The sequence below is a fragment of the Prosopis cineraria genome, unplaced genomic scaffold (genome assembly GCF_029017545.1).
Source record: "Prosopis cineraria cultivar Desert tree isolate PC_DT_omini unplaced genomic scaffold, ASM2901754v1 PC2, whole genome shotgun sequence".
In the NCBI taxonomy this organism is placed as follows: Eukaryota; Viridiplantae; Streptophyta; class Magnoliopsida; order Fabales; family Fabaceae; genus Prosopis; species Prosopis cineraria.
This window is the reverse complement of record NW_026555333.1, coordinates 16861137-16924110: the sequence shown is the minus strand read 5'-3', so window position 1 is coordinate 16924110 and position 62974 is coordinate 16861137. Positions and strand designations below refer to the sequence as shown.

Sequence of the window (62974 nt, the reverse complement as noted above, 5' to 3'; positions counted from 1 at the left end):
ATTTCTTTCTGTTGTGACTATTAAATGTACACATCAAGTAATTATAATAATTAATCACAGCTATATAAATGTATAAGTGACAAGCCTTAATTTGTGATTAATATAAAATTTTAATAGTGACTAGACATGAAAAAGCTGGATGCAATGTGGGATCCCAATGTTTTGCCACTTTTGGGCAAACACTTGGTGTGTTTAAATAAACAAGGATTTAGATTTAAATCAAATCTCTTGTTTGAATATATAAAAATTTATGAATTTAGATTTAGTTTAAATCTAAATCCATTTGAAATTATAATTTCTTTATAATTTTAAATTTTTTTGTATCTTAATCATTTAAAATTTTATTAACTTTAAACATCTTATTCTCTTCGCATTTTTAATATTGATCAAAAAATAAAAATGAACCTGTCACTTTTAATTTTTTACTTTTGTTTTGAATCTTAATTCATCTCTCATGTTCGTTTGAAATTTTTTTTAATTAAACTATTCAAACAAATGATTTTAAATACATGAATTTCAAATATGATATTTAAAATACAAGATTTCAAATCTAAAATCTAAATCCATCAATAAGATTATTCAAATTTGGTCATCAGAAATACATTATAGATGGTCATTCACATTGAGAACATCTGTGTCTATGATCTATAATAAAAAATGGAGAGAGTTGCGCTGTTTCCAAATCCTGAATAGTACATCTCACTCTTCAGGATTTTTCATGCGTATTGGTAGTATGTTATTCTTTTTTTTTTTTTTCATTCTTTCGGTGACTATCTTTTCCATGAAAGGGATGGATTGGAAAAAAGAAAGAGAATGAAATTGAGTATTTTCTGGATAGTTTCAGAAAAGAAAAAACATTAATTTAATTAATCTAGTTACGAGTCCTCTAAGGGTAAGTAGTTTTTGGTTTTGAAAATGAAAAGTCTACTTCCAACCCAATGCTCATCTTCATGCGCGGACCATTTAAAAGTTGTTCTTTCCTTTTCCAATGTTAAAAGTAAACTTTATCCCCGTGAACAAGGCGTAGGTGTAAAGCCTCAATGGCGGCTTTGGCACATAGAAATTACAGTTTTTTTTTTTTCAGAATGAAAAGAAAGCGAGAGAAATATCTTCACTTTTAATATGTTTGGTATATGGCAAAATAATTTTATTAAGGAGAAATAAAAAATTCCAAGTTTATGGGAGAGATGAAAAATAGAATTTTTTTAAAAAAAATGTTAATAATATAAAGACGAATTTTAAAAAAATAGGAGAAAAAGTAAAAATAATCTGCGCACCTCATGTAAATTGTGAATAACATTATTTTTGATCATATGTAGACTTTCTTTGGATGCTAAATAAGCTGACATGCATTTTTGGGCAATGGAATGCAAACAAAGCCGTATAATATAACATACTGATCAAGATTTTCGGGTTTACGTTTGGGTATAATGACTACTATTAAAAAAAAAAAGACGATTAGTTATTCAAAGTTGATTGATTTGGCAATAATAAAAGTAAATTGTAATTAATTAAGCTAACATGTTTTTGAATTTTCATAGGAAAATTAAGAATACTTTTTTAATGATCTTAAAACAATTTTTTTGACCGTTTGATTTTTCACTAAGTCGTTTTGGAAATGTTCTGGACTAAGTTAAGTTTCAAATGCTTTTTTTTTTTTTTTTCACTAAGTGAACCAATGATCGATATAGTCCAATTTGTTTGTCAACCAAATATATGAATAACAATGGAGATCGATATAGTCCCAATATATGAGCGGTATTGTCACGCCCCAAAAATAGAGGGTGATCAGCACGGGTGTGAACTACACTGTGCATTCCCGTAAACCTCAAAATGAAAATTCATTTCATTTTGTTTTAAAATAATCAAGTCATATGAAAATTCTAACACTTTTAATACTAATTGTCATATCAAAACTTCAAATTTTTTGTAGAAATTTTGATAGAATTTTCTCTATAAATAAAATCTCCCGAAAATTCTTCAACATAAATTTTTTTTTCACAAAATATAATATCAGTCAGGAGCTTAGCTCCTTCCAGCCAGCAAACAATATATAAAACAAAATAAAGTCCTCACAATAATATATATGGAGCAACTACTCTTTTCTCTAAATCAAAATACATAAGACTTAAATATTTACATAAAAAGGTAACAATACCAAGCAAAATTTCCACCCCATATATTTGTATTGCCCTTTTGAGATCAGCGGTAGGATCAACGTCAGCTAATAAATCTGAGACCAAAATAAATTTTTCAGTGAATAACATCCCCAAAATAGAATTTAAAAGAATTAAAATAATAAGCTCAAATAATCGTGTAAAATAATTGAAAAGATGGTAATCCAACATAATAACTTCATAAATCTGTAAATCATAATCAGAATCATAAAATGAGAGTGCATTGGAAACACTTTTTGCTATCTTGGTTAAAGAAAACAAATTACTCATACACAAATCAAAATAGTACAATTGTTAATTGAAACCATTGGAATTTCAAATGAGGGAGTTTCAAAATTCAAATTTTTGAGGACTTAATAGAATAGGTAACAAACGTGGATACACAGTCTACGAGGGCAACTAACCAAACGCGGCTTATGTTACAAAAATAAACGTGGACACACAGTCTACGAGAATAAATAACCAAATGAAGCCGAAGCCACGAAACAAACATGAACACATAGTTCACGAGGGTAAGGAAAACCAAACATAGTTCAAAGTCACAAAATCAAACACGAGTACAAAGCCCATGAATATCAAATGTGAGAACAAAGCCCACGAGATAAATTAACTAGTTATTAATCACAGCGCGCTATGGGCTAACGGAACTGCCGTTAACAGTAGTGTTCTGTTTAGAGTCTTTTGGAAAATCACATTTCAAACATGTGAGAAAAATAATTATTTCTGCAATAAAATTTCCATTCTCAATGCCAAACTTGCATGAATTATTTCAAATCTCAAAATTTGACAAAATAGTACTTCATAGCTAATGTACAAGCTTACATTAATTGAGTAACCAAGAAATTCTAGAGTTTAATAAACAAAAATGCCTTCATCAATCTTGAAAATATATTTCTTGAGGAAAAATAAATGCACATATCATAATTTAATTATCCTTCTTCAATATTTCATAATTTTCAAAAAAAACTAATATAATTTATAAGAGTGAAATATTTCAGCAAAAGATTATTAAAAATAAAAATAAATTAAATGGGATGCTATTTACTTACTTAAAATCTCTAGAATTCAAATTTCTCCTCTCAACTTTAATCAAATTTCTCCACTTCCAAACTTCCTATAATCATATTAAAATTTTATTTAACCCTCAACTAATACAATAATTCCTTTTTCCAACCTCACTCACCTCCAATATTAAACTATAATACATTTGAATTTAGTTTTAAATCCTAACTAGCATTTGGTCAAGGCACCAAACATAAATCATTTTCAATCTCCTCATAAAAATGCTAGCATTCAATATTTCATCAACAACTATCCATCTTCAAAAATTCAAAAAAAAAAAATCACATTACAAATTTCTAAGACAAATATTCTTTGCAATATCTAAATTAAATTTCATACTTTCCACAGAAATTAATGAATCTCCATAAATATCCAAAAATCAAGTTCAATTTCTACTAATAAACACTTCAACAACCATCTTATAGTCATCTTTCATCAAGTTTCATATCTCATCTCTTATAACATAATCCTAACTAATTCTTCATTATCAACCAATTTAAACCAAATGAATTTAACTCAAAAGTTGACCCATATGTATATCATTACAAGCTTTAAGTCAAATTTTTTTTTTCAGCTCAAATTTTCACCTTCTTCTTCCTACAACACACGGTCAGCAGTAACAGAACAAAAAGAATGCTGTAACCACACACACACACAGAGCAACAGCAGCACACACACACTCACAAGATTAGCACACGATCAGCAAGCAATAAATGGAAGGTCCAAAATTCCTCACCTCAAGTTAGGTAGCTTGAACAGTGGCGGACAGACAGGGAGGAGAAGAAGAGCTTCTTGAACGCTGAACAGGGGAGAGGAAGAACCGAATATAGTCATCAAGCAAGGATAGAAACCGAGTCAGCAACAACAGACCAAGCTCGCACAGCACCCCCCCAGTAGCTCCAATGACTTGGTTCCTCATTCCAGCCACAACTTGAACGTCAACGACACAGGGAGAGCAGCGAACGAAGAAGGAAAAAAAAACAGAGATGGGAGATATGCAGATGAACCTGAACGTTTTCAGAGCAACCGTGAGCCCCCTCCAATATTGGTGACGGCAAGGAATGAAGAAGGCAGAGATGAGTCGGTGATGGCAAGGGAACGAAGAGCAACAATCATCCAAACTCTCGATTCTTCTCGCACTCCCTTACACTCTGATAAATTGACATTTCCAATGAGAAAGAGAAAAAAACGAGAAAATTAAATATGGTGAGGGGAGGGTATATTGGTAATTCTATGAAACTAAAGTCACAAAAATGGACCCTTTTTTTTTGTGCCTTATCAGATCCAAACCTCAGCTTAACAATGGGTGAATCATGTGCATAATTTCACTACACCAACTCCCCTCTTGTCAAAATTATCTCAAAATTAATATAACTACAATTATAATACAATACTATATATTAAATTTTTACTTAAAATTCTTGAGTTATTATATATATTCCTTTTAAGCATATTTATATGCTCTCTTAACAGTCTTCCAATGGAGATCGGCAAGAGCACGCATGAATTGACTTAATTTATTAATAATAAAATTCAAATAGGCTTTGTAATTAAGGTATTAAAGTTCTACAACTATGTTAGTACTGCAATTAGTATACTCGTTAATTCATCAAAATGAAGGAAAATTTTAGACCTAATTAATTCTATTTAAAAATTCAACAAATTTGCAATTTTACTTCTGTATTAAATATGCATATTTTTTTAAAAGTACTCTAGTATTTAATAGGACCAATAATTAAAATAGACCCAATAATTAAAGTATTTTATACAAACAAAACCAGAACAAATACTTTCCCATATAAAAATGACTAGAGGAGGAGTAACAAGAAACCACATGTGACATACCATGACCCTTGTATTTACTAGTTACCACCTTCCACAAACTGATATAGAATGTCTTATACGACTGCCATAGAATGGCTGGTTGAAGAGTACACAAATGTTGCATAAAAGTCAAAAATTAAAAGGAGAATGACAGTTAGGTCTTAAAATTTTAAATTAATGACAAGTAGATCCTGATTTTTTTAAAAAATAAATTAAAAATATCAATCTAAATAATTACAAATTTAAGAGTTTCGATTGTCAATAAATATTTAAATAGAAAATATAATTCTTAGATGGTAATATGAATTTTTATTTGTAATTGTTTGAATTGATGTTTACTTTTTATTTTTAAAAAAATTATTGAAGATTTAATTATCATTAATTCAATGTTTTGGGACCTATGTCATTATCCTAAAACAAAATCCAAAAAACACACTTTGGACGTATCATGCATGGACGGTATTAACTTTGACAGGTACTGGATCTAAACTAAAGCGCACAACAGGAAAAATAAGGATTTGAGACCCATTTGAGAGTTAAAAAAGCTTATGTTTTCTGATCACTGATACAAAAATAGGAAGTAGCTAGCACCAGGAATCTAAGAGTAAGAAAATCAAAGGCTTCTAGATTCCTGGTAGGAGTCGGAAAGGGTCTCACAAGTCTCTCTTTATATAGAGATAAGCCCTAATTAACATGCATGCAGATCAATCTCTAGGTCAAAGTGTCCATTAAATAAGGCTTTGTTCATATTAAGCACTACTATAAAATTTCTTAAATAAGACGTCGTATATTTGATAATTATTTTAAAAAACTACAAATTAAAAAGGTGTTAAATACTTGACTGTTATTTAAAAAAGATGTCAAATATTTAAACACATATTTGAAGGTTATTTTATTTTATCTTAATTTGTATTGGTTGTGTGCGTGACACTTTTTTCATAACAATTGTGAAATATATACTTTATATATTTGATGACTATTACAAAACAAGAGTCAAGTACATAATTATAATAAAATTATTTTAAAAAATAAAAATATTTAACGCTTATTTTTGAACCACTGTCAAATATATGAAATATTTATTTGATAGTTCTTCCAAAATAAGTGTTAAATATATAATACTTGATGATTGTTTTGAAATAATCATTAAGTATTATGTTTTAAAATTGCTTTTAGAAACCCATTTTTATTTTACAATGGACTCATCCCCTTTTACTTGAAACACTCCTAGAACCTACCAAAAGCTCATTTTCGACCATTTAACCACCATTTTACCCTCAATCAAAATTGGGCTTGTGATTTTTGGCTTTGTTTGCTCGATTGGAGGCTTCACAAGGTGTTTTGGGGTTTATGGTGTCTTCTCATGTTCTTCCTCTCTATTATCTACTTCATCTCTTCCACATTGAGGTTAATTCTATGTTTATAATTCATTAATTCTTGTTTTGAATCCATGGGGTTAGAGATTTTGATTTTGGCTTTCAAATGGGTGCATTCAAAGTTGATTTTTCTCTCTCGTAGGTTGCAAATGGTTACTGTGATGTTTATTGACAGGATCAATCTGCATGGGCTTCAAATCAATAGCCACAGCACATGACTAGTCAAGTATTGGCCACAAGCTAGACCTAGAAGATGGTTGTTAATGTCAAGTAAGGTGGCATGTAATATGTGACGCCACCTTACTAAAAAATGTTAACCAAGGCAAACAAATAACCATCAACTTTAGCATTTTTTGTATTAATGAAGCTGCCTAACTTCCAAATCAAGTGAAAACAACAATAGATTTCTTATTATTGAGAGCTTAGTTTCTTACCGTTACGGTTAAAAAAAAAGTCAGAAATTAAAGCAGGAATAAATTAAAGCAGGTTAGTGCTGATGATAGTAGATGTGAATTCCTCCTGCATCAACAAGTAGAAGTTCCAAAACTACTTCCTCTAAGTGAAATTAAGACACAAATGACCTAGATTTTAAAACTCAACATTAATTTATGAACTCTTACAAAAAAATATTTTAAAAAATGTATATTTTTATTTTGCCTTTTCTTAATGTTTTACAATCTAGACTAAATGTTGAACAAAAAAAGTCAACGGTTCTCAGTTTTTAGGTCTCATCAGTTAGATTAGTGGTTGAATTGATCATTTAATAATTAAACATAGGTCTAGTTGTTAATAAAATATCACAAAATGATTGTAAATTAACAATATTATATCCAACTTTGTCAAGTTGGATACGAATAGACTGAAAAGTATATATATTTGTATTTATAGCTATTAACATTTTTATTAAAAAAATGATCTCAAATCATATTATATACATATAAATTGTCCAAAAACGAAGTTGTTTTATTTAAGTAGAGGTCTTATTTTTGAATTTTTATAGCTTTTTAAACATTTTTTAATATTATGTTTAGAATCGTTCAATTTTCAAAATACCATTCTGGTTCCTGGTTCAACTCTAATTTTTGGTGCAATAGTAGCTCCACTCTAGTCCAACTTGGCTCAACCAAGAAAATGATTTTTTGGTCCAAACCTAACCATTAATGGCTCCTATTGATGGTCCCACCGGTCTCTTGTATTCCATTTTACTTTGATCCCTCTTCATAGGCTTGGAAAATATATGAGCGTTGCATGTGCTTTGAGATCATGGATAGTGCCGGAGCCACATTTAATTGAGGGGGGCAAATGCACCCACTCAATTTGACTAAAATTACAAGTATATGGTGAGAGATTTAATGTTTTACACAATCACACCTTATATCTTTGTATTTTACACTTCTATCTTTAACTAATTATTTGATATCACTGTCCAGATCAAGATCTAAAGATATCAATTATAAATTTTTCAAATCCATGATAATTTAGTCTAAGCATAATAAATTTTAACACAAAATATTAAACTCTTATTATACACGAGATAACCTTTATAAAAAAATATCATTATTTACCTTTTAATTACAAAATCAAATCCAAATTGTTCACAATGATTTTTTTTCATTATTTATTTTTTATTTCTTGCTCAACAACATAATTTTAAAACATGAAATCACAAAATACTAAATTTTTTGTGATTATTTTTCACCTCTATTATTGCAATGTATATAATTATTTTTCAAGTACTAAATATTTATTTTTATAATATTAATATTTTTAAATTAAACTGCACAACCTAAGCTAGGGTCCTGGTTCCGTCACTAATCATGGACAATAATGCATTAGATCCTGTTTATGTAAACACTGTTTGAGTAGGAAGCATGTCTTAACTCTGAGAATGAGCTAGCATTACAACAAAAAAATCCAATTCACCTAATTTTTTTTTTTAAATGGATGTAATACTAGTACTACAACAACAAACTGAAATTTGCAACTGTAAAATCCATTGTCGTGGCAAATTAAGGATGAATCTATTATACATTTATATTATTATACTAACTATTTAGAGGTGAAGTAAAAAATCCATTGCAAAAAATCCGTCACTGATTTTTGTGGATATAGCGCTAGCAATCATTCTCCATTTATTATAATTATTTTAGGTAGAATTAAAATTAAGAACTTTAAATTTTAAAATTTTAAAATTAAATATATTTTATAATTAGGTCTTTCTAATATTATAAATTAATGCTCGACTTTGACATAGATAGCTATATAAAAAACAAAAAATATTATATAATTAATACTTATAAGACGAAACCATCAATATGATATCTGTCAACATGTAGATATATAATATAAAATTTATAAAAAGTCTACTATTCATAAATCATAGTAACTCATTCATTTAATTATGTATATGAACATTTAGTTATTCTTATTTCTGGCCAAAAAAAATGTTATTCTTATTTTGTAAGAACCGTACGCAACAAGACATTCAAATTGTTGACATTTTATCGTTAGAATATTTTGAGGAAAAAATGAATTTCAATTGAATAGCTTTAACTACTACCTATTTAGCCTGACATGGCTTTCAAATATCAGCCAATGACTTGATTTCCCAGCTATTAAATCTAAATCTTTGATATGTCATTTGGATAATACTGAAGATTGAACACAAGTCTCGAATATGTTGATCTCAACATTATCTATATATATATATATATATATATATAATAAATTAGAATGCCAAAGCATACATGTCAGCACATTATGAAGCCATGTCAAATTCACATTTTTATCCCGTAGTGACATGTGGAGGATTGACTCATTATTTTTTTTAATAACATCTAATAATTATTTTAAGAATATCAAGGCCCCATACACATCATTGATTTCTCCTTCCATTAATTTCTCCCTCAATTTGCAAGGTCCTAAAAATAGTCAATATAATGCATGCATTAGTTGATTTTAAATTTTATCAATATTTTTTTAAAATAAACATTAATAAAGTTGGACCCGAATTTAAATTTAAATAAATTCAATGATTATTTTTGTGCGTGAATATAATGCAAATATTCTGACGAATAAATTGTATTGATTTATTTTAATTTGCAAGAATCTAAAAATAATCAACATGTAAAGATCAAGTCCATTGATTTTAAATCACATAAATATTTTTAAATAAATTTTAATAGGATTGGATCCATATTTAAAAAATTCAAAATTAATGATTAAAATTCAAATATCTATTGAAAAAGATAATCTTAATTTTATTTTGTAAATAAATTATAGAGTGTGCTAATTTTTTAGATAAGATAATTTTGCATCCGAATGCTTTTTATTTTTTTATAGTCAATCAGATGAGTTCAACTCTACCTCCCCCTCATTGTCTCTCACATTTGAATTTCAAATTTCAAAATGAAATCAGATTTCAAAATCAAATTGCATTTAATTGAAATGATAAAGTATGATATGGCTACCATTGTCCTATCCCCTCTCTCTACCTTCACATATTTTTCTCCCTCTTCAATTTCATCGTCCACCTTATTAATGTTTCTCTCTCTATCTTCTCATTGCTTTGCGATGGTTATAGCTCCTTGATCCTACAATGGCGAGTTGTCCCTATTCTTGCTCCTTGACATCAACAAGTTGATTAAGATCACTCTTGTAGATTTGGTAACACTACAAAAAATTAACTTTCAGTGGCGACATTTGTCGCCAATAAAAGCTAAAAAGTCACCGCTGAAAGATAAAAAGTTGTCACAATGTTGCCGCAAGAACTCTTGTCGTTGATTCAATCTGCAGTGACAACAAAAGTCACCGCTGAAAGTTGAGAATTGGCGATGACAAATGTCGCCGCAGAAAAGAAAATTTGTCGTCGCCAAAAGATAGTCTCCACTAAAAGTTGCAAATCGATGGTGACATTTTATCATCGCAAAAACCACACATCAACAGCGATTATTTTGTCACCGTTTAGTCACCGTTGAAAAATAATGTTGGTTTACTTACACACATGGTGCCACATCACTGTCCACATGGCGCCCCACCTCATGCCACGTGGCACCATATCACCCTCTAATAACACCCCCCATCTCGCAACACGAGGCGCCATGTCACCCTCCACTTGTCGCCCCCACCTCACACCACGTGGCGCCATGTCACTCTCCACATGTTGCTCCCACTGCATGCCACGTATCATCATGTCATCAATTTATATTTCCATTTTAAAAGTTGTGTCCTCCAAGGTTTGAACCCATAACCTCCTCCTTTTGTGTCCAACCATTTTGCCACTGAACTGGAATGAACCTACAGTCTATTATTGCATAATTAAATATATATATATATATATATATTATTAAACTATACAAACACACATATATTGTAAATATTAAATATTATGAAATATCATTACTATCCTTAAATACTTCAATTTAATTCTTTTAATTTATAAAATTGCAAATTATATTATTTATTTTGTTTAAAGTAAACTATAAATATAATTGATGCAATATCATTGGTATTATTTATTTTAATTTTTTTTACTTCTTGAGGTTGTTATGTTATTTATTTTAATATTCATATTTATAATTATAATATAAAAAATATCTAAGAATAAATAGTAAAAATATTGATGATTATACATTAGTTTATAATTATTTATGTTTCTAAACTGACATCAAACTTTAAAGTTACTGGTGTTAAATGTAGAATTTGAATTGAGATTAGATGAAATATCATTCTATGAATGAATAAATTTAAGTATCACATATCTAATTATTATAAACAAGTAGTGTTATTGACTTCTATGTTGATCCGATGGCTTATGCTTTCTCTCTCTTCTCTTCTATCTTGAATATTTAAGATTTTTTATTTATTAGTTATAATTTAAATTTAATTTTTTGTTATTAATTAGTCAAAATATATATTAAAAATTTCATGCCTATTTTGACCATTAAACATCTCAACTGGTTTTTGAATAAAATTATCTAAACAAATTTCAGTTTATCTAACTGACTTCTAAAAAAAATATCCAAACATAAATCATATTACATTTATTGACTTTTCTTTCAACTTTAGTTTGCTAACCTCAGTAGAATCTTAGCCTCAATTGTAAATTTTTTAATCCAAACACACACGTAAAATAATATGGTTTGACTTAATTATTTACGCTAACTCATTAGCATTAAATAATACCTTAACCTCATCATAAAGTTACAATTTTGTATATTCATTATAAAATTATAATAATGCAACAAAATTAATGTTTTAAATGTTAAATATTAGATAAATAAAAAAAATTATGATGATAATACAAAATCAAACTTTTAGTGGCAACATTCAAAATCGCCGCTAAAAGTCTCATTTTCAGTGGCGATACTAAAAAGTCATCGCTAATTCTCAACTTTCAACAGTGACTTATATGTCGCCGTTGAAACTTATAACATAAATTTTTTAAAAAATTATAACATATTTTACAATATGTTGACAATCAGTGGTGACTCTAAAAAGTCACCACTAATTGTCAACTTGCAGCAGCGACTTATATGTCGTCACTGAAACTTAGACCTTCGGCGACATGTACTTGTCACCGCTGAAAGTCTGACAATCAGCGGTGACTATATCTTATCACCATAGAAAGTCACTATTTCAGCGGCAACTTCAAATGTCACTACAGAAAATCACACTTTCAGTGGCAACTTTTATTGTCGCTGTAGATTGTCCATCTTCAGCGGCAACTTTTTAGAGTCACTACTGAAAGTCTTTTTTTTTGCAGTATAACGACTTCCTCAATTAATGTTTTTTTTATGTTTCATTATTTTTTATTTGGAAGAGTAAGATGATGTTTTTTCATCATTTGATGAGTCCCTTTTTCAAGAAAGTGTTAGTTGAGTTTAGTTGTTTTAAAATGGTTGATGAATTTTAATATTTAAGGAATTTCTTGGTCTTTAAGTTAGGTTATTGTTCTCTATGTAGTACTTATGGAAGTTCTTTTTGCATAAATATAGTTTTTGTTTATATTAATATGTGAACTTTGTATTGTTTTTTTAGCATACAGGTGATGCTATAATGCTACCCAAACTTAAATACTTAAGTTTTATATCCTTTGAATCACATTAAAGATACATTTATTCTTTAAAGACTATAATAGATTAAGTTGGGCCACCTCAAAACTATAAGTCATTCATAACCTCTGCATTTCTAATAATAATGATTGACATATAGTAACGACATTTTATCTTTGCAATTATATGCTTTTTAATGTAGATGGTCATTAAGTTCCTCAACACTTAGGACTAGAAGTTGGAGACACTTTCAAGAGAATTCTAGCTAAGGTAAGATCTTTTCAGCACATGGTTTGTGGTGTTTTTTATAACAAAAGCAACTATGATCATTTAAATGTGGAACTTGGGAGTCTTTTGTTGAAATCTCTAGACAAGGAAGGTGAGGGATGAGCTTCTTGATGACATGTGAGTTCTTCAAGCAATATATTGTGTTGGATAGACAACATGAATCAAGAAATTTAATTGATTATAGATAATTACATAACAGTATATTGGCTTGCAATTTCAATATATCATTTTTTTTAATGCCAAAGTACTAAATGCAGGCGAGAAGGACTTGCCCATGAAGTGCTATAATGGTATATATGTAGCGTGAAAGCTTGGTTTACTATCAGTGTTGATATGATATCACTTAAAACTTGAGACCGAGCAAGCTTCATTATATTACCTGAGGGTGAAAAATTATTTTTGTACATAATCTTCCACCCAGACAATTTTTTCTCCCTTGATTTTGTACATAAATGTATATCTTAAGCACATTGTCTTTTATTAAATTGTTATTGATTTAAATGAGGTACTTTTTCATGTTGAACTTAGACAATGAACATAATCTTGAAGTTGGACCCACCAAATGTAGTGATTTTTTGTCTAGATTCTTGGTTCATGCTTTGCATGAATTTTGTATAAAACTTCATTACTAATATCTCATAAATCATACGGCTTCCTATAATTTTTATATTGTATAATAATATAGATATTTAGATATCTTTATCCACTAATAATTGGGTTTTCTCTCTTTATAAGCTACAAGCACAAAATGTTATTACAGGCTCTGTAATAGCTACTGTGATTGTAAAGTATGATAGACCCCTTAATGTGGTGTGGCAAGTTTTAAAGTTTGAAGAGGGAGTGAGAGGTCCATTCAAGGGCATGGTTCCAACAATGGTGTGTGAAGTACCAGGAAATGCCATCATGTTTGGTGTATCTGAAGCAACAAACCATTTGCTAGTAGGGGGTTCTAATGCATTTAGGCTAAGTAGAGGCTCCTTGATTGTTGTTGGAGGTTTGGCTAGAACTTTAGTGTAGTTAGTGGTTTATCCAACGACATGGTTAAGAGTGTAGTTCAAGTTGATGATTACAAAAACTCAAAGGTGTTTAGTTCCATTGATGCTTTTAGGAAGATTCTGGCTTTAGAATCTATATAAAAGGTTTGTGCAAGTGTTCTAGCAAGTGCAGCTTGCTTCTTGGCTTATGATATAATAGATCAACCTAGGGTTGATTTATCTTTGTTAATGACACATTGCTTCAAGCAATCAGTTTTTCATCGATGATTGTTATATTATTGTTGTTCCTTGAAAAGATAAGAAGAACAATCTATATATTTTATGTGGGTACCTTTGAAAATGTTTGAGGACTGCCTATAGTTTCATATAATAAATATTTATGATGAGTTTAATGCATTAACAATATCCAGTCCCTTATACTCTTTTTAAAATTAATTATAAATAGCTCAAAGCATATAATAAAGGTTAAATCTTCACTTTTCATGGTGAAAAAAATTTCCATTTTCATCTTTATGAATATGAGATATTTTTTTTATCTCTCATTATTTTATTTTTAATTGAACTCCTTAACACTACCATAACAACAAGTATTATTAAATTGGTTTCTTATAAAATCACCTTTTCAATCATCAACTAATATATATATATATATATATATATATAAAATTAAGTACATTAATAGTTAATTTTGTTCATGATAAATTGAAAAATATATTAGCAAGAAATATATTTATTTAATACTGATTTCTAATATTTTAATTAAATTTTAAATATGACTTTGTTAGAGGGATTTTGTTAATTTTGTTACTGTACTATTTTTTCTCCATGAAGATTTTATTTAGCTATTTTATTTGGAAGTACAATCCTATCATAAAATGAAGATAAATTATGTTCTCAACCATTTCATGCTCTCAGCCAATTTTAATTATTTTATTTTAAGTTAGTTTTAATTGCACCGTTATTAAAGGGATTCAATTATTGCATTTTCTCTGGGAGATTTCCTCTCTTTGGTTATTTGATCTACTTATAAAATCCTGTTAAAAATTGAAAATAAAATATGCTCTTAAGAGTTGATAACTTGGATCAAGTATAATGGGTCAGCTCAAATAAATTTAAAATTTTTTAAGATCAAATTTAGGGAAATTTTTTTTTACATAACAGAACAATTTGATCATGCCTAAAGTATTTTTATTGTGTCTTCAAAATTGAGCACGATCATTTTTACAGGATTTATCGATTCTGACCCAATCCTAAATGAGATATAGAATAAGACATGGGATAAAAATTCAATCCTCATATTTTTTTTTCACGATGGACATGGGATAGTGTTGTCCTTGTATTTTCTCCTAAACATTCCTATCATCCACATCATTACTTATATCAAATTAACCTTAGGCTTTAATTTAAAAAAAAAAACCATGCGAGATAAGCTTTATTAATGTATTTATATATGGTATTATAAATATACTACATAATGGTAAATGAAAAATTTTAATATCCCATTTATACAATATATTCGTACAAAATTAATATTTAATAATTATACATATATTAAAATATTGTAAAATATATTAATATTTATTTAATATTAATTTGTATTAAAATTAAGAACAGCCCGTACATATAAGATCCATGAATTTCTCAAGTTAAGCCATGTGAACAAATAAATTTCCTATTTTATACATTTACTAGAATAATGTCTACAATAATGCCAATTTTGGCTCTCTTAAAAAAATAAATGATATTGCAATAACATCAGCAATATATTCATCTGATTTCAAGTTAAATATGTTGCGATTGATTTCTCCTTTAAATTAATTTATGGTATTTATCTCATTATTTGGTTGATTATAATATTTGTATATTTATCTCATTATTTGGTTGATCTCCTTACTGCTAATGTTTATAAGAATGTGTATGCTGTTGGGTGGGGGGTAACACTATTAAATTCTTAGCTTTATCTAATATTTTGGCCATGAATATCATGGATGCTAATTTGGATATGAATATATCTTTCAATATGAGAAACAGATTGGGTGTGGAGTGATTTTGCTAGTTTGCCTTGCTTTGTAGTTTTGCTCTTCTGATTTTTACAAACTCTTTTATATGCCTGATGATTTCATTTTGAATGAAGTATTCTCGTGGCCCAAAAAAATTACTTTGATTGAGAGGAAGATACAAGTAATTAAGCTTTATTATATTAAAAAAAACGTAACTAAGCTTTAGCCATCAAATAGGTCAATGTTTTTAAAAAATAAATTTTAATAATATAAATATTAAATTTTAATAATTTTTGAGTAAAACACTCTAACTACCTTTTAGTTTACTGTAATTACACATACTTCCCCTATATTTTGAAAACAGAAGTTTAGTCCAATCCGTTAAGAATTTTTCATATTCTAAGAAGATTCTAAAAACTTGTTTTTTTTATTAAAACCTATATTAAAACAAAATTTATCTAACTTATCGCTCACTCTAATAAATCCCTAAATTAATTAAAAAACTTATTTTTAATTACAATTTATGTGAAGACAAATTTTATTTACCAATTTACCACACTCTAATATAAATTATATTGTTATTTTTATGATTACATGAATTTCATTTAGTAAACAAAAAAGAAAAGAATTTAAAATTTTTTATCATGTTTGTTTAAACTTTTAAAAATTACCAGAATGTCATTAAAAAGTAAGATACACAAAGATATCATAAAATTTTAAAATAATAAAATAATAAATCATTTGTATAAAATAAAAATCAATGGGGGCATCATAACATTTTAAAAATAACTAATTAATAATTACTTTTTTATAATCTTAACCAAACATAAAATAATCTTCTTTTTATAAAATACCTACAAAATTAATCTATTTTTATAAAATCTCTAAACTATCCAAAAATTACTTATTTTTTTAATCTTACACAAACAGGTACATAATCTGACTCTCAACTTCCATCTACCCTTTGCAGAAGACAATTTCATATTTTATTGTCCTTTGCTATAACCATAGACAAAAGCTAGGGTCAAAGCATACTTAGTGTTATGCTATACTTACCAATACCTATTTTTACACATGGCCAACTATATGTTATTGTATCTTGTGCGTGAATTCAGCAATAGTTGAAGGTGTTAATTATTGGTATAGGTGGTATATCCACAAACATTGCTTCCAGCGTATTCCCTCCGGTCTTATTTATAAGGCAGAGAGAGAAGATTCCTTTTTTTCTATTTATAAGTTACCTCGTTAAATTTTTATCATAAATTTTTTCATTTGACCTCCATTGAATATTGGAAAGAGAAAATATATTGTTAAAGTGTGTGTGTGTATTTAATAGGGGCAAAGTTGATATATTATTAAATTTCTAGATAAAGTTAATGAAATTTAAAATTTTCATTAGTTCCGGTGAAACATGTTGGAAATGACATATAAATAAAATTAGAGGAGCAGTGTATAAGGAGATTTTTAATAATCTAACTTACGTATGATAGCCACCTATTCATTGAGGTCCCATACTTTTATATATTTTTTAAATTTTTATCTATCTTTCTTTATTTTGTGTAACAAATTGTTACATCTATTTTATTTCCGTGTTTAAAATTTATCTATGATCATGTTCTCCTCCTATCTTTTTCTTTGTTTGGGTTATTATTATTTGTTGATCAAGAAGTTATTTCTTTTTATTATTTTACTCATATAACTATTTAATATATATTGATTACGGTTATTTAACACTTAAAAGAATTTATAAAAATAACATCCCGTGCGTCACGGATGATTAACTAGTTAAATCTAAATCTCCAATATGTCATTTGGATAATACTAAAGATTGAACACAAGTCTCGAACATGTTGATCTCAACATGATCTCACATCTTTGTAGGTCAACAATGATGGATTGATGGTTTTGTTTTCTTGCTGTTTACTGTCATATAAATAAACGCTTGCATGCAATATACGGCACCCTTATATATTATTTTCCTTATATTATCTAATATTACAAACTAGTTAAATTTAAGCATCACAAAAAAATGTAGATGTCCTAATATGATTTTTGTTCATCAACAAAATTGAAATCAGCATCGAACATGTTTAAGAGTATCAAGTGCGTTTTCACTCTAACATAATTATTGTTGGTATTGAATGGTCTTATCTATGATATTTTTTTCATTGTTCATGTTAAAATATCACCGACAAACTCTCTCTGTCCCCAGTAGAATTTTCTAGATTAATGGGCAAATAATCAATGGCAGTGGAAATCGAGAAAAGTCTGGAGACTTTGGCAAAAGCAAGAGAATGACGGTGAAGAAATTTTCTAGCATCCGTTGGACAAGCAATCACCGACTTATGTCATATAATGTGTATGTGTCATTATGCGTATTGAGGAGAGTGGGGAAGAGAAGAAAGGAAGAAGAGAGAAAGAGAGAAAGTGGAGAGAAAGTGTGAGTGAAAGACGAGAGAGAAAGTGGCCCGTGGGGGGGGTGTCGGGGAGAGAAAAATAGTGAGGGAAAATTGCAAAAGAAGATATAAGAGTTTTTGTAAATTGTAGTTCGACTTATTAATAAAAGTATATTTTCAGATTAGTGCCTCCCTTCCTTCATCCTCAAATCTCAAGAGTTCATATTTGTCCTCCTATCGAAAGGTAATTTTATTCATAATCAGATATTAAATGTGGATATTTCTTCTAACAAGCGAGATTTAAACTTTGATTCATTATTTGTGAATAATTAAACCCTTTTTTAAATCCAATTTCCATTGATTGATTTTTGATCTTTTCTTTAATACTTTTCTAGCTAGTTTCACGTAAAAGTTAACTTGTATGCGAATATAATGTACATAATTTATACTTTCTTCGTTAAAAAATATAAGGCATTTTTAATTGAATCTCACCTCTTAATAAAATAGTTATCAACTTTTCAACTAATCCTATCTTTTTATATTTACCTTTATTAAACACTTTATAATAAATATAAAATTATTATTAATAAAGATGCTTTTCAAATAAAGGAATTTGGACTCCATGCTTGTCCCAACTACATGCATCCAGTACCTGTCTCCACGTGTCCTTATCACATGCTCTTAAGATAGTCAATGGTTTTAAAGAATTTATGCAATTAGATTCGGTATTCACCCAATCTTTCTCTTTGCTTTTTTTTTTTTTTTGGCCTAAAACGTTGCATACGCCCATAAAGTCACAAGCTTCAAAACGTGGATTTATATTCCTTACTTTTTTTTTTATTTAAAGGTAAATAGTTCAGATACATTAAAAAGAAAATAATAAAATGAGCTAAAAGTTAGAAGAAGAAACAAAAAGGAGATACGCATCCGTTTCCATTGATTTATATTCCTTGCTCTATACATCATCTGATAAAAGAAAAATCAGTTTTTTTTCCCCCTTAATTTTAGAGCTAGAGCTTCCTCGTTGTCCTGTGATGATGTCTGTCTGAGACACCATACTGAGACTAAAAATTACTCCTATCACATGTTGCGCAGAAAAAGCAACACCAAAACCTGTGACTGGATTAAAAAAATGAAACGATTTTTCATAAACCCATTACTGTTTGATGGCACCAAATAAGGAAGGTAATCTTCTTTTTTCCCCCAGAATACAAGGAAGGTAATCAAAGATATATCTTGTCACCGCAGGCAACAAAAAACGGAAGGATTGAGTGAATACCGACTTCGGTTGAATCAACTCTTTAAAGCTATTGACTGTCTCGAGAGGTATGTGATGAGGACACGTGGAGACAGGTACTGCATGCATGTAGTTGGGACAAGCATGGGATCCAAATCTGAGACAAAAAAAACAATGATTACACTTTAAAAAATAAAAAATGTCTTATTTTTTTAATATTCAACTCATCAAAAAATATTTTATATTTTTAGACAGAGGGAGTAATTCATAAAGTGCACTTTCTATGTTTCAAATTATAATATACTTTTAAATAAAATTTCATATATCAATAAATTTCATAAAATACATTTAATAACATTATTTTTTTAAAATAAAAATATAAATTTTAAAAAATACCCTTCATTTAATTTATTGAAAAAAGAGAATGACTAAAATTAAACAGAGAATGAGAAAGGTTAATATTGAAATAATTTTATTTAATAAAATATTAATATTTTTAAAGTGTCTTATATTTTAAGATATAAAATATTTTTTTAAAATATTTTATAATTTGAGATGTAGAGAATGTTATATATATATATATATATATATAGAAAGAGAGAGAGCTAGAATTCATGTCTGCTGCCTCCAATTAGAGTTCCAAGTTCACCCTGTTTAAAAAGTTAAAGAGGTACTCTATTTAACAAATAAAATCATTACAAATAAATGATACACAAAATTTATTTAACTCAACTGATGCAACATTATATATTTTTATTGGACAGATAATAAATAATGTGATACATTCTATCCATCCAATAATTTCTTAATATCGAAGATTCAGTTATAAATAAGGGGACATAAATTAAATATAATAACAAATTATATTTAAACAGATCATAGATGTACGTACTCATCTTCGGACACGCGTCTAGCTTTTGTAATATTTTATGTCACTCATTTTCGTTGCCGTGAACTTCAATCACCTTTACTAGCAAATAATTCATAGCCAGAGTGGCCATTTGATCTCTCTCCCTCCTCTTCTTCTCTAGCAAAGCATGCCTCAGTCTACTAATCTCCTTCCCTTATTCTTCTTATTCGTGTGCTGGTCATGCGGGACTCTAAACGGCGTCGTTTCGGAGCCACAGACCAATCTTCTGAACACTGCGTGCAGCCCATACTACGAATTCGTGATCTCCAACTTCAGCATCTTCAGTGAGAACCTAAACGCAACGTTTCGAGACCTGAGAGAGCAGGTGAAGGACCAAAACAAGCATTTCGCTACGTCGCAGATAGAAGACCAGAACAACCCAGCTTCGTCTCTTTTCCAATGTAGAGACTACCTCTCCATGGCCGAATGCGTCACTTGCTTCGACGTTGCTGCTGTTCAGATCCGCAACTGCTCCGCTGGGACCCATGGTGCCCGCGTCGACTACGACGGCTGCTTTCTCAGGCACCTATCCCCCAAATTCAAGTCTGACTTCTGTATTGGATAATAGCGTAGATGACCGGTGTTGGAATGAGCACCACCGCTACGGTCATAAGACCTTTAGATTTTAATCTAACAGTCTAAATTAAAAAAAAAAAACATAACTTTAAATTCATGTTCTTTACTCACATTTTGCTATTGGTCTTTACATTTTTTTCAGTATTTTAAGTCTTTATACTTTATCTGTGCAGGAACCTAAAACAATGAAAAACAAAAGCATATGAATCTAAAACACCCGAAAAAAGTGCGAGGACCAATAGCAAAATACAAGTAAAGTGCAGAGACATAAAGTTATGTTTTTTCATTGTTTTTTTGTTATTGAATAAAAATTATAAAAATTTAATAAATTTATTTTATCACCAATATGAATAATATAAATTTAATTTGGATTATCTAATTCAATATTAAATGCTTTGAAATTTTATAAATTGATTATTCAGATCTACTCTAGATAGTCAAGATTTAAAATTTTAAAGCAACTTTTACTAAAAAAAATATTTTTTTGAAAGTTCTAGTTTGAAGATTATGTTTTTTTTAATATTACATTTACCAAAATAAAAATTTATAAAAAATGAAAAAGTTAATATTAATTTAAAAATGTTCAGAGTAGTTAGTCAATTTATAAAAATATTTAATATTTGGTAAAATCATTCAGATTAAATTTATATTGTGTGGATTAGTGATAAATTAAATTTATTAAAATTTTTATAATTCTTATTTTAATAAAAATGGAAAATAAAACTTTTAAATTTAAATTGGCGAGGTTAAAATCTGGATGAAACAGATCTCATCACTTTGATTATGAGCACTGAAACTATTTCCTATTATTATGCAGTTGACATTTGTTACTTACTGCTAAAATATGAGTACTTAGATATTATTAATTCCCTGCCCCTCTTTTTATAAGGATCTAAAATAATAAAAAATTAAAGTGTAGAAACCTAAAACACTGAAAAAAGTACAGAGACCAATAATAAAATAAAAATAAAATGTAGAAATCTAAAGTTATTTTTTCTCATTATTTTTTTGTTATAGAATAAAAATTATAAAAATTTAATAAATCTATTTTATCATCAATTTGGATAATATAAATTTAATTTGGATTATCTAATTCAATATTAAATGCTTTGGAATTTTATAAATTGATTATTTAGATATACTGTAGACAATTAAGATTTAAAATTTTAAAGCAACTTTTACTAAAAAAATATTTTTTTGAAAGTTCTAGTTTGAAGATTATGTTTATTTTTAATATTACATTTACCAGAATAAACATTTATAAAAAATTGAAAAAATTAATATTAAATTTAAAATGTTCAAAATAGTTAGTCAATTTATAAAAACATTTAATATTTGGTTAAATCATTCAGATTAAATTTATATTGTGTGGATTAGTGATAAAGTAAATTTATTAAAAATTTTATAATTTTTATTTTAATAAAAATGAAAAATAAAACTTTTAAATTTAAATCGTCTAGGTTAAATTCTGGATGAGACAGATCTCATCAGCATGATTATGAGCACTGAAACTATTTCCTATTATTATGCGGTTGACATTTGTCATTTACTGCTTAAATATGAGTACTTAGATATTATTAATTCCCTGCCCCTCTTTTCGGCCAAAAACATGTATTATTGGCATGTTTGATTTTGTTTTCAATTTTTTTTTCGTTTTAAAAAAAATTTTCTGAGTAAGTATTTTGGATTTAAATATTTTTTATTTTTTTTTTTTTTTAAAATAAAAACGAAAAATCTTAAGAATGTCTTTATTTTTTTTAATGTTTTTAACATTGCATTATAGTTACTACTGTTAAACACTATTGACTAGCACTATTAGCTGATTTTTTTAACTCAAAATATTTTCAGATTAATGTAATCAAATAGATTTCTTTTTTTTATTTTTAAAAATAATTTTAAAAATTATATTACAAGACATCATTTTAAAAATAAAAATAAGACACAACGAATGATTTCCCGGTTACAACTACCCAAGTTGAAGGTTATCTTCTTATTTTAAAAAAACAAAACAGAAAAGAAAAGAAAAAGAAATGACAGTTGTGAATAGTAGAGCTTAGACATAAGATATATTTATTGCCACGTCATTACTTTTGCTCGTGTTTCAGATTGACTAGTGATTAATTAACTAATATTATTGATTTTTAATTAATACAAATAGAGATATGAGGAAAATATAATATCTAAGAACACATATTTTTTAATTATTTTGAAAATAAAAACTATATTACTTATTAAGTTTCAGAGGATTTTTTATGATGAGTAGTGAAGAATGTTACAATTTAATGAAAAATTTTCATGGTCATTAATAGTAATTTTAATTTTAATTGCAAATAGGCCAAAGTCCAAAATTGATTATCCCAACCATACTTGCTAGCTTTCCATATGCAGCATTCTCTGAAGCATTTTTTGACAGAAGAAACAGATGGAATTTAAAAAAACAAACAAACAAACAAAGAGGGACACGAGTCTCATCTCTACACATACACAAGTATTAAAGAGACAGGATACGTTAACTATACATCTTCTCAAGTACTTGAAACTTGAAAGAATCTAAATTGCTCTGTTTTTCCTTTATTTGTGCCTTCCCATATATACGAAGTTGCTAGATTATTCAACTTCATCATTCTCCCGATTCGGTTTCCCATTCTTCGCAGAATTTCCCCTACATGATAAAAAAATATCATGCCACATTAATGCAAAGGTTTGAGTTTCACCTATAAATGCTATAATACAAATCGTCAATAGATGCCTTGGACAATAGTACTCCCTCCGTTTTAAATTATAAAATACTTTTAGATAAAATTTCATATACCAATAAACCTTATTAAATACACTTAACAACCTTATTTTTCAAAACAAAAATATAAACTTTTAGAAAATATCCTTCATTTAATAACCTTAAATCTACACTCAATTAGTATTAAATAAAGTGAGAGAAAGAATAATATTCAAATAAGCCAATTTAATACTTCCTCCGTTAAAAAATGTAAGGTATTTTTAACCGAATCTCATCCTTAATAAAATAGTTATCAACTTTCAAACTAACTTTATCTTTTCATATTTATCCGTATTAAACACCCTATAAGAAATATAAAGTCATTCATTAATAAGAGCGATTTTTAAAAAAAGGTAATGATTACATCTCAAAAGACTAAAAATGCCTTTCATTTTCGAACATTCAACTCCTAAAAAAATACTTTATATTTTAAACGGAGGGAGTATACCTTTAATCTTCTTAAAGTGTCTTATAATTTGGGACAGTAAATCTCTCCCAAAAGTGTCTTATAATTTAAGACAGAGGGAGTATAATAAATTGATATATTCCCTCTAGTCTTTGTTATAAAGCACTTTTAACTATTTTATCGAAACCAAGGAGACGTAGCCATTAATTTTTTCTAAAAATTGAATAAATTTTCAATTTTACCCCTATTTAAATGAAAAATTTTTAAATTTGTATTACATTCTCTCTTATAATTAATGAGTTTAAATAGGGATAATATTTTAAAAAAATATAATTAAGATCTCATCAATTTCCTTATATTAAGGATCAAGAAATCTTTATAAATTAGGGACCAGAGAGAGTAAATAAGACCATCAATACTGAATTCATGTGCACTAGACTATCGATGATATTGGAAAAATTATGTGTGATACGTTTTCTGGTTTGTTAAGGTACGAGGTCAGCACTTTCTTCAGTGAGACAACCTCATTCAATGTGGGAATCCTAGTGCAGGAGATCAAGCCATAGAATTCATGTCAGCTACCCAAAAATTGCTAACGAATTTGCAAGCGACAACGTCCACAATCACTGGTTTTTATGCGGCTAGCAAGACGTAAGTTCCTGATAATGGTGGAACTATATATGCCTTCGCTCAATGTATTGAAACTATTACACAGAGTGCTTTCTTGGATTGCCTCAACTCTGGATATAGTAATATGTAGACTTGCCTTCCCAATTCTGATGGTAGGGCTTACGCTGCTAGCTGTTTCTGTTGTATGTGTGTCAAAAGTGTGTGTGTGTCAAAGTCCCACATTGACTAAAAGAAAGACTCTCCTAGTGTATATATACTAAGGAATAAAGTGGGCTAGTAAAATGGGCTTGGAGAAGAAGTGACCTCGCGCATATGAGACAGGCCAACTCAGGGCAATCGCAGTTGAGATCAGCCGATTCGCCCCCCTTGCACGTGAGTTCAAGAGGTAATGGGTTTCTTAACCAAGAACATTTTTTGATCATTAACCAAATTAATTTTCTAAACGTTTTGCATTTTACGTTTGCGTAACCCCAACGTTTCTAGACAAGTGTTTAGATGATTTTTATGACAGTGTAACCGAGCTTTTAATCCGGTGGTAACCCCCCAACGTTCATGTCTCCACCTTCGGGCTATATATAGCTATGGGTGCAGACAGAGCGGAACAAGCCTCTTGAGTTTTTGAGGTTCTCTCCTCCCTCTATCAATTCGTCTGTGTTTACTTTTAGTCTCTGTTGTTCTGTTCCCTCATTCTGTTCCGGTCGTCGGGAGGTGTGCCGTAATAGTTCTTAAGGACAGTATCCTTTCGGGCATGACTCAAGCAATTCGTACCTCGCTGTTCACGTTTCTGCCGGTGTCGCCAACAATCTTAAGAACTATTTAGCCCAATGGCGACAAACAGTGTTGAAAATGTCACTCCTGAAGGTGTGCACAGTGGTTCAGCTGGAGGTCAGTACGTCCCTGCCACTGTTGTTGTCCCCCTACCGAGGCCGTTCCCAAACATATCAAAGATAGAAGTCTTTGACGGCCGGAACTTCAAATGCTGGCAGGAACGAGTCTTCACCGTTCTTGACATACATGGTGTGGCTACTGCTCTTGCTCAATTCGAGCCTCCTGCTGATACTGATCAAGCCCAAAGAGTTGCATGGACTCATGCAAACAAGGTATGCCAACACACTATTATTAGCACTTTATCTAATGATTTGTTCGATGTCTACTGTGTCTACAAGGAAGCTTGTAAGATATGGGAGTCCCTGGTGACAAAGTACACTGCTGAGGATGCCGGCAAACAAAAGTTCGTTGTGGGCAACTACTACAAATGGGAGATGACCGAGAACAAGGATGTGAAGGAGAAAATCAATGAATATCATAAGCTGCTAGAGGAGCTTTGTGCTGAAAACATCAACCTTCCAGACGAGTTTATTGTTGGGATACTGATTGAGAAGCTGCCAGAGTCATGGTCTGACTACAAACAGCAGCTGAAACACAAACAGAAGCAGCTATCCTTGACTGACTTGATCACTCACATCATCATCAAAGACACCAATCGCAAGGCAATACGTGCAGCTCGAACCAGAGAAATGACATCCAAAGCCAACCTGGTGGAGACAAAGCCTCACAACAAGAGGTATGATTCTAAAACTAAAGACAAGAAGAATAGGACATCTGATTACAAACCCAATGCTTCTAACCCCTCTTTCAAAAAGAAAGGAGACTATTTTATCTGTGGTAAACCAGGACACTATGCAGCACAGTGTAGGAAGAGAGCAAACCGTGATAAGCCTCAAAAGCCAAATGTAAATTTGGTATAACGAGATGGTGACAGTGATGATAACATCATTGCTGCAGTGGTATCACAAGCTCTCTTGATTTCTGATGTAAAGAAATGGGTGGTAGACTCCGGGGCTACAGGCACATATGTGCTAGCCAAAAGATGTTTACCACCTATAATCCTGTAAAGGAAGGGGAAGACCATGTTTACCTTGCTGATTCCCGAACTGCTAAAGTTCAAGGAAAAGAAAAAGTGGTCTTAAAGCTCACATCAAGAAAGACTCTGGCTCTAAACAGTGTTCTGCATGTGCCTAAAGTTAGAGCTAACTTAGTGTCGTTGCTCTTTTAGGGAAAACTGGGGTTAAAGTGTCATTTGAATCTAACAAGATTGTAATGACAAAAAATAATGTGTTTATAGGCAAAGAGTATTATAATCTGGGACTGTTTGTTTTGAATGTTGATGAAATGAATAAGATTGAATCTTCTGAGTATATGCCTGTTTATATGGTTGATTCCTTTGATCTATGGTATGCTAGACTAGGTCACGCTAGTAAAGGTTATATAAATAGGATGCGACAACTTGGACTACTTTCTAAAATTAAAAACAATGATTTTGGAAAATGTGAAGTATGTGCAGAAACTAGACAAAGTAAAAAACCTCACTTTTCTAGTCAAAGAGAATCTGAATTACTATCTTTAATTCACACAGATTTAGGTGATTTAAAACAAACCATGACTAGAGGTGGTAAAAAATATTATATCACTTTTATTGATGATTTTTCAAGATATACTAAAGTATACTTGTTAAGAAACAAAGATGAGGCTTTTGAAAAATTTCTTTTATATAAAGTAGAGGTTGAGAATCAGTTAAACAAAAGAATTAAAAGGGTTAGATCGGATAGAGGTGGAGAATATGTTTTGTTAAATGATTTTTGTGAAAAAGAAGGAATTATACATGAGATAACACCTCCTTATTCTCCCGAGTCTAATGGTGTTAAAGAAAGAAAAAATAGAACATTAAAAGAAACGATGAATTCTTTGCTTGTGAGTTCTTTTGCACCTGATAACTTGTGGGGTGAAGCTATTTTGTCTGCATGTTTTTTGCAAAATAGGATACCTTATAAGAAAATAAAGAAAACACCTTATGAGTTATGAAAATGGTTTACCCCAAACTTAAAATATTTGAAAGTGTGGGGGTGTCTTGCAAAAGTTTTATTGCCTGATCCTAAAAAGAGAAAAATTGGCTCTAAAACTTTTGATTGTATGTTTATTAGGTATGCTGAACAAAGTGCAGCGTATCATTTTTTAGTTTTAAAAAGTGATGCTTTAGACCAAAACACAATTGTAGAGACTAAGGATGCTGAATTTTTTGAACATATTTTTCCCTTGAAAATTAAGCATGTTTCTAAACCTGTTGAGAATTCAAAGTTTGAACAAAATTTAAATGAGGATTTGGTTTTAAGGAGAGGTAAAAGGCAAAGGAAAGAAACAAGTTTTGGAGATGATTTTTACACTTATTTAGTACAAGATGAACCGTTAAATTTCTATGAAGCTATTTCTTCTTCTGATGCCAAATTTTGGAAAGAAGTAATAGAAATTGAAATTGATTCTTTAAGGAAAAATAAAACTTGGGTTTTATCATATTTTCCCCAAGGAGCTAAGGCTATTGGGTGTAAATGAATTTTTAAGAAAAAATATTTTCCAGACGGTTCAATTGATAAGTATAAAGCAAGGCTTGTGGCTAAGGGTTTTACTCAAAAAGAAAATATAAATTATTTCAACACATTTTCTCCTCTGACTAGAATCTCTTCTATAAGAGTTCTTATTGCTTTGGCTTCAATTTACGAACTTTTTGTTCACCAAATGGATGTTAAAACCGCTTTTTTAAATGGTGATTTGGAAGAAAAAATTTACATGGTACAGCCTGAGGGATGTGTAATTCCTGGGCAAGAAAATAAAGTTTATAAACTTGTAAAGTCTTTGTATGGCTTAAAACAAGTGCCTAAACAATGACATGAGAAACTTGATCAAGTTTTGACAACTGGTGGATTTTCTACTGTTGAAGTAGAAAGGTGTGTTTATACAAAGCTTGTGAATAATGATTGTGTGATTATATGCTTGTATGTGGATGATATGCTAATTTTTTGCTCTAGTATGTGTGTTGTTAATGAAACAAAAAATTTTCTTTCTTCAAATTTTGACATGAAAGATATAGGTGAAGCCAAGGTAATCTTGGGTGTAAAAATCATAAGGAATGAAAATGAAATCTTACTTTCCCAAGAACATTATGTTGAGAAAATTCTCAGAAAGTTTGGACATCTTGAAGATGCTCCTCTGAGTACTCCTTATGATTCAAGTGTGCAATTAAAAAAGCACAAGGGTGACCCAGTTGCTCAATCTGAGTATGCACAGATTATTGGGAGTCTATTACATTTGATGAACTTTACAAGGCCTGATATAGCTTATGCTGTAGACAGATTAAGTAGATATACCCACTGTCCAGGCAGTAAACACTGGGAGGATCTGGTGAGAGTCTTGAGATATTTGAGAGGTATCATGAATTATGGTATATTGTATAGTAGATTTCCCACTGTATTGGAAGGATACAGTGATGCTAAATGGATTTCGGATTCAGAAGAGACAAAATCCACTAGTGATTATATATTCACTCTTGGTGGTGGTGCAATAACCTGGAAGTTTGCAAAACAGACAATCAACACAAAATCCTCAAGGGATTCTGAGTTCATTGCCATGGAGCTGGCTGGGACTGAGGCTGAGTGGTTGAAAAACTTCTTAGCAAGTATTCCAATAGGTGAAAAGCCCACACCATCAGTGTCTTTACATTGTGATAGCCAGTCTGCAATAGCAACGGCTAAAAATAAGACCTTCAATGGAAAAAGTAGACATATTCGATTGAGACATAATATTATAAGGCAGCTGCTCAAAGATGGGGTCATCTCAATCGATTATGTGAGATCAGAGTTAAATCTGGCAGATCCGTTAACTAAACCCCTAGGGAAGAAATTTATTATTGAAACGTCGAGGGGAATGGGACTTAAACCTGTTTGAAATTAACGGTGATGGAAACCCAACCTTTGTGATTGGAGATCCCATGAAGAAGGTTCAATGGGTAAGAACAAGTCACTTGTTAGTTCTACTAGCACTAAATTTGGTCACTTCCTATGGCTTGAGAAAGTGCTAGAATGCATTGAACGGAGGCTGAGCGAAAGCTCTTAATATTTTCATAGTCCTTACGGATGGTGTATTCATTGCAGATACACTTGATGAAAACACCTGTACAAATGTGGAGTGGGGCCGCTCCTATGAGATCGTGGCGAAATCTCTAGAGCATTTGTTAAAATCAGGCGTGCGCATGGCCGATAACATGCAAAAGCATCGTTAACGGCAGAGATTGTGGGGGTATAATCTGATTAATAAGACCTCTAGCACACACTCAAGATCTGTTGGTTCAATAATAAAGTTACACTAACTTTTCTGTGTGTTAAGTTTTATTAGTCTAGGTTTGGTTCAAGTTGACAGACACTAAATTCAAAGTGATTATCCTCCATGTGAATAACTCAGATGAATATAGATCCTTTTGACACATGTGGGGGATTGTTGTATGTGTGTCAAAAGTGTGTGTGCGTCAAAGTCCCACATTGACTAAAAGAAAGACTCTCCTAGTGTATATATACTAAGGAATGAAGTGAGCTAGTAAAATAGGCTTGGAGGAGAAGTGGCCTTGTGCATATGAGACAGGCCAACTCAGGGCAATCGTAGTTGAGATCAGCCGATTTGCCCCCCCTGCGCGTAAGTTCAAGAGGTAATGGGTTTCTTTTACCGGATTATTTTTACAAAATAAATAATTATTTTTGGCTTGCCGGAGAAACTCAATTTTTAGCTGTCTGAAGTTTGAAATCAAACCAAGAACGTTTTTTAATCATTAACCAAATTAATTTTCTAAACGTTTTATCTTCCCAACATTTCCAGACAAGAGGTTAAATGCATTTTACGTTTGCGTAACCCTAACGTTTCTAAATAAGTGTTTAAACGATTTTAATGACAGTGTAACCGAGCCTTTAATCCGGTGGTAACCCCCCAACGTGCATGTCTCCACCTTCGTGCTATATATAGCTATGGGTGCAGATAGAGCGGAACAAGCCTCTTGAGTTTTCAAGGTTCTCTCCTCCCTCTATCAATTTGTCTGTGTTTACTTTTAGTCTCTGTTGTTCTGTTCCCTCATTCAGCCGAGGAAGTGCTTGTTTAGTCCTGAGGAACTGCCGGTCGTCGGGAGCTATGCCGGAATAGTTCTTAAGGATAGTGTCCTTCTGGGAACAACTCAAGCAATTCGTACCTCGCCGTTCGCGTTTCTGCCGGTGTCACCAACAGTTTCATGAGATACTCCACCACTTCCTTCTTTCCTGATAACCAAACCATTGATACCATACCCTTGGTCAAACAAGGTAACAATTCATTCCAAGATTAAGTATATATAAAGAAAAATGTGGAGTAGGGTCACTCGTATGAGATCGTGGTGAAATCTCTAGAGCATTTGTTAAAACCAAGCATGCGCATGGCCGATAACGTACAAAATCGTCGTTAACAGTAGAGACTGTAAAGGTATAATCCAATTAATAAGACCTCTAGTACATGCTCAAGATCTATTAGTTCAATAATGAAGTTACACCGACTTTTCTGTCTGCTAAGTTTTATTAGTCTAGGTTTAGTTCAAGTCAACAAACACCAAATTTGAAGTGATTATCCTCTGTGTGAATAACTCAGATGAACAAAGATCCTTTTGACACATGTGGGGGATTGTTGTGTGTGTGTCAAAAGTCCCACATTGACTAAATGAAGGACTCTCCTAGTGTATAAATACTAAGGAATAAAGTAGGCTAGTAAAATAGGCTTAGAGGAGAAGTGAGCTCGCACACATGAGATAGGCCAACTCAGGGCAATTGCAATTGAAATCAGCCGATTCGCCCCCCCTGCGCGGGAGTTCAAGAGGCAATGGGTTCCTTTTACTGGATTATTTTTACAAAATAAATAATTATTTTTGGCTTACAGGAAAAGCTCAGTTTTTGGCTGTCTGGAGTTTGAAATCAAACCATGAACATTTTTTAACATTAACCAGGTTAATTTTCTAAATGTTTTTGTCTCCCCAACGTTTCCAGACAAGAGGTTAAATGTGTTTTACGTTTGCGTAACCCCCCAATATTTTTAGACAGGTGTTTAAACGTGATTTATGATAGTGTAATCGAGCCTTTAATCCGGTGATTATGAGCCAACGTTCATGTCTCCATCTTCGGGCTATATATAGCCATGGGTGCAGACAGAGCAACTGGCCAGCCTCTTGAGTTTTCAGGGAAATTCTCTCCTCTCTCTCTCTGTGTTATTCATCTAAGTTTGTTTTGTTTTCTACTGTTCTGTTTCCTTGCTCCGTAGGAAGTGCTTGTTTAATCCTGGAGAACTGTCGGTCCGTCGCCCTGGTGTGTTGGAATAGTTCTTAAGGACAGTATCCTTCCGGGCACGACTTAAGCAATTCATCATTCGTCTTGGTACCGCCAACAGTTTTCAACTTGTGTTTACCTTAACAGGTGACATATTAGGAGCAATGGAGTTGAAAGGCCCAGTTAATTATAGGTATGAGGATTTGAAGATTGCAACAAACAATTTCAGTGAAGAAAATAAACTAGGAGAAGGAGGGTTCGGTGATGTATACAAGGTATGACTATTGATTTTTCATATTTCGATCTAGCCAGTCTTAAGCAAGGATGTTTTTGAAAGGTCAGATTTCCAAAGAGAGAACCATAACTACTTTTGAATCATATTCATGATTGAAATTCTTAATCACCATGGACAGGGCACTCTGAAAAATGGGAATGTTGTTGCAATCAAGAGACTAGCTATAGGCAAATGTAAGAGGATAGAGGAAGATTTTGAAAGTGAAGTGAAACTCATAAGTAATGTTCATCATCGGAGTCTTGTTCGGCTTTTGGGATGTTTGCAGTAAGGATAATGAGAAAATCCTTGTTTATGAATACATGAAGAACAACAGTCTCAACAGATTCTTATTTGGTACACCTCATATGAACCATCAAATTCTTTAAGTATTAGTTGCCATTAATCATTTGTTTGTCACATGTGGACATATTTTCTATTCAGCAATATATAGTTATATATATACTCACCACTTTTCTAGCAAAATCTTGACTATAAGTTATAAATGTATTGAAAAACTTAATAAATATTTGTCCTATATATTTTACTGCAAAAACATTTGAGAATCAATTTTAATTTATGCCTCATTCATCCAATTTTATCTTGAACAGGTAAAAACAAAGGTTCTCTCAACTGGAAGCAACAGTATGAAATAATTTTAGGCATAGCAAGGGGTTTAACCTATCTACATGAGGAATTCCATGTTTGCATCATACATAGAGATATCAAGACTAACAACATTTTGTTAGATGATGATCTTCAATCGAAAATTTCTGATTTGGGCTAACAAGACTTTTACCCAAGGATCAATCTCGTCTTAGTACAAAATTTAGAGAAACATTGTAAGTTAAAATGCTGTATTTGTTTAATCTTCTAAACTTTTTACTATAGTACATGTATTGCATAAGAAATCAATAAAATACATACATCACTCAATGAACCGATAATGTTGCATATTTTTTCAATTTGTTGTATTTCAAAAATTATGTTTGTGTCTTTTTCACAGTAAGTATAAATAATAAACGATACTGTCGCCAAGATGATTGAACAATAGAAGAATTTGCAGTTAGGAGTGACGCGTGATATAACTTTAATTTTTAAATATTTATTATCAATAATTTTTCTTGCAATTAGTTTTATAACATAATATGAATATTATTAAATAATAAACGATATATGGTAATGTGAAAATAAAAAAAATTGAAAAATAAAAACCTATATAGTTAAAAATAAATGGAGTGGCCATGATTTCATTTGTTAGATGGTAAATGATGGCCACTAATAAAAGATGGCAAAAATTTTCTATTGTACGTGCGTTAAGATTTGGACATAAGCATTGCAGCATAAAAAAATATATGATGATTTCTTTATGTTATATCATTTTCCAAAATTATACTTTACTATGATTATTTAATGGTGATTGTCCTTTAATTTCCAATTTTATCGAATGTCCCGAAGGTACAATAGAGATTGTTCTTTAATTGGTTATCAGTCAATGACTCAAAAGTCAAAAGATATCTGACATCTTCAAATGAATTAACTAAAAAGTTAAAGTATAAATTCACTCCTAAACTTTTTTACAAAGCACAATTAGTATCATGAAATTTTAAAAAGTGCAATGTCCCTCATGTAATTTCAAAAGAAGAGCAATGACATCCAATTTTAACAGATTCAATCTTTTGACCTTTAGTTGACTTTATTATGATTACATGGTATGCCACGTGGCATCCACCTCACTTGAGCAACATCCACATTTGCTTTCTTTCCCATGATGCACCTTACGTTTCTTCTTCTAATGTGCATTGTTGATGGTGGACTTGCGTGGAAGATTGAACGGAGTGGAGGGGCTTAATGGTGAAGGGTGAACAGAATAGAGGGATGAAGGCAACGAGTTGGGCATGTGTGGAGATGTAAAGGGTGAGTGAGTTGAGATGGAGAGATGCATGGTTGATGGTGAAGGAGGATGAGTGTGGCTGACAGTGAAGGAGGATGCAAGTTTGAGAGGCTGAGAGGGATGAGCTTTTCAGTCATAGTAGACCACGCCTTTCAATGAGCTTTCTACTTTTCATCTTCTTTTTCAATCTGTCAATGAGAATCACATTTAAAAGCTCCATAAATTCAAACCCTATCTATCGTCACCACTCACAACATTACTTCCCCTGCCCCTCACTTGTTCTCTGCCTCACCCACAAGCTCCATCCATCTCTCTTGGCTCTCACTCTCCGTTCTCTAGCACCATCCCTTTCTTTGCTCTTATTCTCAAGTTCTAGCTTTGCCTTTCGATCCTTCAGTCTTTGACACTCACAGTTTAATCTTGCTCTCCATTTAAGTCCATGTTCTCTGACAATCCACCTCTGCCGCCATCATCCTCCTTCATTTCTCATGGATTTGGAGAGAATGACCCTGATGAATTCAATCTAAGTCCCTTTTTTATTAGAGTTCCAACTCTAATGGTGCTTGGAACTTCAGAGATCTCTTCCATACCCTTGTTTCCAATGTCATAATCCTAAGTAATTCAATTCTTGGTTGAAGAAAGAAGATGATTATTATGACGACAACGATAGCGGTGGTGGGCATGAGCCAAAAGTGATTTTGGTGGGGTGACATTAGCAAAAGGGGACCGTTGAATGGTGCAAAAAAATGCCAGCAAAGAGTAGGACAGTTTCACAAGGCATGGCAGCAAACCACATGATAGTTGTAATAACCCTAAATTTTAAATTAAATAAATTCTCTTTCAATTGATATTTATTTATTTATTATAATTTTATAATAAATAAAAAGTAGTGACCTAATCGAATTTATACTGGTTATATATATAATATGAAGGTTTAGAGTTTAAACTATACTTTAGCCAAATGTTAGTTTTATTTTTATTTATACAAAAAAGTACTAAAGTGCCTTGCTTCTTATTATATAAATATTATAATAATTAAAATAAAATAAGCTAAAATAAAAAAATAATAAATAATAAAAATTTGGTGGGGTTTCTTTTGAAATTTTCCCCACAAAGTTTGGGTTATGTTTTGTCATTTTTCCAAAAAGTTTATTACTTCATTTTCTTGCTTCTCTTGGTGGTGTGTGCAGAAGAGAGAGAGGGGGGGTCGCGTTCTTTTCTTTTCTTTATGTTTCATTTTCCTTTCCAATCACGTTTCTGGAACTAGACAAGAGAAGTCTAGAACTGTCCCATTTTCTCCCGTCTTCTCCTTCTTCCCCACCATCTCCAGCTGTCGTCGTAGTTCAGACCACTGTCGATAAGTGCTTAGGCGTGTCTCGTCGTTGCTCAGTCTTTAATCATCTGAATCAAGACCCAACTATTCTCCCCTGTTTTGCGTCCACGTCGTGCATGTGTGGCTGGTGAGAGCCTCGATCTTCTCCCTTTTTTTGCCTGGCGCTGGATTGTGCGTGTGAGTGAGCTCTGTGTTTGGGCCACTTCCTCAACATTGATTTATCCCTCTCCTTGGTCCAGCCTCATTTGCTCTGCCGGTGAGTGAACCTCAACTCTCTTCCCTCCATCATTTAGTCTCTGTTTGTGTGATTGTGTTGGTTTGTTGAAATCTAGAATTGTCTTTCTTTTAATTAAGATACTGATCGTGTATGATGGAGGAAGAATAGTACTTGTTTCCTGAATTGGATTGATTGTTGTCTGGAAATGAAATTTGGCAAAACGAAAAATGAAGAAAAGAAGACGATGATGATATAGGTTGGAGTTTTAACTGAAACTGATTGGATTATTGATTAAAATATTGATATTGTAAAATTTTGGAGAAGTGAAATTAAAAAAAAAGGTTAATATTAGCTTAATGATTAATGTTCATAAGGTGTTCGATAAAATGCCTATTAGAAGTGCCTTGCTTGATTTTGTTTGTATTTTTCTTAAATTTCATTGGTTCCTGTAAGAAGTACATTAATGCATGTGTTATTGATCTATTAATAAACTTGAAGATTGTAAAGTAAGTTTAATTGTGAAATTAGTTGTTGATAGATTATGTGATAAGAGGTTTTAATGTTACAAATTCTTTTGAGTAGATTGGGAATTAGTTATGTCCATGAAAAAACTTTTGTGTAAATCTTACTTCCAAAATTTTAAATTTATTGTCATTATATATAGAGAGAGGATGTATTAATGTTGGAAGAGAGTTTTTGAGTATTATTAAAAGTTTATTAAGACCCTAATATATTTTATAGTAAGTTTGGAAGGAAGGAAAATCGATTAATGTGATAAGAGGAGAACATTGTACATTGAGAAAACTTCAGGCAAGTGAATAGTATCTCAACTAATTTTTTAATGAATTTTTTTTTAGATATTTTGTTTACATAGATCATTCAATAACAATTTTATTACATATTTAATACTTTGTTAATTAAATTGTTTTATTTTATCTTGGGAAACTATAAAGAGATGTTGAAAAATATTTGAAGTATGGCATGCGTATGTGTTTTTCCTTACTAAGGATACTTTCAAAATTGATGAGATTATTTCCATCAACTCTAGTTATTTTTGGGTTACTCAATAAATGCCAAACATAGACATTAGTTAGAAAATTTTATTTTGGCAAAGTTTTTAGTGCTCAAAATTCTTCATGCGAGTTTGATTTTGAGCATAAAAACTGTATTTTAAAAGTGATGACTTTCTCGCATGTTTGAAAATGGATTTGGAGGAAACTTTATACAGAACATTGGTTGCCAACAGTAGTTTCGTTAGCCCTTGGCGTGCCATGGTTAAAGACTAGCTAGTTTGATTTTTGTGAGCTATGTTCTCATGTTTGTTATTTGTGAGTCTCGTACCTATGTTTGTTTTTATAGCTTCAAACTGTATTTGGTTAGCATTATCCTCATGGACTGTATATCCACGTTTGTTTTACAGCTCAAGCTGCGTTTAGTTATTTATTCTCGTAGACTGTGTGTCTACGTTTGTTTTCGTGGCATGTGCTGCATTTGGTTATTTACCTTTGTGGACTGTGTGTTCACGTTTGTGAATTGTTCTTATTTTTAATTAATTGATGATTTCACACTCTAATTATTTTTAATTAGCAAATATTAGTATTTTCATTTATGTATAATTATTTTGACTTGTCAAGATCAAATGTTAAAGATGCTTTGCCGTTATAAATTTAAAGTTTCTTAATATTGAAGTTATATAGAAGTTTTATTCTGAGCTTACAAATTCGTTTACATTGAATTACTTTTTCTTTACTTTATGTAACTATTATATTTTATTATATTCACTTTAATATTGTAAAATGTTATGGTTGGGACGTTTTTGATTGAAAAATATTTTTGGTCTCAAATAGCATGTATCTTTATCAGATCATTCAAGGGAGTTTACTACAGGATTGAAGTTGAGACATCATTTTGGTTAATATCTATTTTTGATGTAAAATTTTAATTTATATATTGTACTTTTATAAATAATTTTATAGGTGCTCCACATAGACTATAGTTAGAATCTTATTTTATAATATTTTATCTACTGGTTAGAAGGAACTGAGCTCCTAGATGATATAATATTTCTTTAAAAATTTGTATTATAAAAATTTTGAGGAAATCCTGCTCTCAAGGGAGAGCTTGTCGGAATTTTCACAAAAATATTAAGGCTTTAACTAAAGAAAAAATATTTTTAAAATAGAACATTGCTTGAATTAGGCTTAGGAGATATGTGTTTAGATATATATCTCATGCGAGTCATTTCCATACTGTGGGGTGTGACAATAGTGTAAAAAATTGGCATTAATAATCAACGCTGGGAACCCTTTGTTTCGGGTGACACTGCTTTTGAAAGAACAAGGAGGTTTTGCACTTTTTAAAACTTTATAATATCAATTGTGCCTCATGAAATGTTTAGAGGTGAATTTACACTTTAACCCTTAATTAGATGTGCTGGCCCAAAAAATGAATTAATTAGGTGTAAAATATTTCGTGGATGGACAATTTCAACTCACGTTTTACATGACAACAAATATATCATCCACATAAATAAGGAACTGTCCTCCTTTAATTACAAGTTCCCCATTCGAATACGATATTTCTTTACTAGCCTTTCAAATCAAACTCTTGAATCTTGTTTAAGATCATCTTGAGTGCCTTAGGCAGGCAATCGCACACATGTTGTTTTATGAAAAATATATATATATAAAATCTACGAATGAATTAGAACTGGTAATTTAGACGCACAAATTCAATTCAAACGAATTCAAATAAGCATGAACATTAGGGAAAAAAAAAACATATATGTCCAAGTCTAATCCCACCAATTCAATCTTTTGAGTTTATTCAATCAAGTCCAATAGCTTGAATTATTTTCATTTTTTTTAGCCAACTTCAATTTCAATATCTGTTATCAAAATCGGACCGAACCGACACCGGGAACCGAGAACATGTCCAGTCCATAATGCTACTTGAATCGGTCAAAAAGTGGACCAAGAGAAAACTACCAAATCCAGCTATGAATCGGGAAAAACTAGAAAAACCGGCAAGTTAGCTCTGTCGAGCCCAAAAATTGACCAAAAGACCACTCATGCCAAAAAAACTGAGAGCTCAGGAAGAAAAGGGGAGAAGTTGTAGAAAAAGAACAATAGAGAATATTGAAGAGGAAAGAACAATGGAAAAGGAAAAAAAAAAAAAAGAGCAAAAGAGCCTATTTGTTTTCTATTTTTAAAAATTACTTTTTAAAAAAATATTTGAATAAGTGTTTTTCATTTTTTTAAAATTATTTTCAGTTTTTGTTTTTAAAATAAAAAATAGGAACAACTTGAAGTTGTTTTCATTTTTTTTATTTTTAAAATATACTACATTTAATTATTGAAAATCATATTTATTTTGACCAATTGCTATTATTGATTATCATTATTAATTATCTATAACCATCATTAATAGTTTTTTTTTAATTTTAAAATTATTTTTAAATTTGCATAACAAAATAATTTTTTTATTTTATTTTTAAAAATAATTTTAAAAACTGTATTATAAAACAATTTTAAAAATAATAAATGAAAATAGAAACTGAAGCGTGAATACACATGTTTTTCATTTTGAAGCTCCATGATCGCCGGTGTCTAGCTATGCACCCTTCTTTTGTCAGATGACGATGTCTCACAGCATTTCACCATCTTCTCCTCGCCTCTGTAACTCTCTAAGAGCATGTTTGGATTAGTTTTTAACTTAAGTTAGAATGAATATAGTTGAGGTTAGAACATAAAAAGCTCAAAAAATATTGTTTGGATGAGCAAAAAATTTCAACTAAAGTTAGGGTATAAACGAGCGTTTTTCTCCAAGCTATGATACATAGCTTCTCCCTTCACACTGGCATTCAATGCTTTCTCTCTCTTCTCATCCACTGACTCGAGCTCCTGCTTTGCTTCATTTATTATTTTCTGTTCATTTACTATTTTTATTTTCTGTTCATTAATCTATTCACCTAAGCTCCAGCGTTAAATGTCAAAAAGTATAAAACATTAACAATTATTTTTATTTTTATTTTCTGTTCATTTATTATTTAGATTTTCCATCATGTCATTTTCCCTCAACTTTATATATTTATTTTATTTAAATTTAAGTTGTATAAAATTAGAGTGCATTTTTTTTAAAGTCTTGCTTTCAATGAATATATATATATATATATATATATATATATATAATAATAATAACTACTTGTGTATATATAACAAAAAAATATAACATAAAATTGAAATTTTATAAAACTTGATTTTTAAGTTTAATATTTTTTATTTATTAATTAGTTAAAAAATATAAAAAAAATTATGTTTAATTTTGTTATTAAATATTTCAACTGACTTTTGAATTAAATTATTTAAAAAAATTTCAGTTTATCTAACTTATTTTTAAAAAAATATCCAAACATAAATTACTGAATTTTTCTCTAATTTTAATTTATTAACTTTAATTAAATTTTAATTTTAATTATAAATTTTTTAATTCAAATACAAACTAAAATGGGTTCTGAGTTGAGAGACAGCGTTTGTGTATTTGGCAGAAGAGAGAAGAGAAAAGAAGTGTTAAATCAACGGCCAAGATTTTTTTTAAAAGATAAACGGTAATGATTGTTTTGTCTTTTGTTGACAAGCAAAAACGCTGGCAGCCCATTACTTCCCAATGCACACACACTCTCTCTCTCTCTCTCTCCAACACTCACATGTAGCCTTTTAAAGTCCCAACACCTGCAAAATTAAAAAATGGCGCCAGATTTACATGTAATTGAAATTAAAATAGCATTTTTATTTTTAATACTACTATAAGTTTTCGTATGTTAAATCATAAATTTTTATTCATGTTTGTATTTTTAAAATTTATTTTTATTTTTTATCTTTTGACTATTTAAATTGTGCATGAATTAAATCATGTTAATTTGGCATATGTGCGACTGATATAAACAAATATTACAAGATACTCCCTTGTGAGTGATCTTTAAGCATGCATAACAATATATGAACAAATATTGATTAAATCATTTTTTATTCTTATGTATTATTTCAAAAATATTATTTCAATTTAAAAAGGTCACGATCTAATTACAATCCGACCATGGTTCAGTGAACTGGTATTGTGACCAGTTTAATGCCCGTACAGTTCTGATAATATTGATTTTGATACCTTTAAAGATTAAGATTTTTTTTTTTTTGGTACACAAAGGGATAAAGCTCAAGTGAAATTAGATTGAAACTAATCGTGGGCAAATCAAACCCAATCTATTCCTTTATAGTACATTAAGTAAGCCTTTAAGAGATTTTTTTTTTTTTTACCAACACAACACTGCAACATATCATAAAATGAACAATACAAATCATGAAAATAACATCAACATAAACACTAAAATTTGGGAGTTGGTTCAATAACAAATTAAATATAAATAATAAGATAATATCATGAACAACCAAGTCACAATCGAATAGGGTTGGCATGTCAGGCTTAGTTTGAAATACCAACTCCCGGATGACAATTTACTAATCAACATCTCCCACCAGACTTTTAAAAGTATATATATATTCATTATGTAGCTTCGGCTGTCATTTGGTCTGCCTTAAATTAAGTGGAGTATTTGCTATCATCAGTCCGTTATCATTCGGTCAAAAATGGCGCCTCCATGAAAGGGATGAATAATCCTTTATCCTTGCCAAGAGGAAATCAAGGGAATAAAAAATTGACTATTTTCCTGACATGCCTCAATTCTCAGTTTCACCAATGGAAAAAAAAAAAAAACCTCAAAATTGAAGCTAGCCACTACTAGCTAAGTCTGTACTCAATAGTTTAATACTTTAATTATCAGAAAAGACAACCAAATTTCTACGAATTGCATCACCCGCGTGGAACATTCAACCCCCTTGTGAGTGATCGATCATATCGAAATAGAACAGAACCCTCCATTAGTTTATTATTGGCCACTTCACTGGATATCCTCTCTTTCTTCATCTTCTTCACATATCTTCACGACCAAACTTCACAGAACTATGCGCCAACCTATTACTCTCCTGCTTCCCTTATTTACTACCTTCTTCATATTCTGCTCCCTCCACGGCGCCGTTTCGGACCCCCAGACCTATCTTCTAAGCCTTGACTGCTACCAATATGACAGAGATGAATATGATGCTAATAAATCCTTCAATGACAGCGTAAGCGCAGCTCTTCGTGACCTCAGATATCAGGTGGCGAACCAGAGAATGTCCTTCGCCACCTCAGAGCAGTGGTGGGGTACCGACATAAGCCTCACCTTTTATGCTGTCTTCTTATGCCGAAACTACCTCTCCGTCGCCGACTGCGTCGCCTGCTTCACCGATGCTGCAGCTGAAATCCTCAACTGCTCCGCCGGGACTAGCTTTGCCCGTGTCATCTACGACGGCTGCTTCCTCAGGTACGGCTTCTTTCTTGTTACTTAGTTTCAAATGTTTTCCCCCCTTAACCATGTTGTTGAGAAAATTAGTAAAATAAAAGATAAATTATCGAGATATATATATATATATATATATATATGACCGCAATATTATTTTTCTATAAAATGTTATGTGGTACTGTATTTATAATAATTTTCTAATTATTCTTAAGATATGAATAGGGGTGTCATCGTAAGGAAAAGTTTAATATATATAGAAGATAACAGAAACAAGAGGCCTCATGTTGAGGACTAAATCAAAACTTACAAATACATCTTATAAGTATTTTGGATACAAATTAAAGACTCCTATAACTAATATGACTTATAATGAAGAATGGAGATAGCAATACATGTAGCATTGGGCTTTTGATCTTCATTTAGGGTGCGTTTGGTTTTCCTCCGTTTCACGTTCAGAAAGTAAAATTTTACTTTCAGAAAGTTGAAAGTTGTTTGGGTAAAATATTTGGCAGAAAAAGCACATCCTGAAAGTACATTCAAACAGTAGCTGAAAGTGAATTTCTGAAACGTAACTGTCTGAAGCTTTTGAAAAGTGGATTTGAAAAGTAGGATGTTATTTGACCATACTACCCTAAGTTTAATCTCTTATTTTTTATTTAAAAAATAGTTAATTCATTAAAAATATAATTATTATTTTAATAATAATAATTAGGTATCAATTTTTTTAGTATTATAAATTAAGTAATTAATCATGTTAATTTTTAGCATTAATGTATAATAAAAATTACAAATCTTTATTACATCTTTTAAAATTACAAATTAAAAAATACAAATAATTAGAGATCAAATTTTTAGCATTATAGATCAAAATTTATGTTATTTATAATCTTTATTATATTTTTTAAATATTTTGAATATATTATATTTTTATAATAAAAATTATAAATCATTATAAATCAATGTCCTTTTTGGTAATTGTACATTCAAAAGCACATTTCACTATCACAAACCAAACAACTTTCAATGTATCAAACTGACTTTTAAAAAAATATATCCAAACACAAATTTCGTTACAATAACTGACTTTCATTAAACTGACTTTCTCCAAATGAACTTTCACTAAATGAACTTTTGACAAACTTAAAACCAAACGCACACTTATTTTTGGTTCAGCTATTTAATATATTTTGATGCGGACCAGATGGTCGATCCAACAGGGGATTGGGAGAGCAGAGAGCTGCTGGAGACGATCGGGTCCTATATCTTGCCAAAGGTATTATATACTCGTTAGTATTATAATTCTCAAAGTTTCAAAATGACCTTGAAATAAAAAAAATATGTGGATAACATTTTAAAAAAAATAACGGTAGCCTTCCTAAAAAATTACTCTAGGAATCTATCTTTATAACTTAAATTGAAGTGTCATATTAATTTCATAATCATAAATTGTTAAAACTAATATTATAGTACGTCAATTTACCTTCTTAACCATTGTCTCTTGTGCAATCTCATAACTCATCCACAAAGATTTCCAAGCAACACAAAGATAAAAAATTCATCCTCTAAAAAAAAGCAAAGCCAATAATTAGAGCCAAACCTAAAAGTTTATGGTCGAGCTTGACTATATAAGTTTTTATATTTATTGAATTATATGGGTTTTTGTATATATTGAACTATTTTAAACTCAATCCAAATAAACCCAACCCGAATAAGCTTCCAGTTCTAAGAAAAAGCAAATACATGTACTATTAGCTATATATAATCCATATTGAGCAAGAAAAATTGATATGATGGGATACTTTGCCGCGTGTTGAGGTATGAGGATACCAATTTTAGGGACGAGCCAAAGAGTATTGCAAATCCTGCGTTGTGTGGGAAACAGACTCCAGAAGCAGCCGCAGGATTTACTTCAGCTGCTCAACAACTCTTAATGAATGTTCAAACAACAACACCCAACGTCACTGGTTTCCAGGCGGCTGTTAAGACTCAAGTGTCTAATAATGGACCAACCATCTATGCCTATGCTCAATGTATTCAAAGTCTCTCACAGAGTGAGTGCGAGATTTGCTTGATGCAAGGTTACAACACTCTGCAGACTTGTCTTCCCGGTTCAGATGGTAGGGCTTATGTAGATGGCTGTTTCATGAGATACTCCACCACTTTCTTCTTTCCCGATGACCAGACCATTATTATCACTCCTTTAGCCATACGAGGTATAGTAACATTTTTCATTCAAAGATTAAACACAACACAACAATTTGCTTTATTTATGTCTAATTATGAATCACATGCTAGACATTGTTATATATTACGTGCATGATAAATTTTAACATGATTATTTCTTATTTTAACTTTTAAATAAGTGTTGTGCGTGTGTGATATTATTATATATATATATATATATATATATTCCTTCTCTATTTTCCTATGTTTCAGGTTCAAGCAAGAAGGGGGCAATTATTGGTGCAATTGTTGGAGGGGTAGCTTTTGTTCTTATCCTCCTTGCACTATTGGCTTATATTAGACGATCAAAAAGGCGTGAGAGAGTTTCTAACGGTAAATTAAATCAACTAAAAAAGTAGTATTCATCTAATATATTTATCAGTTTGTAAATATTTAATGGGATGTCTTGATTTTTCACCTTTTTCCCTCCAAATAAAAACTAAAAAGTAACGGACTTTGTCTTTGAAGGAATCCTGACTGGATTTTATAATTTATGATAAGACTGATTAATATATCTTTTTCTTAGCTAATGGAGACATAATTGGAGAGAGCAGCAATTTGATAGGCAGCCCAGTTAATTACAGCTATGGGGATTTGAGGTTTGCAACAAAAAACTTCAGTGTAGAAAATAAACTTGGAGAAGGAGGATTTGGTGTTGTATATAAGGTAACTATATATTTTGAACTCCAATATTTTGCTGGATCATGTTCCAAAGCAAGGATGTTTCTATATTAAAAGTTCAGATTTCCAACTTCCAATAACATTTTTGTGGTTGAAATTCTTAATCATCATGACCAGGGCACTTTAAAAAATGGAAAAGTTGTTGCAGTCAAGAAATTAACTTTATGCTACTCCAAGAGAGTGGAGGAAGAATTTCAAAGTGAAGTGAAGCTTATAAGTAATGTTCATCATCGGAATCTTGTTCAACTTCTTGGATGTTGCAGTAAAGGCAGTGAGAGAATACTTGTTTATGAATACATGAAAAACACCAGTTTGGATAGATTCTTATTTGGTATATATATCTTCACTTTTATCAACCGACAGATCTTTTACCTATAGTTCTTTAAGCATTAGCTGTTATACATTTTAATAATATTATGACATGAGGACATATTTTCGACTTAACAATATATCATTAATTTCTTTAACAAAAATTCCTTCATATGTCATAACTTTATTGAAGATCTTTTTTATGTTTTATCTCTATTTTTTCCTCTAACCTTCATAATGGATTAACTTGAGAAATAGGCAAAATGAAAGGTTCTCTTGACTGGAAGCAGCGATATAATATAATTTTAGGAACAGCAAAAGGATTGTCATATCTTCATGAAGAATTTCATGTTCGTATTATATACAGAGATATAAAGACTAACAACATCCTCTTAGATGAAGATCTACAGCCTAAGATTTCCGATTTTGGCTTGGCAAGACTTTTATCCAACGAAAAATCTCATCTCAACACAAAAGTTGTAGGAACATTGTGAGTCATAATAATTGATTTTGCTTTTATGCAGTTAATATGAGCTATTATTCTAACGAACTACATTATAATTATTATGTGTTTTTGTTAGAGGATATGCAGCTCCAAAATATGTGATTCATGATCAATTATCAGAGAAGGCTGATATCTATAGCTTTGGTGTTGTAGTTTTAGAAATCATAAGTAGTAAAAAAAGTAATGAATTAAAGATTGACAGTGATGCCGAAGGTGAATTCCTCCTACTAAAGGTGAGAAAAATTGCCATTACCACATAAAAGGCAGTTTTTTTCTTTATTTTTATTAGATAACTTTTTTAGATAATTTAAATGTATGATTTTTTTTTAACTTAGCTTAACTTACTCCTTTTTCATAGCTATTCATCTTACTCCATTTAATTTGGCTTTAATCTCAAACTTGGTAGGCTTGGAGACTATATGAAAGAGGCACACACTTAGAGTTGATCGATGAGACCTTGGACCCAAATGATTATGATGCAGAGGAAGTGAAAAAAATTATAGAAATCGGTTTGGCTTGTACACAAGCATCTGCTGAATTAAGGCCAACAATGTCTGAGGTAGTTCTTTTGCTCCGCAACAAGGGATCATCAGAGAACATAAAACCCACAATGCCTATCTTTATTGAAGCCCATTAGGTAAGACCAAGGACCGTAAAGGAGAATAAAGGAAAATGAATTGGGGTGGTGATGATTATTGTGGGTGTACCATTTTGAATAAACTTTATTCAACGCCCTTGAACTTTGGTTAGATTATAAATATCCTATTTGCCTTTCATTAAAAACTAAGTAAAATAATCTGGCAGTCAATTATATTTTTAATTTCTTAAATAATGAATATAGATTTGTGGGAAAGCTTGTTCTCTAACTCGCACGCACACACTCTTTGATATATATTAACAGGGGCGGACCTATGCTGGTCCCGTGAAACATATGGTAGCGTCTGATGCAACCCCCCTCCCATAAAAAACGGTCTCTATGAATCCTTTTTTTTTTCTAAATTAAAACGAAACCACACTGCATCCTAGTTATTTATATAAAGAAAAAATTAATTTTGTAGTCCTTCAACTTTTAATTCACTTGTAACTCAGTCCCTCAATTATGAGTCATTATGATTCAGTCTCTCAACTATGTCTCGCTTATGACTCAGTCCGTCAACTTTTGAATTACTTACAAATTAATCCTTGAACTTTTGTTAATTTTTTTTTCATATTAGTTTATATCTCACATCAATAAGCAACAGGAAGGTATTTTAGAATAATATATGAACATTTTTTATCCCTCTTATTTGATAATAAATTTTTAAAAAAATTAAAAATAAGGACTAAATTATAGGTGAATCAAAAGTTAAGGGATTGAATCGCAGCAAGTTATAATTGAAAGACTGAGTCGCAATGACTCATAGTTGAGGAACTGAGTTACAAGTGCGTTAAAAGTTGAAGGATTAAAAGATTAATTATTTCTTATATAAATATGCTTATAAACATTATGTGTATATAATACAATATGTATACATTTCTTTTCTTTTTTGTACTTCTTTGATCCTATCTATAGGAAAAAAGAGAATACTTATTTTGATCATATTTATAAGACGTCTTAGGATTCGTTTGGTTTTTTTCTGTTTCACATTCAAAAAGTAAAATTTTACTTTCAAGAAGTTAGAAGTTGTTTGGATAAAATATTTTACAGAAAAGCTATCACGTTCCAAAAATGGAAGTGACTGACATGGGATGTAAACTACATCACACATTCCTTAAGTCTCAAATCGAGAAATTATTCCATTTCTAAAACATAGTTGGATTTATATTGAAATTCTGGCATCCTTAATAATATTAATTATAACGAAAGCTTCAACATTTTTGAAAAAAAATTAACAAAACTTCCTCAATAAATAAGGTCTCCCGAAATCTCTACAATAAAAAATATTACAACATGTATTCAATAGTTTAGAACTTCGCTCCTCAACAACAAACAGTCAACTTAGGAAGGTAAAATCAGGATTCTTTCTATAGTTAACATCGAGCACCTAAACATAATTTTAAAATAAAGCACATAATTGAATATTTATATTAAAAGAAAAGGCATTTCCAACAATAAATATTCACCCACCACAGTTGTAAGCCCCTCAATGATAGGCAAGAGGTCCAACATTAGCTAATGAATCCTAGACCAAAAATATTTTTCAATGAATAACATTCCCCAAAAATAAAATTTAAAAGAGTAAAAATAATAAATTCAAACAATTAAGCAAACTAATTGAAGGTATGATAATTCAATATAATAAACTTAATAAATCTATAAATTTTAATCATAACCATAAAATGAGAATGAATTGAAAATTGCTTTATTCTATGAGGCTTGAAGAAAACAAATTATCCACATATAAATCAAAGTAATAAATTAACTAACTGAAAGCATTAAAATTTCAAATACCACATGTTACGTAAAAATCTAAAATTTTGAAAACATAACAGAATAAGTAACAAACGTGGACACATAGTTCATGAAGGCAAATAATCAAACGTGGCTTATACCACGAAGACAAACGTAGACACACAATCCACGAGGACAAGTAATTAAATGCAGTCAAAGCCATGAAACAAACATGGACACACAATCTACGAGAGTAACGATAACTAAACGCGGCGTAAAGCCACGAAAACAAACATGGGTACAAAACCTACGAATAACAAACGTGAGAATAAAGCTCATGAAAATCAAACTAACTAATCATTGACCATAGTGCGCTAAAGGCTAACAGGACTGTCGTTAGCAACCAGCATTCAGTATAAAGTCCTCTAAAAATTACTTTTCAAACATGCGAGAATAATCATTTCTGAAATGCATTTTGCGTTTTCAATATTAAACTCGCATGAATCATTTCAAATCTCAAAGCTTGCCATAACAATATTTCATAACTAATGTACAAGGTTGTATGAGTTGAGTAACAAAAATTTTCAAAGCTAATTAAAATAATTTCATCTAAAAAAATATAATTCATAAGGAAAATACATGTACATGTGATAAAATAATTTAATTAACAAGTACCCAATAATTATTATAATAATTAAAAAAATTTTATATAAAAATATAATATTTCAATAAAAGAACTTTTATTAATAAATTAACTGTGATGCTATTCACTCACCTGCTAATTTCCCAAAATCCAACAATTTTCTCCCATCAATTTTTTTTATCAAAATCCTCATCTTCCACACACCCTATAAGAGTAGGTATAAACGAAACCTCAATTTACTCCCTATAGTTATATAAACTTCATCCTACTACCAACACAATCCCAACCAATTGCAAGTATTCAAAATTCCAAAACCAAAATTCATATCTTAATAATTTTTCAAACATCAACACTTACCACCAATTTACCTCATATCACTTAATCATGACTACTATTTAAATGAGGTATGATTTTCTTATATCTTGTATCAAACACCTTGTGTACATAATTTTCAATCCATTCAATAAAGACTTTTTAATCAAACACCTCTAGCCAAACAATTTTTTTTTTAACTCCTACAATTAAATTGATCATACTTCTATCACCTATTTTTATCAAATATCTTCAACATCGTCAAAATCAAAAGATAAAACAACACTATAGTTGTAAATTTCTCAATATACCACTTCTAAGAATTCAACTAACCACCTTATCATTTTAAAATTAGATTCTTTGCAATACCCAAACTTAACTCATCTAAATAACATTTAAATCAGCTATGCTTTGTCTAATTTAATGGAATCTCAAAAATGCTGTCCCAAGCAAAAATCCTATTCTATTAACTGAGATACATTCTCAAATGTCCTTTTTCTTTCCATAATTAACAATTAATACAGAGGAAAGGAAAAGAAAACATGCGGGCTTCTCAAGCTCAACTCCTCCCAAATCAATTAAGCTTAGAAAAGATTCAAACTCACATCTATATCCCTCTCGTAGCAACAAATCCATGAATAGATATTTCTTTTCTTCTCCTCTTTTATGTTAATTTCAGCTTGTTTGAATCACAATTTGTCCTTCCCAGTCAAACATGTACAGCAGCACAGAGGAGTAAAATTTTCTTCTTCAATTATCAAATCATACACCCACACATACAGAATCCACAAGAAGGAAAGCATATCGTTTCTCACCTTAATTAGCAATGACAGAGAAAGGAAGGAATAGGAAGGAGGTGACCGAACAGACGAAACAGGGGAAAATAGAATTAATCACTCAAGCCACCAACGGCCACTGCATTCATCGATGGCGCACAGCTAGAAATAAGGGGAAAGAAGTTCGAAAACACCCACAGAACAGGAACGCCACAGCCACAGACAAAGACGTAGAGGAAGGGAGAAGAAGATCTGAATGCACCCATAGCCACATGAACCTAAAAGCACAATCGACGTCGGCATTTTTAATCGAAGAAGGAAGACGCTTGAACGGCGACACCCACAGCATCGGCGATGGCAGCAAATAGATGAGGTGGAGAACTAAGATTTTCAGCCAGAGAGAATGAAGCTTCTGGAATAAACTCCCTCTCCATGTTTAGACGCAAATTTATCGGGAAAGGAGAGAAGAGGGATAAAAAAGAAATTCTCATACTTTAAGTTAGGGCAGTAGGGTAATTTCACAGGGCTTTTTCAGCTTTTAGATTCGATCCCTTAAATAGAAAGTTAGACACCAGGAGAATTTCCATTAAGCCACCTCATCTTTCTTCTTACATTTATCCTAAAATTAATAAAAATATATTTAAATATCTCATCAAAAATTTTAATTTAATTAATTTAATTATTATTACTTTATTTTATTTTGTTTTGCTTTTTTTTTAATTTTGGGTCATTACAAAAGCACGTCCTGAAAATACATTTAAACAGTAGTTGAAAGTAAATTTTTGAAACGTAACTATTTAAAGTTTTTGAAAAGTAAATTTAAAAAGTAAGATATTATTTAACCATACTATCCCAAATTTAATCTCTTATTCTTTTATTTAAAAAATAGTTAATTCATTAAAGATATAATTATTATTTCAATAATAATAATTAGGTATCAATTTTTTATCATTATAAATTGAATAATTAATCATATTAATTTTTAGCATTAATGTATAATAGAAATTATAAATCTTTATCACATTTTTTAAAATTACAAATTAAAAAAATGCAAATCACTAGAGATCAAATTTTTAGCATTATAGATCAAAATTTATGTTATTTAAAATCTTTATCACATTTTTTAAATATTTTAAATATATTACATTTGTATAATAAAATTATAAATCATCATAAATTAATATCTTTTTTAGTAATTGTACATTAAAAAGCACATTTTATTATCACAAACCAAACAACTTTCAGTGTATCAAAGTGACTTTTAAAAAAATGTATCCAAACACAAATTTCATTATAAAAACTGACTTCTACTAAACTAACTTTTACTAAATGGACTTTCGCTAAATAAACTTTTGACAAACTGAAAACCAAACACACACTTTATTATTATTATTATTATTATTATTATTATTATTATTATTATTATTATTATTATTATTATTGTGTCTATTTTTATCCTTTTGTTCATATTAAATTTTGGAAATATTATTAAATGTTAAAATATTTTATTTTTAATATATGTATATTTAATAAAAATAAAGTTAGAAACCTGTTAAATTTTTAAATAGAGTTAATAAGATTTAAGATTTTTTTTTCATTCCAATGAAAATATTGGGAGTGACTGATAAATTGGATTGGAGGGAATATACTTTAATAAAATATATATATATATATATATATATATTATATTTAGTTATTTTGATAAATGGGATCTTGTATTTTTTTTCAAATTTCTTGAAATACTTATGTAATTATACTTCTAATAATTATCATATAATAGCATATTTTAACTAATAAAATTATATTTTTAAAAATTAAATATGCATCTGGTTCCGCCTTGTACATATACGAAGCCTGTGTCTGTAGCTGTAGAAGTTGGTGGTGGCCGCGCGAGCTCAGTCCTTTAATTTTCTGGTGTTTGAGGTGTTGGATTGGGAAAGCGAGTTCCGTTCCTTCACAATGAATGAAGGTTTGGGAATTGAGAGTGTAAAAATTGCTTCCGGGGTAAATAATGATAAATAGTTGGACTTTATATTCAACTAAACAGTTTTCCGCGCATTGCACGAGTTAAAATTAAAAAATTTAAAATAAATATCATTGATATAATTGATATTGACACAATTAAGATGGCTAAATATTTGAAAATTTCTATATTTAATCATTTTTTTCTTAGATATTTCATTTGTACACATCTTGTCTTTAGTTAAATTTAAAATTTATTGCTAATATTTTAAATCATTAAACCTTTTAGAAATATTATACATATTAAAAGGTCAAAAAGAAGAAAATCTGTATGTATTTATGTATGTATGGTGAAAGAACTGAATATGTATTGTTTGCTAAATCGTTTTTGACTCGCTTCTTTTATGTGAAAAGACAAAAGAGTCACTGCATTATCTTGTCAGTGCAAAATGTATGGTGAAACATATATAGTTTGAAGGGCCAAGATCATGAAATAAAGATTGATGATCCAAATCAAACTTAAATTTTTTTTCATTTTCTTTTTTTTTTACAGATAATGTTTATGAATAATAGTTGATGAGTATTGAGTACAACAAATCAGGAAAATACATGAAAAATAGGAAAAGAAATTAAATCTCATTGATTAGAAAAATTGAAAAGGCATGGAAAAGTACAGCAACTGCAGAAGGATAGTCGGATAGAGTTAATGCTAACAATCAAGAAAATTTAAAAATGGGACTGCTCTTGAATCAATGCTCTCGTGAAAGTACACTGAAAATACATGAAAAATAGAAAAATAAATTAAATTTCATTGATTAGAAAAATTGAAAAAGCATAAGAAAGTACAGTGAATAAAGAAAGATAGTCGGATGAAGTTAATGCTAATGATTATAGAAATTTGAAAATGAGACTATTCTTGAATCAATACTCCCATAAAAGTAGATTGAAAATATATAAAAAATAGAAAAATAAATTAAATCTCATTAATGAATTAAGAAAAATTTTCATATTAACATTAGCCTAAAATCTATTAACCAATGCAGTGAGAGTCAATTTTGCTTGACTAATCAGATTAAAGCTATGAGATTACTCTCCCTGACATTGGCCGGAAAGAGGCATGAAACTCCTCTACCCTGATCACCTAGCTCTCCACCATCGGTAACAAACCCATTTAGGAGAATGGCTGATCAATGATCAATTAAGGCATATGAGACTGAGAGACGTAAAGATATTTTTGTACTGGGAACAAAAACTCTCTAGCAAGACTCGAGAGCATGGGAAACAACATACTCAATACTCTCGTGATAGATGACTCAAGGAAATTTGGAAATAGAATTTAATACTCCCATCCCGTAAAAAGAAAAAATCAATTAAAATAAATAAAAAATAAATTAAATTCTATCAACCAATTAAAAAAATATTTAATCATGTCAACCAATGAAATAGTAATATTCATATTAATATTAGACTAAAATTAAATTGATCATACAAAAATTATTGGACCAATTGGAGAGGATAATTAATATATTATACCAAAGCATGTCGACTAATGAGAGAGAAGAGATTTGTGATCAATCACCTTCATCCTATAAAATTTAGATATTTAATCATTTATTTATTTAATTTAATGCTCCCGTCCCATGAAAAGATAAAAATTAATTAAAATAAATGAAAAAATAAATTAAATTATGCTAACCAATGAGAAAAAATATTCAATCACATCAACCAATGAAATAGTAATATTAATATTAGACTAAAATTAAATTAATTATACAAAAATTAATGGACCAATGGGAGAGAATAATTAACATTATACCAAAAAAGTATATTGACCAATGAGAAAAAAGACATTTGTAACCAATCATCTTCATTCTACAAGATTTGTATATATATATTGATGATTATATTATTAAATAAACCATAAATGGTGATAGGTTATAATAATTTATATATTATATTTTTTTTGGTCGAAAATTTACATATTATATGGATTGATGCATAAAATTGTCACTCCCTCTACTCCAAGTTCTCGCACATGCATTTTTTTCAGCCAAACTTGATACAAAATATATGATATTATTTTTTGGAATTATTTTTTTAAATTTTCACTTGTATTAATTGAAATGGATGGGCACAAGGGTGGGGAGAGGAGGAATCAGCAGGGGCCATGGCCCCCCTAATATAAGGGTTATATATTTTCAACTTTCATAAGTTAGTATATTATAAAAGTTATAGAACACTAGATAAAATTCTTATTTAAATTCTATATATAATCTTTTATTCTAGTAATTTGAAAATACAGTTGTTATATGATCTATTTATTTTTAACAAAATAATGCTATACATGCTCTTAAAGTATTGATGTCATTTTATTTTGCTTTCATTTTATATTTAATGAAAGAAATTATGAAAATTATTATTAACAAATTTTGTTAAGCATTGCAACAAAAATTCTAACATATATTGAATGTTATATGCTTGATATCTATCATAAAATTATTTGTCTAAAAGTTAAGAGGTTTGAAGATGTTCTTCTAGATTTTTTTTTAAATAATCAAGCTATTGAAATTTATAACATGAATGATTTTTACTCTGATATAATTTGATCTCATTGATATAAAGATTTATGATAATTAAGCATTATTAATGTGTTAATATATTTATTTACTACGATTATCAATTGAAAGAATTAAATAATAAATTCAATAAGTAAGTAATAAAGTTTATTGCATTGAATAGAACTTCAATGATATATTTAAGTTATTTAATTTGCATACAGATGATAAAATTTTTACCAATTTACTGATAATTTATATTGAGAAGAAGATTGTTAAAATATTTATCGTAGACATAATAACTAATAATTTTTATATCATAAAAAATTGATGAGCAAAACTTAAAATATATATATTTTGTTATATATGTGTAATTAAATATAAATATATATATGTTAAAATGTTTATATTATATTGGTGATATATATATATATATATATATATAATTTTTCTTTAATTATCATATATACTTTGTTATCTCGACCTCCTTAATAAAAAAATTCTTGGCTTCACCCCTGGATAGGCATGAAAAATATAATATAAACGTTTCTTTTCACTTTTGATAGTAATGAATCAGGGGAGGGGAAGGCATGTCATTTTGCCAAGTAAAAAGATAATTAATTTTATTAATATGTGAAATATAATTAAAAATATCTTGCAATTTAGACTTTAAAAGGACACTTAACGAAAAAGTATGTTTTGATATTGGTAACCCGGGACCCAATTCCCTGAACTTTTTGCTTATAAAAAATTAAGAAAAAATACTTAACGAAAATAAGAAGCGGCTGCTCCTATAAAATCCACGTGAGTCAGTCCATACATATACAGGATTTAATGCGTCAGCAGTCTTTTATATAATTATCGGTCCTTCCTCTCGCCAACAAATATATAAATGTAAATAATTATATATTTTCTCTATTATCAAAATATGAGTCACATGCATATTCTCTGGTATCCTGTACACTGTAGGACAATCTTAAAGTTCAGGCCCAAAAAAAAATAAAACGACAATCTTAAAGTCTTAAATATATGTGGTGGTTAAGTTTTTTTTTTTTTTGTTTTAGTTGCAACAAGTCATTAGAGTGCTTTTTAATTTCTGTACAACACTTTAATATAGTAATTAATAATTAATTTTAATGAAGGGTGAAATTGAAAAGACACACATTTTTTTACCAATTAACACTCTTTAAGAACCATGGAATTAGTTAACTTTTCTTTATAATTGAGATCCGGAGCGTATGAATACATAGAGCAATGGATACAATTAAAGATAAAGATAGTTTAATATAAATTATAGATTGATATAAATATTTAATTCAACTAATATAAATTATAGATCGATATTGCACCTGAGGAGTGTTATATAAAACATAAACTCAAATTATATAAATTAATACCATTCATACTAACCATCGTATTCACTTGTATATGATGAAAGAGCAGCTTTACTAAAAATCTAAGTGAATTAAGTCATGCGACCTCTAAGATCATTGAAGATGAAAAATGAGAAATGCCATTGGATTGCCACATGATTTTGAGAGATTACGATGATAATGATGATGATTATCGTAGATATATATATATATATATATCCAATCATGTCCTCATATACCTGAGGGCTTTTCTCTCCACACTTTTATAGAATTTTTTATTATTAATGTTTTTATTAAAAACAATCATATTCAAAACATGACTAAGAATTAGATGCAGGTTCTATATTTTTTTATTATCAAACAATATGAAAACCTTTCCTTCCTCCATATCATATTTTTTGGTAGTAAATGATTTGATATTATTATCTACCTCGTGCCATATCACTTACTTTTTATCATATCATATATTTATTATTTTTACGTTAAGGTCAGGATTTGAACTCTTGACCTCCTATCTTCCAAATCTTATGCTCTCTTTCTTTGTCAGTTGAATTAAAAAGCACATGTAGTCATTATATGAGAAATTAAACATATATTATTTAACTACACAAATATATCAAATAATATATTATAAAAATACACATACATATTAAATTTTATTTTCAATTATTAATATGTTAAAAATATTTATATTTTATTTAAATTATTTATATTATATTTTTAATAAAATATTATTTTATTAATAAAAATGAACTTAAAATAAACAAAATATTAAATATTAATAATTTTATTATAAATATTTTAGTTAATTTTTAAATTTAATTTTTTTTAAATGAAAATAATTAAATATATAATTAAAGGTCATTGCCAAAATTTAATTTTTTGTAATAATTAGCCAGGGATAGAATCCCTCACTAATTATCTTATTTTAAAGGGGGATTGACAATCTCTCGCTATTTTTCTTATTAGTTATCTTATTTTAGAAAGGGATTGATAGTTTATCGCTATTTTTCTAGCTAATTATCTTATTTTAGAGAGAGATTGACAATTCTTCGCTATTTTCTTTGCTAATTACCTTATTTTAAAGAGTGATTGACAGTTACTCACTATTTTTCTATCTAATTCTAAGTCGAGCTATAAAATAATCAATATCCCTCGCTAATGTCTTCACAAATTTAGTATTTTAGAGAGGAGTAAATGATCTCTCACTAAAGTCCTTTACTAATTTTCATTTTTCTAGAAGTGGATCTCTTTCCTTTACAATTATACTTCCTCTGTCCCAATTATAGGTCTAAATTATTCAAAAAAAAAAAATGAACGAACGGAACACTGAAACTTAAGTGATGTGCAAGAATTAGCTTTTTTTTTTTTTCTAATCATTAGTACAATAATCACACTCAATTGCTCAATCCAATATATCTTTCCTTCCTTACTATAATCAAAGTCTAGTGTGAATTCAAAACCAAACCATATTACAACATCTTACTCTTTAAACCTATTTCCCAACAATTTTCATTATAGAAAATAATTAATGATGTGTTTATCACATTCATTTGACACTATGATATAGGACAACTAAATGATAGCTCACAATAATTCAAAATCTCATGATATGTTATCTCACGAAAGAAAATACTAATTACAATAATCTCATAATTGAAAGAATCAAAAATACTAAATATTGAATCTTGACTTGTCCTTTAATTTCCATCACTCTATAAATTAAAATTTGTTCTATTACACATTTTATCAAACGCATTGCATGCATCACTATTCAAACTATTGTACCAAGCTTCCCAATTTCATTCCTTATCAAAACTCAATTTAAATCTTAAAAAGAACCACAACTAAATCAATTTCCTTCCTACAAAAACCAAAGTACTTGAGGCATCATTACTTAACTAGAGTGAGCTTCCAAGTTTCCAATTGAAGTTTGTTTGAACAATAATCGCTCCTTCGCACGCACATTAAATGATTCAAAAGGGAAGAAATAGAAATTCCAGTAATTACCCAAATCACAAAATTCACACAAAATTGAGGCAAGTTAGAGAGAATGAGGCTTGAACTCCCCAAGAAGCAATGAAGGAAATGGATTGAAGGATTCGAACTTTCCCTGTCACATGCAAAACAACACCGACACAAAATACAAGGGAAGAAGATGTCGGCTATGGTAGACAGCGTGAGGTAGGGGAAGAGAAGGAAGAATCATGAGCTTGGCCACTAGCATCAACAACGAACACATCACAATCACCAGTGGTGATTGTAAATACGACGATGAAGAAAGGAATAAAGGAAGGGGGAAAAAGTCGAGCTCTCTCCCTCTCTCCTTCTTGCTACAGCACGAACCAAGGAAAAAGCTAGGGGAAGACTTCGATGTACCCACGCTAGCCGACAACAAACTCGACGATAGAGGTAGACTGGAGAGCGATGGAAGAAGATGAAGGGTTTTGGGCTCTCTCTCTCTCTCTCTCTCTCTCTCTCTCTCTCTCTCTCTCATTTCTGATCGCACCAAAAGAATGAAGACGGGAGGGGAAATTTTCAAATATGTTGTTTTTACATAGGCATAAAGGTAATTTCTAGTGGCTAAAACAAAATAAATTCTCCTCTTAAGCATTAGTAAAATTCAAACTCAAAATCTGAGGTTGCAGGAAAAATTTCCACTGGACCACTAATCTATTTAGTTGCTTCTACTCCAAAAGTTACAACAATACATTTAGAATATCTTATCGCAGATTTAAATTTCAATTAATTAATTTGTTTTTTCCAAAAAAAAATTGGGATATTATATTAGTGACGGATGACCCATCACTGAATCCAAGATTAATGATAGATTTTGTTAAATTCGTTATCAATTTCATTTTTTCTGGTAGTGATGGATAAAATTAATTATAGCTTTTTTTTTTAACAGTGAGCAAAGTAGATATATTCAATAAAAGGGAAACTCCAAGAGGCAAAACAACAAAGCAACGAAAGCTGTAAGCTAAAAAACAGAGGCATAGATATGTTAATTAATTAAGAGCATTATTGTAATTAAAAAAATGCAATAGATAACTTGGAAGAACTCTTATACAAAACTTTCAAAAGATTTTATTAACTCTTTAGTTGGTTTGGAATTGGAGACATGGGGAAGGAGGAAAGGATTTTGCTTCCTCTATCCTCGTTTGGTTATATACATATATATGTATATATATGTATATATATATATATATATATGTATGTATATAATATGCGCACATAATCCATGCTGTTACAATAAAATATCTCAAGTACATCATGTTATGATGGTAACTACTTTTTAAGTATTTTTTCCAAATTAAATTAAGCGTCGTTTAGTTTTTGTGGTGTGGGATTCTCCTCTCTTGGTTGTTTGGGTCGTCCACGATGACATTGTCACCACTCGTCAAAAGACTAAAATTAAATGTATTTTTTTAGCCAAAAAAGACTAAAATTAAATTACGTCTTAGTCGTTTTAAAGTCTTCCGACTCATACCCTTCCAGCCGTTGTCTGGTGAAGGAGTCAGTGGTGAAAAAATATTTAGATAGAAAATGACCCAAATAGTTTTTTAAAGTCTCAATGAAATAATTTTTTGATTTAATAAATTAAATAATTAAAATATTGAAAATTCCATATCACATGCTAAATGTTTTTTATTGTAGCTTTAATAGTAAGGTGGTTAATTGCCAAAACATAAATCATTAGGATTTTGATTTTTACCTTTTAAATATTAGGAAGGTTATGTGCAACCCAATTAGGTTACATTCAAGGGGGCCATCCTCCCCCATTTAATATAGTATATATACGCGCGCGCGCGTGTGTGTTACCAGTTACAATAAGCGGTTTACAGAGTTGGCACTACTTAGTGTTTCACTGTGATAGTATAACTGGATCCTTAATCTACATGTTTCCCTGGTTTTTATATATATATATATATATATATATATATATTCTCCATCCAATATTTATATATAATGTTTTTTATTGAAATATTTAAATAAAAATAGAATATATGATTTATTAACTTATTACTATTTTTTTGGTATTTATTAAATCTTCAACTCTAAAAACAATAGTGATACTTAATATTTACATTATAAATTTTTTTCTAATTAAATTTTTTGTGAAATCATATATTGATAATTGTGAGAGTTGAGCGTTTGTATAAATACATTTTTTTTTATATATATACAATGCAAGTTGAGATTAGTTTGGGTATATGTAAAACAAGTAATTTTTAAAGTATTTTATATAATTTTTTTCTTAAAATAAATATTTAGATTTGTGTCACTTTATATTTTGTTTGAATTTTTAGAATATTACAGTATTACTGTAGCAATAAAAAATTACATTTGGCCAAGAAAATATAGCAACAAAAATTATTTTTTGAAAAATTATTTAATATATATTAATTTTAAAAATTTCCCTCCCCAAAAGCTATAGTGCTTGCAACACATTATCCTTTGAAGAGGTAATGATGTGTTTGGGTAATGTGCTTGTAACTTTTGAGAAGTACTTTCTCATTTTTAAAATGTGGGATATTGTTTGAAAAAAAAAAAAAAATATTCTAAAAGTATTTTAATGATGACATTATTAAAAGTTAATTTGACGAATGTAGAAGGATTGAGCTTTTAAAAAGTGAATTCTAAAGGTAAAATGTTTCTCGATCGTATTATCCTAAATTTAATATATTATCATTTTATTTAAAATCATATTTTAAATTCATCAAAAATACAATTATTATTTAAATAATAATAATTATTATAAATTAATTTTTTAATATTATAAATTGAATAAGTAATCATGTTAATTTTTAACATTGATGTATATTCAACTATTTATAAAATTTTTATCCAATATATCAAATTTTATATTTTATACTTTTATTATTTAATATATCATAGTTTTTGTTATTTAAATTTTTTAGTAATCAAAAAAAATTTTCCAATTGGTTAAATTTTTTTGAATAAAAAAATTATCATCTATATTTTTTAAATCATGTTAATTTTCAATATTAATGTATTTTAAACTATTTATTATATAATTTTTTTCAATATATCAAAATTTATGCTTTTTATTTTTATTATTTAACATACCAAATTTTATATTATTTTACAATATATTTCATTTATATAATAAAATTTACAAATTATTATAAATTAATGTCGTTTATGGTAATTGTATATTCAAAAGTATATTTCACTATCATAATTTAAATAATTTTTTATTTACTAAAATAATTTTTAGAAAAATATATTAAAACATAAATTTTGTTATAATAATTAATTTTTACTAAATTAATTTTGGTTAAATGAATTTTTTACTAAAGAAAACCAAACATGCACTAATATGTATTTAAAAAAAAAAAAAAAACAGCGACGACGACGAAGAAGGTGCGGGAGGCAGGCGGCTGCTCCTATAAAATCCACGTGAGTCCGTCCATATACATATACAGCTTCTAATGCGTCAGCCGTCTTTATCCAAACCCAAACGTAACTTACTTTGTTACTGTATAATTATTGGTCCTTCTTCTCACCACTAAACGTAAAGATGTAAATAAGTACATACACTTTGTGCCAATTTAAATTTCAGTTAAATATAATAAATTGTAAAAATAATTAATTAAATGATGAATTTTAATCATAATTAATTATATTATAATACAATCTGTTTGGATATCATTTTTTTTAAAATTAATTTTAATAAAATTAAAGATATTTAAATAATTTATTCAGAATCAATTTTAGTTATATAAATTATCATAAAAAATATTGTATTTCAAAATTAAATTATTGATAAATTTATATTTAATATTATTAAATTTGTTACATGTTATTTAAGAAGTAAAATATATTATTGATTTTATTTTTATTAAATTTTGGACTTTTTTATAATTTTTTTTGGGTTTTTCTTTATAATTTTTCTCAACTCTTTTCGATGGGCTATCCTCAGACGCTCCAATTGCCAGCTTTGGAGAAAAATCGATTTCAACTAATAAAATTGATTACATGATTTTTATGCGTTTGGATCTGTTTTTGGTTAATCAATTTTTACAGTAAAATAATCAATTATTTTGCCTAACCAAACAGGCGCTTTCTCTATTATCAAAAATGAGTCATACATATATGCCGTGTTATCCTAACTACAGGATAATTTTAAAGTTTTGTCGATATGCATGGCAAATGTTAAAGTTTTTTGTTTTTAAAATGTCACTTCTCTTGATCATATTAATAAATTATTTTTAATATGTTTTACTAAAATTAAGAAAAATTTTAAAATGCATTCACTCTATCTAAAAATTAAATGTAATAGGTTCTCAACTTTATCCCTATTAAATATGTGTATTTTAATAATATATTTTTTCTATCTAATATTCAATAAAAGATAAATTCATGATAAAAATTTAATAATATGATTTATCAATAAAATTCAGAAATTTTTTTTTCTTTATTCTATAAATAGGACTAGAGGGAGTATTTCTCTTTAATTGCAACAAGTTATTAAACTGCTTCTAATTTCTATACAACATTCTAATATAGTAATTAATTTTTGTGAAGAGTAAAATTGAAAAGACACATTTTTTCAACTATATTACAAATTTAAGATTAAGATACTATCGATTAACACTCTTTAAGAACTATGAAATTACTTAACTTTTTTTTGTTTTATAACTAGTATGTGGCCTATGCCATGCATGGGTGTGAAATGAATCAACAAAATATATGAAAATAAGTGATGTAACATTTTTCACAACTTATAAAAATTTTAGTTTATTAAAAAATATGAATAAAAAACCATGAAAATATTGGCTTTAGTGTGAATAAGAAATTAAAATTACCATGTGTAAATTAGGACTGCATAAAGAATTGACCTGACAAGACTTTAACCTAACCCAAAGTTTGATCCTTTTCATGAAAAGGATTAAGTAAATAACTTGTGGTTTTGTTTGGTTCTAGTATAACATGAAGTCAAATGAGACTAGACTAGTCTTGTAGGACTATGATTGGTCCCAATCTTATATAGTATCTCACTTTATTTTTTTCTTTTTTATTTATGTGAGGTAGTAATTTATTTCAATATAATAAACTCAATTAATATAATAAAATTATTTATAATCATATAAAATTTATCACAATAATAACAATTATAAATTCACGAGAATTTCCAACAATAACAAAAAATATTTTAGTTACAGTATAAATAATTCAAATTAAATAACCTTCAACATGTCTAAAGTATATTTCACCAAGTTAACAACAAATTTTTCTAATAAAAGGAGAAGATTGAGGTTGGT

At 29.5% G+C, this 62974-nt stretch overlaps 2 protein-coding genes across 6 annotated transcripts; both read left to right on the top strand.

Annotated features, from left to right (window-relative positions):
* Positions 1-20445: 20445 nt before the first annotated feature.
* LOC129302576 (plasmodesmata-located protein 7-like) lies at positions 20446-20883 on the top strand. The gene has a single exon (XM_054941504.1). The coding sequence runs from the start codon at positions 20446-20448 to the stop codon at positions 20881-20883; it is 438 nt and encodes a 145-aa protein (XP_054797479.1).
* A 20658-nt stretch (positions 20884-41541) lies between these two features.
* On the top strand, positions 41542-46535 carry LOC129301051 (cysteine-rich receptor-like protein kinase 42). 5 transcript variants are annotated; one of them, XM_054939641.1, is made up of 8 exons: positions 41542-41996; positions 43177-43248; positions 43812-44188; positions 44412-44531; positions 44725-44864; positions 44997-45210; positions 45770-45926; positions 46100-46535. In XM_054939641.1, exons 1-7 carry the CDS (start codon positions 41596-41598, stop codon positions 45793-45795), a joined length of 1350 nt encoding a protein of 449 aa, XP_054795616.1. In that variant the 5' UTR covers positions 41542-41595; the 3' UTR covers positions 45796-45926; positions 46100-46535. The 5 variants fall into 5 exon arrangements, with proteins under 5 accessions (XP_054795616.1, XP_054795621.1, XP_054795602.1 ...); XM_054939646.1 differs by having other exon boundaries at positions 43791-44188; positions 44997-45096; XM_054939627.1 differs by having other exon boundaries at positions 43791-44188.
* Positions 46536-62974: the final 16439 nt, after the last annotated feature.

Bases quoted from the DNA above. Each gene is read 5' to 3' on its own strand.
- LOC129302576 (XM_054941504.1), top strand. From the start codon at position 20,446: ATGCCTCAGTCTACTAATCTCCTTCCCTTATTCTTCTTATTCGTGTGC.
- LOC129301051 (XM_054939627.1), top strand. From the start codon at position 41,596: ATGCGCCAACCTATTACTCTCCTGCTTCCCTTATTTACTACCTTCTTC. The intron at 41,997-43,176 runs GTACGGCTTCTT...GATGCGGACCAG, and splicing joins TACGACGGCTGCTTCCTCAG to ATGGTCGATCCAACAGGGGA. The intron at 44,532-44,724 runs GTAAATTAAATC...TCTTTTTCTTAG, and splicing joins GCGTGAGAGAGTTTCTAACG to CTAATGGAGACATAATTGGA.